Source organism: Ochlerotatus camptorhynchus, unplaced genomic scaffold (assembly GCF_037179485.1).
Source record: "Ochlerotatus camptorhynchus isolate MF236.1 unplaced genomic scaffold, CSIRO-AGI_Acam_v1.1 ptg000193l, whole genome shotgun sequence".
Classification (NCBI taxonomy): Eukaryota; Metazoa; Arthropoda; class Insecta; order Diptera; family Culicidae; genus Ochlerotatus; species Ochlerotatus camptorhynchus.
In genome coordinates, this window is record NW_027040683.1 from 7170715 (window position 1) to 7242803 (window position 72089).

Sequence of the window (72089 nt, forward strand, 5' to 3'; positions counted from 1 at the left end):
GGAACGAACGACTGTCTCGCGTTGCTTTCCACAGAAATTCAGTTGGCTTTTGCTAAAAAAGAGCAAATGGCTTCTGTATTCTTGGATATCAAGGGGGCTTTTGATTCAGTATCCGTTGAAGTCCTTTCAGACAAACTCCACGCTTGTGGCCGTTCCCCATTAATTAATAACTTTTTGTACAATTTGCTGTCAGAGAAACGTATGAGCTTTTCTCATGGAAACTCTACAGCTTCACGATTTAGCTACATGGGTCTCCCCCAGGGCTCATGTTTAAGCCCCCTTCTGTATAATTTCTACGTCAGTGAAATTGACAATTGTCTAAGTGACAACTGCACGTTGAGACAACTTGCAGATGACGGAGTAGTGTCTATGACAGGGCCCAGAGAGGCCGACCTGCAAGGACCCTTACAGGATACCTTAGACAATTTGTCTACTTGGGCTATTCAGCTAGGTATCGAATTCTCCACGGAGAAAACTGAGTTGGTCGTTTTTTCTAGGAAGCATAGCCCAGCACAACCAAAGCTTCAACTTGTGGGTAAACCGATCACTCATTCTATGTCCTTCAAATATCTTGGGGTCTGGTTCGATTCAAAATGCACCTGGAGATCCCACATTGAGTATCTGAGACGAAAATGCCAACAAAGGATCAATTTTCTCCGAACAATTACCGGAACGTGGTGGGGAGCCCATCCGCAAGATCTTCTAACGTTGTACCGGACAACGATTTTATCGGTTTTAGAATACGGTAGTTTTTGTTTCCAGTCGGCGGCTAAAACTCACATCATCAAACTGGAACGTATCCAGTATCGTTGTCTTCGTATCGCGTTAGGATGCATGCACTCGACTCATACGATGAGTCTAGAAGTGTTGGCGGGCATGTTGCCACTATCGGATCGGTTCTCGGAATTGTCCCTCAGGCTCCTCACCCGTTGCGAAGTTATGAGCCCACTGGTAATAGACAACTTTGAAAAGCTTCTTGAGCTGAACCCTCAAACTCGTTTTATGTCATTGTACTACGTGTACATAACACAGGATGTCAGCCCTTCACAGCGTAATCCTCATCGTGTATGCTTCTCCGACTTCGGCAATTCAGTTAGTTTTGATTTATCTATGACGCGGGAGATTCGTGGGATCCCAGAACATCATCGTTCCATGATTGTTCCGTCAATTTACGCTGCAAAGTTTGGCCAAGTTGATTCCGCAAGATCGTTCTTCACAGATGGATCACTAATAGAGTCGTCCACTGGTTTTGGTATTTTTAACGAATTTCATAGTGCCTCTCGAATGTTTCAAGCTCCTTGTTCCGTATATGTTGCTGAGCTGGCGGCAATACATTATACGCTAGAAACGATCGCCTCACTTGCACCAGATCATTATTTTATTTTTACGGATAGTCTCAGTTCTGTCGAGGCTATTCGCTCTATGAGGCCGGTAAAGCACTCCTCGTATTTTCTCATGAAAATACGAGAGCTTTTAAGTGCTTTATCTTTAAGATCTTTTGACATCACCTTTGCATGGGTCCCATCTCATTGCTCGATTCCGGGCAATGAGAAGGCGGACTCGCTTGCAAAGGTGGGCGCTATAGAAGGCGATATTTACGATCGACAAATCGCCTACGACGAATTTTTCTTCATTTATCGTCAACAGTCACTCGCCAGCTGGCAAAATAAATGGAGTGAAGGGAGTTTGGGACGATGGTTATATTCAATCATCCCTAAGGTGTCGAAGTGTCCTTGGTTCAAGGGGTTGGATGTGGGTCGAGACTTCATTCGTAGGATGTCTCGCCTCATGTCCAATCACTATTCGTTAAACGCTCACTTGTTCCGTGTTGGGCTGAAGGACAGCAATCTCTGTGAATGTGGACAAGGTTACCAGGACGCAGATCACATTATTTGGTCTTGTGCTGAGCATCGCGGAGTCAGATCTGAACTGTACGATTCCCTTCGGGCTCGAGGTAGACAACCTAATGTTCCAGTTCGGGATATTTTGGCTAGACGCGATCTGGAGTTTATGAAACTCATATATGTTTACTTTAAGAATACTAACCTTAGATTGTAAGTTTGATTAACCATGTGTTTAGTTTGTATTTTGTACGTGTGGGTTTTTTTTATGTTTGTTTTCAAGATGAATAGAAATTCGTTCATGTTTTAGGATTAATTAAATATTTGTATCGTAAACCACATTTCAAACCTCCCTCTCCCTTTTCCCATCAAAAAAAAATTGTAAATCCCCACTAACCTCGAGACAACCGCGAGTATCCGGTCCAGCTGCTTTAACTTTAAATATAAGAAATCAATAATGTATAACAAAAATGATAACTCGGCTCTGTAAAGTTTATTCGATTGAGCCTGTACAAATAAAGTAATTAATAAAAAAAATAGAATTAAGTGAATTTTGTTACAAACAAAGAACAATGATCCATCGGCTCCGTAAAGCTATCGCGATTGAGCCTTCCAAATAAACGAACTGGTTAAAAAATCTGATATCATAGCCTTTCGGTACACGAGAAAGGTAAAACGATAGATTGAACAATTTTTCACGATTGCCCCTCAAAAATCTCCCCCGATAATTCGAAACGATCTTCATAACCCCAACAGAAAACCATTGCTGCCATGTTTGCCGTGTCATCGACAGAAGGAATTACCTTCCTTCGAGACACCACGCGGGATTTGCCTCTGTTTCTCGTTTCTTTCGGTCGGTTCACAGCAGCTGCCCGGAACTGACAGGGTGCGAAAATGGCACCAAAAATTGGATCCATAAATCAAATCCAGGTTCGCCATTTGCGAACGTACCCCAGGCTGTGTCATCGACTACAATTTGTCCGAAAAATGATCCAGTTTGAAGTTGTCTTAGCTTTCAAAATGTCCCCGGAATCGAACTCAGAACCGCTACCACGGACGATTCCCGTTTCACATTTTCCTCTCAGTAGTCCTTCGCTGTTGGTTTCTTGCTCTCCCGGCAACGCTTGCCGGTCGAAAGCCTTTCGAACCGTGGAAGGAGCCATGTGTTCGGTTAAGTTATGACAATGTCTCCCGGGCAGCTAAAAATCCTGAGGATCGATTTGTGGAGCACCCGTGCTCTCCCTCCAGCTGTTGTCGTTCGGTCGATGCCAAAGGGTTGCAAATCCTTCACCAAGCGAGCGAACCCCTCTAGCCGGGACCGGGCTGGGACCGGTTTGGCAGTTGTTCGATCGTTGTGGCCATCCTGGGTGTGTTTGTGTGTGTGTCTGCTTGAGCTGGTTGGTCGTCCGAAGAAGAATGGCTTGTGTTTGTTATTTATGGCTCATGTCTGGAAGAAAGGCCAAGGGATGGAAGGCGAGGGACGATCATTCTTGGGTGAGCTTATTGAGAGCTTGATTTCATTCGTTTTGGGGCTTTCGTTTGCACACATTGCATCGTATCGGTTGGTAGCATTGAACAAACGAGCTGCTGGATGTTGTTTGCTCGTTCACAATAAGGTTTTTGTTGCCATAGCAGCGAGCTGAAGGTGTCTCGATGGTTCACCGCATTGTTTGGGTTCGATGATGAGAATGTATGCATTTTCGGGCTTTACAAATGGATACTGATTGTCCGTTTTGGGTATCCCGCAAAGGGTGGGTGGGGTGGTTGTAAATGTTTTGTTTGTGTGTGTGTTTCTTCTTTTGTTACTAGAAGTTATTGCAAGAAGGTTGAATCGAGCGAGAGCTAACGATTCAATCTTCTTTGAGTGAGAGCTTGATTACCCTTTTCCTAATGGGATTTCATGGAATTATGACAGGGATGTTGCTTTCATTGTGAGATGCTATGTGGAATATGTTCCTATTAGTGAGCTTTTGGTATATTCCATTGGCAAACGGCATGTTCAGCTCAGATTACTCACAATTTTTGGACAAATTTAATGGAAAATCCCAGATAAACAAACATAACTTGTCTTGTAATTTTTCCTCGAATACATATTCTGTACTGGTTTTTCCTACCCAATTTTCAATTACCCAAAATAGACCAAGCAATTTAAAACAATTTAAATTAAATAAAAACGTGTACCTTTACTTCATCTCAGCCCAAAAACGGCCTTAAATAGGCGAAAATAGTCAGAGAATGCATAAGTAGTATTACAAGAATCAATCCATTCTAATGCGGACGCCAGATCTGAGAAATTTCCTGCAATAATGGTATTTACGGAATCGGAATTACGTCTAAAACTAGTAAATTGATGTCCGACACCATTTTGAAATCGAAGATGGCGACTTCAGGTTTTAGAAAATGTGGGAAATACTTTCAAATACCCATAAATATGGATATTTTCGAAATTCGGGTGACGTCCAGAGACCGTAAATCGACCCTTCAATATGAATACTGTAGGGATCGAAATGACGGTCCTATTTAAACCGGTAATCGATATCTGACACCACCTTGAAATCCTAGAAGGTGGCTTCTGGTTTCAGAAAAAGTGGGAAATACTATTGTTCGATGGATCGCGAAACGGATTATCCGAAATGTGATTTCTGAAGGGGCCAGCATGTTCGTGATCAGGAGCTGATACGAACCAACCACGACCGTAGAGAAAGCATGAGAAGTAGGAAGAATAATCTGGTGTTTAGTCTCGTACGGTTGCGACGCTTTCATCGATCGTCAATGCGAATTAGTTGATCAGCAGACAGAAACGCATGGAATCAACGTAAGCGGGATTTCAGTGAAATAGGTTTTGATTGCTCGAGCTGCTTCCACTCATCTGCGAAGAATTTCTGTTGAATCAATCGGATGAGGATTGCTTCGGCTACGTTCTTTTCTCCCGTCATAACGCAGCTTGTTGTGAGGTTTGCAATTGGCGCTCGACGACAATGCTGGATGAACCGACGGCAGTAAGCTGTTATTCGGAGCATTCGATTGTAGTCAGTGAATCAGTTAACTTGTCTACGTAGAGGTCGATGAACGATGGTTTTGTTGATGCTTGACAGACGATTGACGATTCGAGAGCTTCACTGTTTGGTTCGTTGTTGAATTGTACAATTGGCCAAGAAGGTTTTTTTTTAGCTGTAGCCACGGTGGCCCTTGCCCGGAGACGTGGTTTCAGAAATAGCTCTGAGTTGCCAACTGGATTTTAGAGACTTGATTTGCCACATGTGCCTCACACTTAATTTTGCACTTATTGTGAAACACATTTATTTCATGTGTGAATCTTATGTTTTGAACCATTGGTTCGAATTGTGACGCACTTGGATTCAATGTGCCTCACATGATGATATATGTAAATAGCTTTACACATCATAGTTCAATGTTCTACAATATTCTACTTTAAAGTAAAATATTGTAGAACATTGAACTATGAACTATATAGTAACAGCATTTCCTGAATTTTCTAAGAGCTGAAGATCGAATTCCTGGAGTTGGAGAGGCTGGAAGTTTTAGAAATTCTCAAAGTACATCAATTTATTGGAGCTCTAAAAATTGTGTCCCGAAGTTCTGAAACTTAACATTCCGGAAGTTCTTCATTTCTATTAGTTAGAAATTGAGAAATATTTCAGCTCTTAATCGATCGTGAGAATTGCTTTCGTTCAAGATGTTTCTGGTGTGATAGATTTTTTAAAGTTTTGTTTAGTTCTTTTGCAGTGGTGTTTTTAAAGTTTTCTTTTTTTTCAAACGATTTTAGTTCTATAGTTTCCTTATGTTTCAGAAATTGCTCCGGAGCTCTATAACTCTGGAAGTAGCCCCATTTTTCAACATTACTGGAAGATCGATTGACTCGAAACTTTGGAATCAGTAATGAAGTAAGAAGTTTCCAGAGTTGCTGAAATTCTACAAATTGCACAAATTTATACATATACTTTTGTTTATGAATTTATTTGATGCGGCTCAAACGAATTTATTATTATAGAGCCAAGGATTCTTGTTCACTATACAATGCATCTTAAAACTAAAGTCGAAGGGTACAACACAATAAACACTTTATCTTCCGCTTCCAGTGGTTTCATTATATGGCAGTATCGCCAACGGGGGGCAGAGTGCTTCCCATGCAGCAATCGACGCAAAACGTGGTCATCATGTAACGAGCATGAATGTCTTTCATTGTAATATTTATATTTCTTGCAAAATAATTAATTAGTGTCATATAAACTTTTATAGACCAGCCTAATAATGAAAACACGTAATAAGAATTCAATCCATTCAATCGGTTAATGAGTAACACGTACATCTAGAATGTATAAATGAGTTCCCTACCTAAAGCCTATAGCGCAAATGTAATTCGTCGCCTAAAGAGAACAGCTATAACAGATTTGCAAAAATTGCGCGCGTAATTCTGACCGTTGACCCAAGCAAAAACGTATTCACGTTTTCTTGACCCGGCCGAACATTTGTTTCACTTCGGATATGGGAGGGAAATGAGAATAGGCTATCGCAAAGTTGTTCGGTAAATGAAACCCCACTTCCCCTTAGCCTGGCACGTTTCGTGAAAATAAAACGAACTTAGAAACTTCGTCATTTCTCTCGGGAAATGACTTAAATCTGGAAGTGAAGATTATTTGAATCTACCGCCTTATCTGAGGATATTGGGACTTGGTTCGATCACTTTCTTCTGGCTTGTGGAAGAGGCAGGAGTGATTCGGCAGTTAGTCTCTCGCAGTGATGTGATTTTGGAGGTGACAGCCGTTTAACATGTAGTGCCTTTAAGTAAATTTTACTAAGTCTTTCCCTATTCTAGTTGAGTGTTTGCGTTAGATAGCAGAGTGCTAAATAGTGCGTGGCGAGGAAGAGTGTGCGAGAGTGTACCTTGATTAGTAGGTAATGCGTGCTTTAACGGTGTGATTTGGGTGTGTGCTAATTTTGACGCCAAACGGTGTCACGTTTTTCCGCTTGGCTTGTGGCCATTTTGCAGAACCCGACACATCACACCAACCAGTTAGTGATCGCTTCTGACCCCACTTGTCAGCTACGGAGTTTCCCCGGCAGTGCTGAACAACTTTTCTCAAGACAGTAACCTTCTATATGGCCAGGTTCTCGAGATACAGCTTACACAGGAAATTTACTTGCACACTAGCGCCTCGTAGTGAGCGTGTTCTGAACTTATATGAACATCATCCGAAAGGACTTGCTCACCTGCACAACTTTGCTGAAAACAGCAACTTTCTATATGGCCAGGCTCTCGAGATACAGTTTATATAAGAATTGCACATGCACACTAGCGCTGCGTAGTGAGAGAGTTCTGAACTAATATGGCCACCATCCGAAAGGACTTGGTCACCTGAACAACTTTGCTGAAGACAGTAACTTTCTATGTGGTCAGGATCACGAAATATTCTATGTTGGAAATATGATCCAAATATTATAGCGACCGTCATAAGTAACATAAAAGTGAAGCGCCTCTAGCGGCGTAGTTCCCAATTTAACCTGAATCCAATGGCACAGGCTTGTTGGTCTAACCCGGTACATCAACTTTGTCGAAGACAGTATAGCTTTATGTATTGAAACAAATGAGATAATCCACTACAGCCCCCATTAGTGAAAATCCCATAAGCTGTGGGTACCCGAGCAAAGTCTGAGATCAAATTGAAATCTAAATTTGATGTTGTGGTTTCGCTGATAATGATTACTCAGGTTGTTGTCGTTTTGGTCGTTTTAGCGGTTAAAATATCAAAATTGAGAGCAAACATATTTTCCTGTGACATCACATTGAAAACTATTTCTGCTATCAGTGAGAGCAAACTGAAAACCAAATTTGCTATCAATTTTTCCTGTTGATAACAAAACAAGTATTCAATTTGATGTTATGCTAAGGCAATTAAAACAAACCCGTAACAACATATTTTTAAAGAGCAAATGTACAGCAAAATGAAAACAAAATTTGGTATCAAATTTGTCAATGTGTAAACTGAAATCAAATTATGATTTCAGTTTGATGTTGATATCAAAACTTGATTTCAATTTGCTGTCATTTTGATGCTGGACTTTGCTCGGGTATCCTTATTCGCGGTTCCTTATTCACGCCCCCGTTACCCCGGCAATAAGGATTCATGACTGTAGGTAGCGTGCCCATCGCCAAGAAACTTGCTATCTTTGATAAAGCGCTTGCGCCGATAGCCCATCAATGAGATCACACACCCAATAGGATACCGCCGTAAGCACTCAGAGAATATACCGAAGCATGATAGGAAAGTAGGATGAACGGGAAAGCAAACAGTAGGCCTAGATAGTAGAACGAAGAGAGAAAATGTACAAATAAATGAGTTACTCGAGCTACAATGGATGAATCATTAAAGTGTTGAAATCGTACAAATGTTGTTGTCGCTAGAAGATATGCAGGAGGAATAAATGTGGGAGAAGCTAAAACATTACCTATAGATCTGCCTTCATGATTTTGTATCATTAAAGAAAGTTACTGAAAGGTTTGCATGTTATTCGTGTCGTAATTTCCATTTTGTTTATTTTACTGAGGTGGTTGCCCCGATTTCAACCAAGATCGCTCCCGAGTTTTGAATGGTCGGACGTTTGGCCAACCAGGTCTGCTTGTGATGAGAAATCGGTAAGTTTAGTTTCCGCTCTCAGCTAAGCTCGTCTATTTTCACGTGAACGTGGTCCTTTTGGGCGGTTCTTAGGCCATATCCGCAATCAGGCCTTTGCCGAGACTTCGCGTTAGTCAACTTGTTTCCCTTCCCACTTTCGGGAGTAATTAGACCCATCCCTGAGGGTCTCAACGGCCGGGCAAACCGTCCACAGGTAGGTGGTCTCCGAAAGGAGTGGCGCATAAGCCACCTTACTTAATCCCCAGGAAACTCGATAGGCTGGCCGGTTACAATCACTCACACACTCGTCACGAAACGGTTGAAGAACAATAAGGAGGACCACACAATGGTTGCTGCCGAGTAAACAGACGATCGCGTGGCCTGCTTCTGTCGACAGCCGAGTGAACACGAGATAGTTGTTTCACGTACGTTGGGTGACAAGGTCAACAGAAACTGTTGACATGGTTAGGGCCTGTCCATAAACTACGTAGATAGATTCTTCTCCATTTCCAACACCCCCTCCACCCGTAGACAATCGTAGATATTTAGCAACTCCCCCCCCCCACCCCCCTACCTGTCTACGTGGTTTTTTCCAATACTCCTAAATACGCTGAAAACCGAAAAATAGAATTCTTCTGAAAAACAACAAATTCAAATTTTTATTTTTATACGCAGATATAACTAAAATATAACAAGAAGAAAAACTCAAGAGTAAAGTAAGAAGTAAAGAAAAATAAAAAAAAAAAAACAAAAAAACCTTAATAGTGACTCTCCATATAGTCTTCAACAAAAGGTTGCTCAAACCAAACGTTGAAATTGTCAATCACCGGGAACTCCATGTCTGAATTATTGAACAACATTTCATCAGGAGGCAACTCAACAGAAACGTTATCCAGCCAGACAACTTCCATGACATCTGCTGGGCCATCAACCACACAAAGCACTTCCTCCGATCGCTAATTCAATATTTTAAGTGGCCGTGCCTTGAATTGACTGCCAATCAGTTTGTGGAAGTTTTTAATGTGAGCTGCCACATTGCTCTTTGATGCAAAGTATAGGCCATATACAGTGCACACGCGTCCTGGAAAAAGGTAAACATTAAGAAAATAATCGATACCGATTGTCGTTTGGGCAAATCCAGACCAATGAGCTAAAATCGAAATTTCAGACTCGACCCTTTCAGATTACCGTGAAACTTTGCAAATTGTTCGCTATGGGAAATCATTAACACTCCCGATAAAAAATTTGGGGGTACCCCCCAAATAACATACCATTTAACATAAAATTTCCATTTTCTGTGTGAAATTTGAAAGATATTGAATGAAATTTACTTCGTAAGTATTTGGATCCATAAGTTTTGTAAAATAAAACTTCACCTAAAGTTACATTTTCCCAAATTCACATTGAACAATCATGACTGATTTTCTCAGAATTTGGTTGGCCAAATTTTGAAATTAAAGCGGTAGTAGCACCCTTATTGTATACCCATCAAGCACCGTTCATGATTTTATTTTTATTTTGAAAATATTTTAAATATTTTTTTTTTTTGTTCGACTGGTTTTATGGAGATTTCGTTTTTATGGCTTTCTCAGTCTAGGGTAATTCAAACAGTTAGTTTTGCATTGCCCCCATAGGGCAATGTTTGAATTACCCTAGACTGAGAAAGCCATAAAAACGAAATTTTAAATAATTAAAATAGCTAATTATGTCATCGCTCACAAGTTTGGAGTCACCCTAAAAAAATTGAAAACCTCGTACTTTGATAATTTATAACTCATTGTAGAAATGACGTTGTATAGAGAAATGATAAGAAAATTATCTCATCAATACATTCAAATAGCAATCTATCTATCTGAAAAATGTTTTCAACGGCATTTATCACAGTGGAGGAAAATCGATAGAAAAATCAGGAAAATCCTTCGCCAGGTTTATGAAAATTTTCTTATGGTTTAATACATCCTTGAATACTTCTTATCTTTCAGTGGTAATACTAACGACCGGCCATAGGATCTCTAAGAAAGCTATCATTTTCTTGTTTAATGATTTTCTTAAAATGGCCCATAATCGTCCATTGATTTTTCCGATAATTACTTTAAAACGGTAAAAGATACCAGAAATTTGCACCAGTAAAAGATAAGGAGTAATGTACACCGGGGCAAGTTGAAACGGTATTTTGAAACTTGAACTTTAAGGCTCTGTGGAACAGTAATTAATTTAGATACACCAGATGTTTTTACACCAACAGTTTCATGAAAGAGTTTTCCAGAAGCATATTTGTTAAGCATACAATAATAGTGTGTATTATTTCATGTTACCCCATATAGTGGGGTTAGTTGAAACACTTATTATACAGCAGTTTAACGATGAAAATTGTAAAAAAAAATCCTTAAAATACGTTTATTCATGTATACAATAACCCTTTGCGGATATTATAAACCCCTGGCGGGATTAAAACTATCTCCCAAAGTGTACGGTTTATTTTTTTTCCTTGTCGGGTATTTCCATCACTGCGACCATTTTTCTGATCTATTGTGATATATTCCCCATTTTTGTTTCTTTAGCTTTATCAAGATGCCGTACGCCTTTTATTGAACATTGCCGGACAGTGGCATAGCAAATGTTCCGAGTCTTCCTTTTCTATGCCACAGAAGCGACATACATCATCTTGAAGTTTTCCAATCAGCTTCAAGTGATACCGGCTCGGACAATGACCTGTTATAAGACCTGCATATTTATATACTAAGATCATTCTTAGAAAGTCTAGGATTTTGTGGGTCACAGAAATGTTTGGATTAATGAATCGCTTCGAATGTCTAGCAATAGAAGTGTTCTTCCAGTTTTCCTCCACTTTTGAAGATTCCCACGCTTTTAGCCCCATTCTAAGAGATGCAGCGATAAGCCACAAAAGGGCTCTGGCCCGATGAACTTATGAGAAGATCCGAGTCTTGCTAGTGCATCAGCTCTTTCATTTCCCTCAATCCCGCAATGTCCAGGAACCCAATATAAGTTTACTTGATTATGACAAGACAATTTTTGAAGTGATTGAACACACTCCTAGACAAGCTTTGATGTACATGTCACCGACTTTAAAGCATTTAAAGCAGCTTGACTGTCAGACATGACGCATATATTTGAACTCTTGTAGTTTCTACGCAAACATATAATGGAACACTCTAAAATTGCTTGGATTTCAGCTTGGAACACAGTTAGCCATCTGCCCATAGGAACCGATATTTCTTGAACCATCTGTATAAAAAACAATCGATCCTGGACGAAGAACCGGGCCACCAAATTGCCATGAATTACGCCCAGGGTCAACTACTTGAAAAAGTCGATTGAAATTGTATCTTTTCTCCATCCAATCTTCGTTGTTCCTTACTAGAGGGTTGATACTAACAGTTTTTAAAATCCTAAGATGTCCTCTAAGGTCTCCTTCAAAGAGTTTCACTGACCTTGTAATCCTTAGAGAACACTTTTCGCCTTCTAATTGTACAAATTGATGCAATGGTAGTATATAAAGCAAAGCATCCAATGCCTTCGATTGTGTACTTCTCATTGCACCTGTTATTGAGAGTGTGGCTAACCTGTGGAGTTTTTCTAACTTTCTCTGAGCAACACTCTCTTTTGTTTTTGGCCACCAGACCAATGCACCATAAGTAATCATGGGTTTCACAATTGCCGAGTAAATCCAATGGATCATTTTCGGCTTGAGTCCCCACTGTTTACCGAATGTTCTTTTGCATATCCATAGAGCATTAGTAGCTTTGTTTATTTCCTGCTCTAGATGCATATTCCAATTAAGTTTACTATCGAGGATTACTCCATGATATTTGACAGCATTAGAAAGTTCCAAAAGTGTGCCTTTCAATCTTATGTTGCCTACTGAAAATTTCTTCCTTCGCGTAATTGGCACGATAGTAGTTTTAGAAGGATTTATGTTTAATCCTTCCCTATCACACCACGATAAGACAAAATTTAAAGTAATTTGCATTCTGTTAGCGATAATACATTCATATTTGCCACGTACAATTATGACTATATCATCTGCGAAGCCAATTATTTCGAAGCCATGGGCTATTAAATTTTTGAGAAGATCATCAACTGTTAAAGACCACAATAGAGGCCTCCTTGCGGGCATCCTTTGGTTGCTCTTACACTGATGAGTGAGCTTCCAAGGTTTCCTGATATTTCTCTTTTTGATAACATTTCATTGATCCAATCTACAATGCATTGATCGAAACCACGTTTCATCATAGCTGTAGTCATTGAATCGTGATATGAATTATCGAATGCACCTTCAATGTCAAGGAATGCAGCAAGTGAAATTTCTTTTGCTTCAAAAGATCTTTCTAGTTTTGTAACAACCGTATGAAGTGCTGTTACTGATGACTTACCTTCCTGGTATGCAAACTGATATTTGCTCAGAGGATTTGTAACTAAATATGATGACTTTATGTGTTCATCTATTGTTTTTTTTCCTTTATTTTTAGCAAAGAGACGATAAGCTTATTGGCCAGAAGGATTTTGGTGAAGTTTTATCCTTTTTCTTAGCCTTGGGGATAAAAATAACCCGCATCTGTCGCCACACTGCCGGTATATAGCTTAATATTAAGCTTGCTCGAAATATCTTTGTTAGAATAGGCATTACAACCGCTTTTCCCTTCTGTAGTAGTACAGGAAAAATTCCATCCCTACCTGGTGACTTGAAAGGTTCAAAGGAGTCAATCGCCCATTCAACTTTTCTTTCAGTGAAGATTTTGTTGGCCAAAGTGCAAGCATCAGCTCTTGTTCTGTCTAACTCAGTCGTTTCATTCAATATTTCATGAATATCCGTCCTGGTTTCATCGATACCAATTGCTGTTGTCGTGGCGTTTTGGTCTTCGTTTGAATTAATAATAGAACATGGAAAATGCGTTCTCATCATCAACTCTAACGTTTCATTTGTAAAAGTAGTAAAAGAGCCATCCTCTTTTTTCAAAGTGCCCAGACCATTGGAATGATCTTTAGCGAGTATTTTCTGCAACCTTGCAGTTGCTGGAGTATTTTCAATGTTCTCACATGTATGCCTCCAGTGTATCCTCTTTGATCTCCGTAGTTGCTTATTATAAGCGGTGAGGGATTCCTTATATTGTTTCCACTGTTGTGTTCGTTTAGCCCTATTGAAAAGCTTCCGGGCGTTTTTACGAAATTCCTGTACTGTAGTGTACGGTTGGTAGTCAAGGAATTACAATGAAATAAACATTAAACAAAATACTTTCAATTGTTGACAACTACTCGCATTATAAATGTAATTTATTAGTAATATGAACATATTTAACTTGCTCCTGTAATCATTTCATTTTACCCTATGGAGGCAAAAATATGGGGCAAGTTGAAATGCTTTAAATATTTCAGAAAATTAGTGTGACCGAAATTTTGTGTGCAATCACTCTAACTGGCCTTCATATGTACATCACTGGATTTAATTATACAAAATTCATCTTTTTGGAGAATATAGCAACGTCCAACTACTTGTTTTAACAGTAAAAAAGTGAATATAGGTGCTTATTATACTGAGTAGTTCCACGGCAAATGACGAGTCGATCAGACGCGACCTTCTCCGATTTGAATGAAACTTTTCATAATTGTTTGTTATGGTCAATCATGCACATTTGAGCTAAAATTTGGCGATTTTGAATCTTGAAAAAAAAACTTCAAAATGGCGTATTCAAAACTTTTCAATAAACCATAACACGAAATCGTTACTTTCAATCAAAATGACGTCTGAGACAAAATTGTAGGAAAAAAAATGCTTTTCAGAAAAAAATATAAAAATTTACCAAATTAATGTAACTTTTGATACAAATCCATAAAAGTGTTAAAAACTTTAATAACAGAAAATGACCCTCTTCAATATTTTTGAACCATTTTTATTAAAAAGCATACTCAAAGTTTTATTGTATTGTGACATTTTCAAGTTGAACACTTAAAAATTGACCAAAATCATGGCACAAATCATGGCACAAATTAAAACGGCGCCGGTGGTGTAGTGGTAAGCGTGATTACCTCTCACCCCAGCAGGCCTGGGTTCAATCCCAGTCGGCGCCGCCGGGATGTTCTGAGGCATAACATCTCTGATCACGCCTTCCTTCGGATGGGAAGTAAAGCCGTTGGTCCCCGGTTCATGAGTTGATGGGTCGATAGATAGGGTCCAGGTGTGGGAGCTGCCGCCCTGGTGTCGGTAGCATTGGTGCTCAGCACGAAAAACAAGATCGACGGAAAAAAACAAACCAATGGAAAAAAAAAAAAAAAATGGCACAAATTTAAGACTTGTTGTTTATATGTACAAGTTTTTGTAAGTTTTTTCACAGAAAATAACTTATTAGGTCTAAGCAATCAAATTGTGTGCAACAATATACCAAAAAATCGTTTTAACAAAAAGTTAAAACATTTGACTAGAAGTTCTTGTTCTATGATATTTATCAATTTTTAAGTGTCCATTATGAAAAATTCTAGTGTGTGTGAAATTTTCATGTTGAACACTCAAAAATTGATAAAAATCATAAAAAAACAACTTTTAATCGAATATTTTAACTTTTTGTTTAGACGATTTTTTGGTATATAGTTTGACAATTTGACTGTTTGGACCTAATAAATTGTTTTCTGTGGGAAACTTGCAAAAAGTTGTATAAACAAAAAGTTTTAAAGTTTTTCCATGAATTTTGTCAATTTTTAAGTGTCCAACTTGAAAATTTCACAAAAAATAGAACTTTGAGTATGATTTTTAATAAAAATGGTTCAAAAATATTGAAGAGGGTCATTTCTGTTATTAATGTTTTTAACACTATTTAGATTTTTTACCAAAAATTTCGTAAATTTTTGTACTTCTTATTTTTTTCTGAAAAGCATTTATTTCTTCCTACAACATTGTCTAAGATGTCATTTTGATTTTTTGTAGCGTTTTCGTGGATTTATTTAAATATTTTGAATACGCCATTTTGAAACTTTTTGCATGATTCAAAATGGCTTAATTTGAGCTGAAATGTGAATGATTTACCATACAAGGCAACTATGTATATAAAGTTTTATGCAAATCGGAGAAGGTCGAGTCTGAAAATAAATTTTTTAAAGTCAATTTTTGAACCGCACGGCCGATTCCAAAGATCAAAATATAAAATGGAAGGTAATTAAAAATGCATCTTAGAAAATATATATAAATATTATGATATTACTGTACTTGTCTTTTTTGGTTAATGTTAGCTATGTATCAATGGAGACGTATGGTAGTCTAGTCGCTAAGGAGTATTGAGTAAAAACCTAAAACATGATAACTTCCAAAAATATAATTCAAAACAAAAAAAAAACATCGTGGATTATTTTAAATTTTGTGTAAAAAAGAGAGAATATCTATTCGTTTTACTGTGTCCTGTGGATTTCCTATATACATGGAACTGTTATGCGAATAGCGGTGGTATCCAAAACCTATTTCCACTTATCTCCAACTCTTCTTGGGTCTCTCCTTAAATGATACTGCCAAATAATTTGAATATCCAGCTAATTTGTCAAATCTTACTTAAGGGTCACGCACATTTGTTTCGTTTGCGAAGCGTTGATGCAAATTTGATAGTTAGACAATAGATTGAGCTTTCATTTTGCAGGAACGTATTACAACTGGATCAAATGTGCGTGACACTTTATGCATTGTGCGCCGGCCTTGAACCGTTTGCACTAAGCGAAATGGAATCCTTTTAGATGAATTGGAACAGCATTTCGCTGCTGACCTTATATTTTATTCTAACTGCATAATACTCGAGATAGTGGTCATTTGAATTTCATAGACTTAACAACTAATCAATAATCCAAAAAGGCCAATAATTCGGTCTGCTTCGCATCCTGATTTATCCAAAACTGAATTTAGGCACACCAAATTTTATGCAATTCAACTGTTTATTCCTGTGGGTTATGTTTCCTCATAATGTTCAATGATTGGGATATTTTGTGGTTTTGTTCTTGATCTCTCAATGAAAATGTTCTATTCTGAATAAATTTGTAGCTGGAAGCATCACAATAGTAAGCGGCTAAATACATAAAAAAAAACTGTTCTAATAAAACCATGTAGACAGGACCTTCACCCCTCCCCCCCCCCCCCGTAGACAAACGTAGACATGTTTGGAACCCCTCCCTCCCCCCAAAGTGTCTACGTAGTTTATGGACAGCCCTTTATTGACGAAAAAAGTCTGTCATGTCATTCTCGCATTCTGTCACAACAAAGCTACCGCTGGTCGTTTTCTGGTAAATGCATGTCGCTTATTTAGCATACGACACATAACACAAGATTGAAAAAAAAACTTGAATTGTGTTGTTTTTGACGGGAGCTAAACTTCGTGTTTGGAAATATCTAATTGAAAGACGCCATCTTGAATTTCAGAATGGCATCGCACATCGATTTCCGGTTTCTATAAGTCACCCTGATTAAAAACCTACAAATATTGAGGGGTATTTGACAGTATTTCCCACATTTTCTATTTTTTTTTTTGAAAAGCCGGAAGCTGCCATATATGATTTCAATATGACCTTGATGTTGGACAACGATATCCGGTCTCTAGACGTCACTTTGATTCCGAAAACATATTGAAGGATATTTCACAGTTTTCCCCACTTTTTCTGAAACCGGAAGCTGCTATATTGGATTTCTAGATGGCGTCGGATATCAATTTACGGTCTCTAGACGTCACTTTGAATCCAAAAATAAAGATATTGAGTGGTATTTGACAGTATTTTCCTCTCTTTCTAAAACCAGAAGCTGCCATTTTGGATTTCCAAACGGCGTCGAACATCGATATCTGGTCTCTAGACGTTATTTAGATTCCGAAAATATACATATTTAAGAGTAAATTAAAGTATTTCCCACTTTCGCTGAAACCAAAAGCCACCATCTTGAATTTTAATATGGCGCTGGACATCGATTAACGGTCTCTAAACGTCATCCCGATTCTGAAAATATCAGTATTGAAGTGTATTTTAAAGTATTTCCCACTTTTTTGAAACCGAAAGCGGATATAAAAATGCGTCGGACATCTATTTACGGTCTATAGACGTTACCTTGATTCTGAAAATAAAAATATTTTAAAGTATTTGATAGCATTTACCACTTTTCTGATATCGTATGCCGGCATTTTTTTTTTTTTTTTTTTTTTTTTTTTTTTTTTTTTTTTTTTTTTTTTTTTATTGGCTATCAAGCTGGAGCTGCGTGACAGCTTAGTTTTCAAGACTTGACCCATTTGAATAAATTTTGCTTCTATCTTTGACAATACAGCATACTAGCCTATGTTGGCCTCTTGAACACTGTATTCCGTAACAATACATAGATAGTTATAGAAAAATGCTGTGACGTGTGCGCGTAGATACATCCGCGTAGTCAACCGATTGAATAAGTAAATCCGTTTCGAACGAAATATCTAAATTATGTAAGTTACGAAAACCGCGCGAATTCCGAAAGCCGTGCGAGACAACCGAAGCGAGAAAAAAGGCTTATTCTCATTTAAAGAGTGCCACCAAAATAATTTGATTAGTTGATTAATTTTGGTTTCCTCCCTAGATATTCTACTTATTTACTACTGAGCTTTGTATCAAATTAGTTAATTTAAAGAACATAACAATCATTTCAAGATTTCGCGACCGCACCGAACAAATTCTATACTACATAAGCTCAAAAGCGTTTGACAAGCTCTACCGAATTGCCTATCACTTCTGCGTAAGCTCCGTAGACGTAGGCGCGTTGATTCCGACAGCCGCGAAAAGTTAAACATGCATCAATACCACATAAGGAAAGACCGATTTTACGTATGGTTTAGTTCATAGATCAACATTGACTGCTGTTTAAAAATGTAAGTACTTGAACACTAAGAAATAAGTTAATTCAAATGCTTTAACCGCATATATAAGAGATTTCGCGCATTGAGAGAATAATATAGTAATCGAGTACCTCCAAAAGTTTAAAAGTTATTAATTGTCACATACCTCTACTCTTCTTATTTCCAAAACTATTCCTCTCCTTTTTAATCTGCTTAATGCTGCCTGCGTTTTCTTTTTAAAGTTCAAGACTAAATAAGAAGATTTATTCTACAACTTTAAAGGTTAGTTGCCTCCCTTAGCGGACCCCCCGCATCCTAATTATTTTGGTAATCTACTTAATGTCATTAGACTTTCTGAAGTTTCTTATTTAAGTTCATTTGATGATTATGACATCTCTTCAGTCTAATTTAATAAATTATTAAATGCTCTAATTCACCTAATCAATCATAACCCATGCTTTATTAAGTATCTGCACTTGTGCTTGTAATCTAAAATTAAACGTGTTTCAAGTATTTTTGATTTAAGCTAATGCCTATTTATTATATCTTAGTTCGACCCAGGTAACACCGTCATGTGACTAAAATGCTTCATTTTGAAGTAAGTTTCCTAGCTGATTTTAAATTATACAGGGTATATGCTCCAACTATGCTCACACGCTTCCACTATGTCGCACCATAAAAATACGTATGGGTATGTCACAATAGAAGCACGCCACAATGGAAATCCTGAGCCATAGTTCAAACACTTATCCCAAATCAAAATGAAGCACATATAAGATTAGTTACGATACCATGTACAAAAATGATGTTTAACATTGTTTCCTGAGTAATACTTCAATGAAAACAACAATGAAAGCTTGTCACGCAAATAGAAGGAGCACCGTTGGGCACTTTCTGAAATATTTCAATAGTATAATTCCCTTGCCCAAATAAATCTATCTGCGTAAAAATAAATAAAAATAAGAGTGATTTCGGCAAAACCCGCCAGTATCACACCCAACGTCAGTGCCTATACGTAAGCGTACTACGACGCGGCTCTCAATTAAAGGAGTAACAAGTGTGATACTATCACTGCTAGACTTGATCTTTGGTTCTCTCATGCTGTAGTGGATTATCAGAGAGGAGAAGCTTAGTAATCCCCATTGCCTGCCCATGACGCCATTCTATCGTGGCATGAGCCAGCAAAGCCGACCATAAACCTACCGTCTCCAACACTCCACTATAAAGCATCAAATTAAGCCCGCCCACCAACAGCAAGGTGCAAAAACTAGCCAAGGGGAGGGTTATCGTATACTGGCATTTTGGACTTAAAAATGGCGTCAGACATCGATATCCGGTCTCTATACGTCATCCATATTCTGAAAATATCCATATTTAAGGGTATTTGACAGAATTTGGATTTCAAAATGGCATCGGACATAAATTTTCGGTATCCAGACGGCAACCCGATTTTGAAAATACCTGTACTGAAGGGTATTTGACAGTATTTCTCACAATTTCTGAAACCGGGAAGTCACCACCTTGGATTTCATAATTGCGTCGGATATCGATGTCCGGTCTCTAGACGTCATCCCTACTTCTCGCTGCACAACTTTACCAAAATATCTCGTCATCTCTCGAACTACCGGTTCAATGGCTTTGAAATGATGATAATCTTTCTCAATCAATTCAAGTGTATTGCACTTTGAATCACACTACTCTTCAAAACAGATGGATTTTAGGTGTTTTGCATTTAAATGCGATGTGAAATGCTTGTTTTGCAAGGTAAACATTGAAAACATAAGTTGTGACTTCATACTTATCAACCAGCCTCATATATGTGAACAACCGTGGGCCAGTGAGATCGAACGAAGACAACTGCAGCAGCACCTCCACCCCCAATAGTCCAGGGTCAATTCCCAAATCAGACCCATTGAAAAAAAGGCATTTGTATGCTCTGCCCTCTGGCAGCTTTGTTTATATATTTGTCGATTTAATTTTTGGGCCGGTTAAGTAGAAGTCGATAAGGACGCATTTCGCGCCAAATCGAATTGAAGCTGGCAGCACCCAATCAGATTTCAATGAAATTTTCTGGATGCGTAGACTTTGACTAAATAAGCAATTTTGCATACTCAGTTTTTCCAAAATTCAAATTTCTTTTTGAATCCGAAAGGAAATGAAGAATCTGGAGTAATCTACGAAACTTAATTTTATTCAACAGAATTATACAAAGTGATCTTACGGCTACGTGTTAGCAACTTAAAATTATGTAAAACTTTTACATGAATTGTCCAGGGTTTAACATATCCCTTTCAATACCGAACTTTAACCTAATTTGCCTATTCTAATTAGCTAGGATTCCGATCGCCCTTGAAAGGGTAAATTTGTGTTGTTTAGACCTTATATACTATGCCCTCTCTGTTACGTGCAAGCCCCTCGTATGCAAGTGAGCCACTGGGATAACCAACGTCTCGCAGATGACCGCGGTGACGTTAAGATGACAGCCATGTCATGTCATGAAGATGTAGCGATGACAGACTAAAAGTTTACATTTCGTACAGAGTGAATGATATTCCACGATTAGTTCTTCGTAAGATTTTCTATATTTATACCTTACTTAAAATTAACTTAATTATTGGAATTACATTATTTATACCTAAGTCTACTTATAAAAATAATATTTGTTCGCTTAAACCTAAGCGGAGACTAAAATGTAAGTGGATTTAAATTACAACTATTGTTCTTAAAACTAACCTAATAACAAATACAGCTTAAGAAACAACTACTACAAACACAAAAAAAGACTTTTGCTACAAGACTCCGAACTAAAGCGAACAAAAACTCAAAATTTTATCTTGAAATGACCCGAAGAACGCGTGCCCAAACGAAAGCCAAACAAATGGCAGCAGCTGCGGCTAACCAGCAGAGCCATGGCGTCGTTCAGGGTAATTCTACCATTCCGGCATCTAACAATGCACGAGAGGCCAAACGTTATAGGGTGCATTGCAAAAAGTGTACCAAATGGTATCACCTCACTTGTGCTGAAATGAGCAGCGAGACAATGCTCACAGGTTTGTTTACGTGTGTTACATGCATCGCACGTAATCCTGCACCACCACCGACCTCTGTCACTGGACGATAGAGTACTTCGAGTATACGGAGAGCTAGATTGGCTCGTGGGTTGGAATTGCTGGAGGAAGAGAAAAGGATGCAGGAAGAAGCTCAACGGGAACAGCTAGAACGAGATAGGCTGATTAACGAAAGGGCTGCAAAAGAGATGATCGAACGGGATAGGCACTATCTTGCCAAAAAGCACGATTTGCTCATCCAGCACGAGGAGGAAGACGAAATAGCGAGTCTTAGGAGTTATCGTTCGAACCGATCATCGCCGAAACGAGTGGAAGATTGGGTCATCAAGCAGGTGAAATCAACCAGCCATACTGGTACGGGCGTCGTTATAGAGACGTCCAAGCCAGTCGAACCAAATGCCCATACGCCATTAAATTCGGTCGAACCTCCACTCCTATCCAATGCGAAATGCTAGGATCTTTCCCTGTGGAGAACGAGCCTGTTAACTTCAACGATATTGACCTTACAACCAACAGTATCACGATCGGTGAAAACGAGCTTGACGGAGCTGTTGGAGGAGATGTAATTTCGTTGGTGGACCTTCATTCGTTGCAGATCATCCTGAACGAGCCAAAACCTTCGTGTCGAAGAAGCGGTTCAACTAGCAAACGAAGTGGCAGCGATTCATGGGAAGGCTGATTTCTTTATCCGGAACTGGACATCAAACAGCGTGGAAGTCCTCGAGCGCATCGGAGAAGCCAATCCTGCTGCGGTTAAGCGATTTGCGGTGGGTAAAGATTGTAGGTTTGAGCGGTTGCTAGGGATGATTTGGTCTCCAGAAGAAGATGTATTCTCCTTTGGTCTGCACTTTCGTGAGGAACTACGGCAGCTCATAGACGGTGAAGTTAGTTCGACAAAACGGGAGCTACTGAGCGTAGTGATGAGTCTCTACGATCCCCTCGGTTTGATTGCAGCTTTCATCTGATATATTCTGCCGCTGGAATCAGTGGTTGATAGCTCTACGAGAGATGACTAAGGATACATGCCAGCCAACTACGAGTCGCTCCAACTCCACATCTTCGTCGATGCGAGCGATAAGGCCTTTGCTGCGGTCGCATACTTCCGAATCGTCGACAGGGGAGAAGTTCGATGTACCCTTGTCTCATCGAAGACCGAAGTGGCACCCCTGCAAACACTTTCGATGCCGCGAGAGCTAATGGCGGCCTTAATAGGAGCTCGTCTGAGACAAGCCATCATAGATAATCATTCCGCGAAGATAACTCGCACCTTTTTCTGGAGCGATTCTACAACAGTAATTGCTTGAATAAAGTCGGATTCACGTCGCTACCGCCAATTTGTCGCCTTTAGAGTCAACGAAATTCTCAGTTCGTCTACGGTGGATGAATGGAACTGGATAGGAACGAAAACCAACGTAGCTGACGAAGCAACAAAGTGGGGAAAAGGGCCATCAACCAAAATCGAAAGCCGGTGGTATCGCGGACCTGCATTCCTGTACGACCAAGCCGGGGAGTGGTTAGAAGAAAACGTGGAAGATACAAACGAAGAACTTCGACCAGCTTTCGTCTGTCCGCATTTCATCGTCAAGCCAACAGTTGAATTTGAACGGTTCTTAAAGTTCGAGCGTTTGAAGCGATGCATTGCGTATGTCCTGGACAACCTACGTCGAGCGTCCACGGGTAGTGTTCGAGTTACAGCGAAAGAATTAAGCCGAGAGGAATTGCAAAAGGCGGAGTGCACTTTGTGGATACTGGTACAGTCGGACGCATATCATGCGTCCGAGGTGGCAACGATGAAAAGTAACAGAGAACCCGAGAACGAAGTAAAGCAACTGGACCGTTCGAGTAAAATTGCGAAGCTGTCGCCGATGATGGATGAGCACGGAATCCTTCGAGTAGATAGTCGGATCGGCGATGCAAGATACCCGATCATCCTACCACATGATCATCGTGTGGCGATGCTACTGCTGGATTGGTATCATGGTGACTTTCGTCATGCCAACGATGAAACAGTGGTGAACGAAATTCGCCAAAGATTTTGCATACCTCAGTTGAGGACACGCGTACGCCTGACGAAGACTCGATGCATGTGGTGTCGAGTGTACAAGTCCGTTCCAGTGGCACCGAAGATGGGACCGCTACCAATGGTAAGATTAACGCCGCATGTACGTGCCTTCACTTTCATCGGGGTCGATTATTTCGGGCCGTACTTGGTAAAAATTGGTCGGATCGTAGCTAAACGTTGGGGTGTGGTATTCACGTGCTTAACACATCGAGGTAGCAAGCAGCCTGTCATCCGATTCGTGCAAAAAAGCAATGCGCAGGTTCATTGCGCGACGTGGAGCTCCTCAAGAGATCTACTACGACAACGGTACCAATTTTGTCGGGGTCAGCCGGGAGCTGAAAAGGGAAATCGAGGGAATCAATGCAAAGTTAAGCAGTACCTTCACGGACACCTATACGCAGTGGAGGTTCAACCCACCCTCAGCACCACACATGGGAGGCTGCTGGGAACGGATGGTTCGGTCCATCAAGTCGGCTTTGGTCATGGTTCCCACGGAACGTAAGCTGGATGACGAATCGCTGGTGACAGTCTTTGCAGAAGCGGAAAAAATGATCAACTCTCGGCCTTTGACCTTCGTTTCGCTGCAGACGTCAGACCAGGAAGCGATAACCCCAAATCACTTCCTGCTGTTAAGTTCAACTGGAGTACAACAACCGATAAAGCAGCCTGTAAGCGAAGGAGAGTCATTGCGGAGCAGTTGGGACATGATGCAGCCCACGTTGGACAGGATCTGGCAAAAGTGGATCACCGATTATCTGCCGACGATAACAAGGAGGACCAAGTGGTTCCAAAATGTGCGATCAGTCAAAGAGGGTGAGTTGGTAGTCATAGCGGATGAGAAGGTCAGGAATAGGTGGTTGAGAGGTCGGGTAGTGCGTACGTTTCCTGGAAAGGATGGGACCGTGCGACAAGTTGTTGTGACTTCAGGTGGTACACTACGGAGACCAGTCATCAAGCTTGCACTACTAGATTTGGAACCCGAAGATGACGCCAAAGCAGAAACTGGGGCGACATGAGGGGGAGGATGCTACGTGCAAGCCCCTCGTATGCAAGTGAGCCACTGGGATAACCAACGTGCAAGCCCCTCGTATGCAAGTGAGCCACTGGGATAACCAACGTCTCGCAGATGACCGCGGTGACGTTAAGATGACAGCCATGTCATGTCATGAAGATGTAGCGATGACAGACTAAAAGTTTACATTTCGTACAGAGTGAATGATATTCCACGATTAGTTCTTCGTAAGATTTTCTATATTTATACCTTACTTAAAATTAACTTAATTATTGGAATTACATTATTTATACCTAAGTCTACTTATAAAAATAATATTTGTTCGCTTAAAACTAAGCGGAGACTAAAATGTAAGTGGATTTAAATTACTACTATTGTTCTTAAAACTAACCTTATAAAAATTGCAGCTGGAGCAACAACTACTACAAACACAAAAAAAAGAGTTTTGCTACAAGACTCCGAACTAAAGCGAACACTCTCAGATCTGGGATTTCTCAGATATCTTGTAAGTTTATTTATTTTTTTAACTCAGATCTGATATGACTGTACAAATAAGAATGTGACATTTGTAAAGTTTAAACATTGTAATTATATCCTTCGTTAAGGATAAACAGAGAGGGAAAGCTAAACTTAACCTAGATGCGCAAGAATGCCATGCGTGGGCGTGTTTATCCCACTTGAACGCAGAAATGTTCTTACGAAAATACTGCAGTTAGGTTATGTAAAATGAGCTCTCGCTCCTTTTGCTCTACTTTTCATTTCATATTCTTGGCCTTGGTATCAACGTCAGCCAGGGCTATGCAAACGAGTTGCAACTATGTGGTTATCTTATGGTTTTGGTTTTAAATTAATTGCCTCGCGGTAACAGTAGGAGTTGTCATTTTTCCATAATATTTTTTTGAAAAATTCGGCAAAAAAACTAAGTATATGCAAAGTGGCTTATTTTGTCAAGGTCCACACATCCAGAAAGTTTCATTGAAATCGGAGAGGTTGCTCCTAGCTCCAAATACGATTTGGTGCGTAATGCGTCTATACGGTCTATGCAAACAAAGCTCTTAAGCTCCCGGTACATTAAGTACTGCTAGAAAATCTGGGATTTCTGGAACTCCTCTAAATTCTTTGGAATTTAATCTTTCAAACATGCAATACTTCCATAGTATCTTTAGAACTTTTAGAAATTTTTAATCTACAGTCAATTTTAAAATAGATGAGGACTCTGAATCTAGCTTTCAAAAATACCAATATTTGTTCAAATGCAGGAGCTTCTTGATGGTCAGCATTAGTTGTAAATCCAAAAAAATCTGATCAGACCTAATGACATTTTATTATTTGTAAAAATATCTTGTTACCACTTTTGATTCTGGAATATTTGGCACTCCTGTGACTTTGAAGATTAAAAGAACAAATGGAACTTCCGTAACTCAAAAAACTGCTTGAACCCTTGGGAACTACAACAAATTATGATACTTTAAACTGTTCAAATCTAAAGCAAAAGTCTACAGTATCATCCAACATTTACCTTGAGTCAAATTGGTCAAATTGAGTGCCGTAGACCACATTGGCTAGACCCGAACATGTTTCGGAAACCTCGCCCCAGTGTTGACTTGTTGTTTTCCAACCCTTATCCTCTTCCGGTTACTCCTCGCTAGCATTTTCCATCAAAACCAAAATAATTTCACTGGCAATGACGTAAAATCCTACCCAATATGACTGGAAGCCATAAAGCTTACGAGAAAGAAAGAAAGAAACATCTGCTTGCTCCACACACCGCCCACAATCATCCACCAATGCCAAGTAATTTTCGCGTTTTAATCTTATTCTTCCATCTGTTTAAGCAGAAAGTATTCTTAAGCTTCACCCCACGGTTCCGCCCGGCCTGGTAGCCACCTCCACATATCAAGCAGACAAGCACAAATGAAATCCTGTTTTTAAGCTTTGAATTATACACTATTATTCTACTCGGTGGGCGGATATGGCGCCGGTGAAATAGGAACCCGCACGCACGCGAAATACAAAGTCACGTCGGTCGGGTGGATGGCACTGCCGAGTTTACGGTATTTGAACGTAAATAGAATTAGTCATGTTTATGACGCTCATTCAACAACAAATGCTTGCTTCTACTGCTGGTTGGTTGGGTGCTGCTGTGGATGGATTTAACGGAAAGCATACAGAACGAACCAATTTTGATTCTGAGACGTTTCGATTTTTTCTAAAAACATTGGAAAATGATATCAAAAACCTAAGAAAATCAGTTTCATCCTTACACACTATTTTTTTTTTGCTGGAATCCAGCAACATTTTGCTGGATTTTGTTTTATATTAATTTATTTGAACAGGCTCAATTGAATAAATTTTACAGAGCCGAGTTATCATTTCCATTAAATGTACATGATTAATGTCTTAAATCTAGAGTTAAAGGAATTGAACCGATTACTCGTGGTCGTCTCGAGGTTAGTGGAGAATTACAATTTTTTGGATGGGGAAAGGGAGAAGGAGGTTTGAAATATGATTTATTATACAAATATTTAATTAATCCTAAAACATGAACTTAATTCTATTCATCTTGAAAACAAACATTAAAAAAAAACTACACGCACAATACACAAACTAAACACAATGTTAATCAAACTAACAATCTAAGGTTAGTATTCTTAAAGTAAACATATATGAGTTTCATAAACTTCAGATCACGTCTAGCCAAAATATCCCGAACTGGAACATTAGGTTGTCTACCTCGAGCCCGAAGGGAATAGCACAGCTCAGATCTGACTCCACGATACTCCGCACAAGACCAAAGGATGTGATCGGCGTCTTGGTAACCTTGTCCACATTCACAGAGATTGCTGTCTCCCAGCCCAACACGAAACAAGTAAGCGTTTAACGAATAGTGATTGGACATGAGGCGAGACATCAGACGAATGAAGTCTCAACCCACATCCAACCCCTTGAACCAAGGGGTCTTCGACACCTTAGGGATGAATAGCCATCGTCCCAAACTCCCTTCACTCCATTTATTTTGCCAGCTGGCGAGTGACTGTTGACGATAAATGAAGAAAAATTCATTGTAGGCGATTTGTCGATCGTAAATATCGCCTTCCATAGCGCCCACCTTTGCAAGCGAGTCCGCCTTCTCATTGCCCGGAATCGAGCATTGAGATGGGACCCACGCAAAAGTGATGACAAAAGATTTTAAAGATAAAGCACTCAGAAGCTCTCGTATTTTCATGAGAAAATACGAGGAGTGATTTACCGGCCTCATGGATCGAATAGCCTCGACAGAACTGAGACTATCCGTAAAAATAAAATAGTGATCTGGTGCGAGTGAGGCGATCGTTTCTAGCGTATAGTGTATTGCCGCCAGTTCAGCAACATATACGGAACAAGGAGCTTGAAGCATTCGAGAGGCGCTATGAAATTCGTTAAAAATACCAAAACCAGCGGACGACTCTATTAGTGTCTTGGCCAAACTTTGCAGCGTAAATTGACGGAACAATCATGGAACGATGATGTTCTGGGATTCCACGAATCTCCCGCGTCATAGATAAATCAAAACTAACTGAATTGCCGAAGTCGGAGAAGCATACACGATGGGGATTATGCTGTGAAGGGCTGACATCCTGAGTTATGTACACGTAGTACAATGACATACAACGAGTTTGAGGGTTTAGCTCAAGAAGCTTCTCAAAGTTTTCGATTACCAGTGGGTTCATAACTTCACAACGGGTGAGGAGCCTGAGGGACAATTCCGAAAACCGATCCGATAGTAGCAACATGCCCGCCAACACTTCGAGACTCATCGTATGAGTCGAGTGCATGCATCCTAACGCGATACGAAGACAACGATACTGTATACGTTCCAGTTTGATGATGTGAGTTTAAGCCGCTGACTGGAAGCAAAAACTACCGTACTCTAAAACCGATAAAATCGTTGTCCGGTACAACGTTAGAAGATCTTGCGGATGAGCTCCCCACCACGTTCCGGTAATTGTTCGGAGAAAATTGATCCTTTGTTGGCATTTTCGTCTCAGATACTCAATGTGGGATCTCCAGGTGCATTTGGAATCGAACCAGACCCTAAGATATTTGAAAGACATGGAATGAGTGATTGGCTTACCCAAAAGTTGAAGCTTCGGTTGTGCTGGGCTATGCTTCCTAGAAAAAACGACCAACTCAGTTTTCTCCGTGGAGAATTCGATACCTAGCTGGATAGCCCAAGTAGACAAATTGTCTAAGGTATCCTGTAAGGGTCCTTGCAGGTCGGCCTCTCTGGGTCCTGTCATAGACACTACGCCATCATCTGCAAGTTGTCTCAACGTGCAGTTGTCACTTAGACAATTGTCAATTTCTCTAACATAGAAATTGTACAAAAGGGGGCTTAAACATGAGCCCTGGGGGAGACCCATGTAACTAAATCGAGAAGCTGTAGAGTTTCCATGAGAAAAGCTCATATGTTTCTCTGACAGCAAATTGTACAAGCATGGAGTTTGTCTAAAAGGACTTCAACCGATACTGAATCAAAAGCCCCCTTAATATCCAAGAACACAGAAGCCATTTGCTCTTTTTTAGCAAAAACCAACTGGATTTCCGAGGAAAGCAACGCAAGACAGTCGTTCGTTCCCTTACCCCTACGGAAACCAAATTGAGTATCTGAGAGTAGGTGGTTCGTCTCAACCCATTTGTCGAGGCAAAAAAGGATCATTTTTTCCAACAATTTTCGAATGCACGATAACATCGCGATGGGACGATACGAGTTATGATCTGACGCGGGTTTTCCAGGCTTTTTAATGGCTATAACTCTCACTCGCCTCCAATCATCTGGAACAATATTGAACTCCAGGAACTGACAAAACAAGTTCAACATGCGCCTCTTAGCGACGTCTGGGAGGTTCTTCAACAAGTCGAACTTGATCCTATCAGCCCCCGGAGCAGAATTGCGACACGAAAGGAGCGCGAGTGAGAGCTCCAGCATTGAAAAAGGCTGGCTGATCTCGTCTACCGAATTCGTCGTTTCACGAGGAATCATCTGTGCCGGCACGGAATCAGGACATACTTTTCGCGCGAACTTGAGAATCCACCGATCCGAGTACTCCTCGCTCTCGTTGTTTGAAGACCGGTTACGCATCCTTTGCGCCGTGTTCCAAAGCGTATTCATCGACGTTTCGCGCGATAAACCGTCCACGAATTGCCGCCAGTATCCGCGTTTCTTGGCTTTGATGAGGCTCTTGAGTTCGCGTTCAAGAGTCGAGTACGCTTCGAAATACTCGGGTGTTCCGCGTTTCCGGAAAAGCTTAAACGCGTCGGACTTTTTACGATAAACCTCAGTGCATTGCTGGTCCCACCAAGGGGTAGGAGGTTTCCTACGAAAAGACGTTCCTGGAACCGGCCGAGTTTGAGCTCGAAGCGCGCTGTCCAAGATCAGATTGGAGAGGAAGTTATATTCCTCCAACGGTGGAAGCTCTTCTACCGACGACACGGCTTCATCTATCGCGGTCTTGAACGTTGTCCAATCGATATTACGGGTGAGGTCGTACGCGACGTTAACGGATTCCGACGAATTGAACCCACTGGCAATCGAAATGCCGATCGGCAAGTGATCACTACCGTGGGGATCCTGGATCACATTCCACGTGCAATCCAACGATAATGAATTAGAGCAAAGTGTGAGGTCTAATCTACTTCCATTTGAGGATAGACCAGCCAGACGTGTTACTTCTCCATTGTTAAGAATTGTCATATTGAAGTTATCACAGAGGTCATATATCAAAGTAGAACGGTTGTCATCATACAGTTCCCCCCAGCCTGTACCGTGGGAATTAAAATCTCCCATAATCAACCGTGGAGTCAGAAGAACTGAACAGATATCTGAAAAATGTTTTTGACTAATCGAAACACGGGGAGGAATATACACAGAAGCAATACAAAGGCTCTTTCCTTTAACAAAAGCCTGACATGTGACAACTTCAATACCTGTAAATTGTGGAAGATTCACTCTATAGAAGGAATGGCACTTTTTGATCCCCAAAGGTACTCCTCTTCCACGCGAATCCTCACGATCCAGTCGAATAATGTTAAAATCATGAAAAGGAAGATCGATATCTGAAGAGAGCCAAGTTTCACACAGAGCAAATGCATCACAATCATTATTGTGAACCAAAAACTTAAACGATTCTATCTTAGGAATAAGACTTCGACAATTCCACTGTAGAACAGTGATCAAATCCCCGACCTCGTTTGGAAAATTATCCATCGAAGGAGATGATTGCTGCAAGGAGGAGCCACTTCAATGTCAACTGCTTCAAGAGGGTTTTCACAGTGGGAAGCATTGCCAGAACAATGCTTTTCAGAGGATCAGAAATATCGAGGTAATTGAGGATACTGTCCACAATGTTATCAAATGAGAACAACCCAGATGAAGAAGGGGCTTGTGTTCTGAAAATTGGGGCATCGGGGGTTTTGGATGTCCCCGGGAGAGGTGGAAAATCCTGGGTATAATCAGTTCTGCGGAATCCAGGAGGAGTAGAAGTCTCCTTTTTTCCACCACTTCTTGATTTGGGCAAGCTGATTTGGGGTTCTTGATCTGCAACTTTCCGCGAACCGAAGCGTTTTCGTTTCCGGGCAGAACCTTCCGGAAAACTGAAAGAAACTCCCTTCTCAGCCAAGTCAGAGCCAGACTCGTCATCTGACAAAAGAGCGAAGGGATTTGTTTCGTTGGTCGATGGCTTGGCTGCCTTAAGCATTTCTGCAAAAGACCGCCTGGAACGTTCTTTAAGAGAGCGCTCTAGTTTCTCCCCGCGTTGTTTGTACACCGGACACGACGAGAGACCATGAGGAGGAGATCCTTTGCAGTACACGCATTTTGGTGCCGTGACTGTGCAGGCGCCATCCTCGTGCTTCTCCCCGCATTTGGAACAGCGTGCCTTGCTGCCACAGCGAGAGGCCGTATGTCCCAACTGTTTGCAGTTTTGGCAGATCATGACCCGAGGAACAAACTCGATGTACTGAGGAAGGGCTGAACCAGAAAAGGTCACGCGAAACGAGTCTGTGGGGGTAAAACTCTTTTTACCCTCGCTGACAGATACTGAGCCCAGTTTTTGGACATCCAGTATCTTCACCGGAGGAAGCAAACGGTTCTTGAAACGGCCAACCGCCTGCTTCTCCAAGATCTCGGGGGTCCGACTCGCTTCGGTGACCACACCTTCGATCTCCACATCACGAGCTGGAATGTAAACCCTGTACTCAATCGTAAAGAGCTGGGAGGCAGCAATCTCGTTAGCCTGCTTCAGGTTAGAAACGACAACACGAAGTTTATTATGCCTAACCTTCGTGATTTCGGTCACGGCCGAGTATCGCTTCGTCAGATCAGTGGTAATTTGCATAATTGCATCAAGTTCAAAGGTTTGTTTTTGGGCTGAAAGTAGGCAACCCATGGCCCAGTCGAGTCATCTGGATAGGCTCGCGATCGGGGGCTTTTCTGAGACGAACCATGAATGACAGGACGTTTTCGTGTTTTCTTGCCATCGAGTGGCAAACTGGTGTCATCTTCCGACAAAATGTCCAAATCGTCTTCTGACAAGACGTCCATTTTGCCGTACTAGTGGGAACGCTAACCACTGAAACTCTACCACTGAAACGATGCTTAAAACCACACAGACACAATAAACAGAAAAAAACTACAAACACAGAAACACAAAATTAAATTTAACTGATGGGCGAGAGAAAGAAACAGCAAAAAAAACTTATCTGCTATACTACTACCACCGAGTGGTTACACAGCAGCAGCGGATCGAAGCGTGGGTGACCTTCGATGCGCGTGTGCTGGCGATCTTTGTAGTGGTGTGCTTGTATGAGACATGGCACTCAGCTGGACACACGATGATGGATGACCGGTATAAATGCGGAGGCAGATCAGCGTTGCCAGATTGTTTTTAATATTATCGGTATCAAATGTATTAAAAAATCAGTATTTTATTTTTTAAATTAAATTCATATTTTTGCCGTTATTGAAGATGAAAATTTAAACTTTTGGACTAAGAACGAAAATTTTGCTTTGCAGCAGAAGTCGGATGAAATTTCCAGGAAACTTTTAAATAAGTTTCTGAAGGAAGTCGAAAAAAATCCAGAGAAAGAATAAAGAAGCTCTTCTGGAGGAAGTTTGAAGAAGTTCTAAGAAATGTCAGACAAACATCCGGGAACTTTCAAGACAAATATTGAAAAACTTTTGACGAAAGTTTGAAGAAGCTTTCGGATAAAAAAAATAGGATGGCTCATCCAAAGGAAGCCAGAAAATATTTGAAATTCGGAAACAAATTCCAGTAGTAGTAATTTCTAGGGGAAACTCAGAAGAAGCTCAGAAAAACTTTCTACTAGAAGTCGAAAAAAACTCTAGGAACTTATCGCTTATCGAGAAACTTCCAGAAGAAGACGAAAAAAATGTCTACAGATACATTCGGTAGAAGTTTAATTGAACCTTGTTGAGAAGACGGATGAAGCTTCCTAGAGATACTGGAAGAAACGTCGTAAAGTAGATTGGAATAAACTTTTGGAGAAAGTCGGAAGCCAGAGGGACAGTCGAAAGAGATTTCAAGGAGAAGTTGGGAAAAATGCCGGAAGAAAGAGATTTCTTGGGGATGTTCGAACAACATTCCCTGAAGTTCCTTACATGTTCTAATGATTCAGAAATGTTTCCTGAAATACACTTCGGAATATCCCATCATCCTCCTTTAAAGTTCTTACAATTTTCCTGAAGTTACTATATTTGTGCTGTTTTGTAGTTCTCTTCTGATCATCCTAGAAGTATTTGGAACTTCCCTGATTATAATGAAACTACCGGAAAATCTCTAATCTTCTTTGAAGGCCTCCGGAATTTCTGGAACATTTTGAAACTTTTTAAGTACTCTCACAATTTAATTGAACTTAATTTAACATGAAGATTGAAGTTCTTTGATCTACCCGATTTAATTTTCATTCTAAAAAATTCTAGAAACTGTCATTAAAATGCACGAACCTTCCCTTAAAATATTCTCACATTTTTCTAATGTTCATGTTACTTCCTTTACGTTTCCAAAATGTTCATGAACCTCTTGTTACTTAGCTGAAGTTTATGGACATCCCCTAAGTTTCTCGGAGCTCCATTCAGGTTTCAGTAATTTAATAGAACTTAATTCATCGGTTCAATTAACTGTCCTGAATACCATTAAATATCTCTGAAGCTTTTTGGACTTGAACATTTTTTATTTTTTTTTTCAAAATATATCTTATGTTTTTTTTTTAAGTTTATTGGATTTCTCTGGACTTTTCTGAACTTCGTAGGTTCTCGATTTTTAACAAAAGCTAATGAACGTGTCTTTAATTTATCGGAACTTACCCTCTGGAGTTTTCTGAAGATGCAGAACTTCTTAAAAGTTCCTTCAGTTTTGTTAAAGCTAATAGAAAATCAAGAAAATTCTGAAAGCATCGCTGAAGTTTCGGGAAGCTGAAAACAAAACATAACCTACAGGGTAACGTGGATGAAAATTCCAGGGAATTTGGAATAAATAAACTTCAGGAAGTTATAAAATTAACATGGAGTTCACGGAATAAAAGTATTTCCTGATTCCCAGGAATTACCAGGGTGAGCTATCCGTTGTTTCTCGACTGCTGGTGAGCCAAAAACGGCAAGGAAATGGAAACATTAGTCGAAAGAGTATCAAGCATAACACATTTTTATAGATGAATAATTTTTTCAGCAGACTTAAACAATTCTAGATATTCAAAAAGTTAAAAGTCTTTTACAATAGTTTCATCTGACAGTTGAGCGGGCAGACAATAATCATTTTGATTATATATAAAAATCGGTATAAATCGGTATAAAATCTCTAAAATCGGTATTCAGAGAAAGCTTATCGGTATATCGGTATCAAGTTTGGAAATCGGTATAAATACCGATAAATCGGTATATCTGGCAACACTGAGGCAGATGCTGACACTCGATGACGATGATCTGTGTGCAGGTATGCGTGATCACGCACCGATGAAGCGCAAATTGGTTTGCGAATATCCAATTGCAAGTGAACAATTTTCTTTCCGATGACGCCGAAAACCACACTTTCTTCTCAGAAAAACTCACTTTCAGATAATTGTTAAGCCGGGTACTATGCCAGTAATCACTAAGCAAGAAAAAACTGATAATTTAAACCAACCGAATACCGAGAAAACTTCCGAAATACCGGAGCGCGAAACTTACTTCTTGCTAGGTCGCAGTGGGATGATTTTGCTGGATTTTGCCGAACTGTAAAACTAGCAATCCGTCCAGCAAAATAAATGTTGCTGTTTTTCCAGCAAAACTTAATTTTATGAAACTGACAGTTTCAGCAAACAGGAGTTTGGTTTGCTGAACGATCAGCAAACCCACAATTAAATTTATTTGCTGTATTTCCAGCAATTTGACGACACTGCTGAAATTTCAGCACAACATTAAAAGATTTGGGATAAAAATAGACAAATAAACATGAGATTGAAGATACTTCTTCGGACATGCATTGATTAATACAATCAAGAGATGTAATATTATTTAAACTTTGCATGATGCATACATTTACGGCACATGTCTGAAGAAATTACCTTAAATACTGATTATCAATCCATCAAATCATGTTTATTATATCTAGTTAAATCATTGAAAAAAAAAGTATTGTTTAAAAAATGAAAGCGAATACAAATACATGTACAAGTAACAAACTTAACCCTATAATACAACAATATAAGTTTACTTCAACTGAACGAGAAAATCAGTTACGGTAGTTGATGGTGTGGCCACGTTCAAAATAGCTCCCGTAAAAAGAGAGAAAAAATTCGCATGTGCTTGAACCAGCGTTTTGATCAATGTGGTAAACGCTTGCTCAATTTCGGCCCCTACCGAAAAAAAACGTTTTCCGGTACGAATACAACACTCGCCCTCAGCGTACAACTGTGCTTTGATGATCATCACATGATTTTTGGAGCTCCGATAGCCCACGACATACTGATTGATGTAATCCTCCGGCTAAAAACAGTAAAAATTCGTATTAAACATTATATCAACAACTTGCATTAATAGTCATTAGAGTGATGCAAAATTTGAAATTTTCGCTCCACAGTACTTAAACGATTCCAAATCAGATCCTGACTAACCTCTCAAAACTTGAACCCATTTCGTGAGAAACTAAGATGGCACAAACCATTTGAAGTTTGTATGGGAATTACTATGGGAAAACCAAGATTTTTGTTCATGTCTATCAAATAATTCACCATATCGGTCTGCTTCAAAAACTTTCATTTGTACTTGTAGGAAATTTCCCCAGCTACAACTTTGCTCAAGATCTTTTTTTGATTAAATGCAAGAATCGAAAGTTATCAATGGTTCAATGCGCTGATGTCTTATGATCATGCTCAATCAACTGCTCAGCAGGCAACATTGGTGTTTCTAGGGCGTTGAATAGGACACAAAAATCATGGCTACTATGTCACACTGCAAAATACAGTGTTGCCTACAGAGCAGCTGCTTGATCATGTCAAAGGTTTACCGATCTCTTAAATAATTAAAAACTTTTTCCTGTCTCGTTTTACATAGAAACAATTTTTAGCAAAGTTGTAGCTGAGAAAATTTTCTATATGAATAGCTATCGAACTGTTGAATTTTGTTGAAAAGTTGAGATTTCCCATAGTAATTTACATGTAAACTTCAAATGGCTTGTTCGAGGTCTGTTTCTAACCAAATGAGTTGTAACTTTGGGAGGCTTATCAGGACCCGATTTGAAACCATTTAAGCACTGTGGAGCGAAAACGACAAATTTTGCATCAGTCTAATAGTCATAAATATTTATCCACTCGACAATCTCTTCTAGTAGTTTGGATATTTTTTGTGAACCTTTGTTCGCCCGTTTTGCTCCACGGGATTGATTCTTTTCTTTAAAATTAACAAATGATCGAATTAATTCTGTAATAAACCTGGTGTAAATTTTAGTGGAAAATGTCGAACAATTAAATATTTCTTACGACTGTTAACAGTTGGGTGCAAGTGTTTGAATTTTGTTAGAACTTTATCTTGCAGCAGACTCCAGTTGCTGCTATCTTCGATAGTTTCAGGAAACATCTACGTGAAATCCAAGTTTATCTAAAAAAATATATATGAACAGTTAACTTAGAATGAAGTTGTTATAAAGTAATAGTTGCATTTATACCAATATTCCATTGAATGCAGTTGACAGTGGAAACATGTCAGTCATCTTGTCTGCCAAATCTTCTGATTTTTCCTTTTATCGAAATGCATTCCGAGCTTCAACTGTTTTCATCCAGTCGGTTTTGATTACGTCGAACGACGCTTCTGATGGTACAATTAACTTCAGTTTAGTAATCTGAAAAAAAACGGAAAGCCTGATATTGAAAATTTAGAATATTACTTGCAAGAAATTTTACCATATGAACCAATCCATCTCCGGTTAAATCATCGTTGGCAGCGCTGTGTGCCTTTGCAAAATCAGCATTCTCCTCCTTTTTTCGACGAATCTGCTTCTCAAATTTCTTCACCATGTAAGGCCTGTACTCGAAAAAATACACCAGACAAAAGTGTTCGCCAAAAATTTATTTTTAGTCGGATTTTCTTGAAACTTTCAGGGAATGAACTAATACATATGGATTATGTTTCAGCATAATTACTTTATTCAATTTCCTTTCCATCGCTGAAAGCCCGCACCTTTCCGTTAAGACCCCTCATTACATTTTGTGCAATGGTGGAGCCGACCTGTTTGGTCACTTTCTTAAGCACCTTGGACGATTTTCGAACTTTGGCCTTCATTATGGCCCAAAATATTTCCACCGGACGAATCTCTGGTGAATTTGGGGGGTTGGCGGTGTAACCGATGGTTCCAGAATGTGGGCTTGTGACTCTATCACAAGCGGACTCATAATTACCTGTATAACAGTTTTGTATAATGGTCGTCCTGAATCCAACTCTGCTTTTGGTCGCTCACTTTCCCATACCGTTCCATTCGCCTGCGGCACCACTCAATCTCATCAAACCGGTTGACAGCAGGCGCTCTGGCGAAAACGTTGTCCATATATGGGGCAAGGGGAGAGACAACGACGGGTGAAATAAATATGTAAATACATTGAAACCTCCGTTTACGAAGTCTTTTTTTACACAGTATTTAATTTACGTCCCTCTTTTTACGAAGTAAATCCCAAATAACGGGCTTTCTTTTTACGAAGTAAATTCCAAATAACGAGTCTTTTTTTGTGATTTTGGGAAACTGGGATATACTGTGAAATACCCCACAAAATGGGTCTTGTTGGAATCGGAGTGACGTGTAGGGACCGGAAATCGATGTGTGACGCCATTTTGAAATCCAAGATGGCGGCTTCCGGTTACAGGAAAACATGGAAATTCTCATTCAAAGTGTTTTTATGTTACTTCATACGCGAAGTTAACGATTTGCAGAGTTGGTTGGAAATGCTAACATTAAGCTTTAGTGTGATAATTCATTAGCTAGAGAATGATCTTTAAAAGACGGTAGGTGGATAGAGTACGGCAGTATGAAAATTGAATAGAAGTTGAAAATGAGCGAAGGGCCATTAATGCGACAGTTTTTAAAGTTAGACGCACATCTTTTGCCTAACCCGTACGATGTACGCGGAGACTTGAAGTATGTCTTCAAGTCTATAGGCAAAAAATGTGCGTCCTCCTTTTGCTCATAAACTGACTGCAGCTGTGGAATAGTTCTAGCTACGTTTTCATCACTACCTAAAGCCCCACGTTGCGAGAGCATTTCCAGTCGATGGTGTGTTATAATGCAGTTCTTCTTTACCCAACTATTGTGTTGCTCTCAGAGAGAAAGCAGTAGGGTGGTAGTTGCGTGCTGTACCATCATCAGCATTGTTGACGGCTACTCCCGCCTTGAGTTGTTACATTCAAAGTGTTTTTATGTTACTTCATACGCGAAGTTAACAATATGGGTATTTTTGGAATCAGGGTGACGTGTAGGAACCGGAAATAGATGTCTGACGCCATTTTGAAATCCAAGATAGCGGCTTCCGGTTACAGAAAAACTTGGAAATTCTGTCAAATACCCCACAATATGGGTATTTTAGAATCGGAATGACGTGTAGGGACCGGAAATAGATATCTGACGCCATTTAGAAATCCAAGATGGCGACTTCCGGTTACATAAAAACATGGAAATTCTGCCAAATACCCAACAATATGGGCATTTTTGGATTCGGAGTGACATGTAGATACCGCAAATCAATGTCTGATGCCATTTTTAAATCCAAGATGGCAACTTCCGGTTACATAAAAACTTGGAAATTCTGTCGAATACCCCACAATATGGGTATTTTTGGAATCGGATTGACGCTTAGGGACCGGAAATCGATGTCTTGCGTCAAGATGGCGGCTTCCGGTAACAGAAAAGTTTGAAAATTTTGTTATATACCCCACAATATGGATATTTTTGGAATTGGAGTGACTTGTAAAAACCGGAAATTTATATCTGACGCTATTTCGAAATCAAGATGGTGGCTTCCGATTATAGACAAATTGGAAAATACCACCACATCACCCCGATTCTTAAGATACCCATATTGTAGGTTATATAACATTATTTTTATGTTTTTATATAACTGGAAGTCGCCATATTGAATTTCAATACGGTATCAGACATGGGTTTCCAGTTCTAATAAGTCACCCCGATTCCAAAAAACCCATATTGTGGAGTATTTGACAGTATTTTCCAGTGTTTCTGTAACCGGAAGCCACCATCTTGGATTTCAAAATGGCGTCACACATCGATTTCCAGTCCCTACACGTCACTCCGATTCCAAAAATACCCATATTGTGGGGTATTTGACAGAATTTCGAAGTTTTTCCGTTACCGGAAGCCGCCATCTTGGATTTCAAAATAGTGTCAGACATCGATTTCCGGTCCCTAAACGTCACTCCGATTCCAAAAATACCCATATTGTGGGGTATTTGACAATATTGTCAAAAACCTCTTTTTACGAAGTAAATTCCAAATAACGAGGTTTTTTTTTACGAACTAATTCGATTTACGAACCCCCGTTTTGGTTCGTAAATGGAGGTTCCAGTGTACAGCAACATTTCGGGTCTGCTCGTATTTGCGGGTAATTGCTTGGCATGTTTTTTTTTTTTTTTTCTTTGGTTTGTTTTTTCCGTCGATCTTGTTTTCCGTGCTGAGCACCAATGCTACTGACGTGCCAGGAAGGCAGCTCCCACACCTGGACCCTACCTATCGACTCATCAACTCATGAACCGGGGACCAACGCACAGTGGTTCCCCTTAGAACAAAAGTTGGCCAAAACCTCAAAATTGCTGTAAATAGGCAAAAAACAGTTGAAATAGATGTTTTTTAGCTGGACGAAGAAAACTTGACAATCAAGACGTCACAAAAAGGAGTATAGTAGAACAAAAACCAATGCACAATGGTCCCAAAGCCGTATTTAGGAAGACAAAAATGTTTGCGCCCAAACCGTCAGTTTTAGGAATATGGTTTCTTAAGGAAAGTTGCTTCATATTTTTTGTTCAATCTTTTTATGTTCGTAAAATTAGGGTGGTCCATAAAATTGGTGAATTAAATATACAAACTTTTTTATTATTTGAGATAGACCAAAACAGTGATCTAAACAGTTGTAGAACAATCAATTCAAAGCAACTTTGTTGAAGACACATTGTTTTTATCTCTTATGGTTCATGAGTTATGATTTTTTTAAACAAACAGGTTAGGGTGGCTACTAAAATCGGTTTTCTTTCAATATCTTTTCATGCGTTAATTTTTCGTAAAAACATTGTTCTGATTACATTTAGAACTTTTGATGACGCATATTTTTGCTCAAGAAACTAGGTTACTATCTTTTTTGATTAGAAAGTTAAAGGCTATTTTCTTCGAAAAAATGGCTCTTTTCAATTGGCAATATCTCAAAATGGAGCAAACCAATTTTCAAACATTGAATTTCATTAGAAACATCTTTTTTTTTTTCTTTATTATAGAGATTTTTAGCTATATGGCTAGTTCATCTCTTTATTAGAAACATCGTTTTTTCTTCATTTTTGGTAAAAATAAACAGCAAGAGCTTTTCTGTTTAAAGCATTTAATTTAATTTAAAAGAAGTAATATTTTTCAGCAAAAACTAGCCATAACTTTTCAAATAAAACATACATCAACTTAACAAAAATATGCGTCATAAAAAGTTCTTGAAGTGTCTAGCATAAAAATTTCACGAGAAATGAACGTATAAAAATATATTTAAAGAATGCCGATTGTCTAGGGGCCACCCTAACCAGCTTGTTAAAAAAATATAACTCATGAACCATAAGAGATAGATATATGGTGCGTGTGTGTATGTGTGTGCGTGTTGACGTGCTTAGAAAAAGGCATTGTGAAGCTTGCTACAGTATACACCGCAGATTATATAACTTAGAAACGGATATTTTCCAAAGAACACTTAACTTGTTATTCCTAATTTCAACACTTTTCGCAAAAAATCGCAAAACACATAAAAACCTATCTGAAAGCTAATTTTTCTAGCTATCTTTTGATTACTAAAAGATAGTGGGCGGATGTGTCCGTCATATGTTTTGCTTAGTCTAAATGTGAAAAAAGTATATTTTTGCAATTTTTTTTTATTAGAAACTGTCACTTAAAACAGCGCAGACACTCTTTTTTACCATCCATTTGATGTGAAATAAGCCGAAGAACATTTCTTCTGAAGCAACCAAGTTGATAAACACATTATTTTTTGCTATAGTTGAGCAAAACAGTAACAAGAAACATTACGATTTTTTTCAAAAATTTGTGATATCGCAACACTATAACAACCATAAAAAAATATGTTACCAACAGAACTGCACAAATCATTCAATTTAAGATACTCTTAACGTGTAAAAATGATAAAAAAATATTGAATTAAAAAAATATCAACTTTAATGTTTGAGGTTTTGGCCAGCCAGGAACCACTGTACAACGGCTTTACTTCCCATCCGAAGGAAGGCGTGATCGGGTACACGACGTTAGGCATACGGTCGTTAGGCATACGGACGTTAGGCATACGGACGTTAGGCATAATGTACGATAGGCATAAAGGACGTTAGGCATAATGGACGTTAGGCATAATGGACGTTAGGCATAATGGACGTTAGGCATAATCTACCCGATGAATTCCAGAAGGATGATAATGGGGACCGTCTATTGATTGCTGACTTCGGTGACAATAATGAAAGAGCCTTAATTTTTGGAACTCATGGAAACTTGTGACGTCTTGGGCAGGCAAAGTATTGGGTTACAGATGGTAAGTTTGCCACAGTTCCTTGTTTGTTTCGGCAACTCGTCATTGTTCATGGAAGTATCGCTCACATCACATCATCAGCAGACGGTTCCGCTAGTTTTCATTCTGATGACAACAAAAACAGAACCGTTGTATCGAAAAGTATAGCAGCAGCTGGTATGTTTTTTGTTATTGAATGAAAAACCACAGAATTCACCATTCTTCATTTCATGAGCTGTTCTTTTGTATCATATTTTATTCAACCTTAGCTGTTTTTTTGTTATTGAATGAAAAATCACAGAATTCACCTTTCTTCATTTCATGAGCTGTTCATTGAGGAAAATCTTTTCTTCTTTGACAATTGTAATATGTGTGTAAGAATATATTACATCAAATGTGTGATTTTTTTTTTATTTCTAGATGCGATTGATTTCAAGTTATAGTTCAAAACTATGCTGAGTTTTCATTGCCAGATTACTTAACCGCTATCGCTACTAATCTTGGATCTAAGTAAATATGTAGCTACGTCACTTATGATATGATAAATAATGGATTCCATACTGTGCTTATTAAAGAAACTATGCTTGTTTAACTTGTATCATTTTTTATTCAACGCTTAGCCTTATTTAAGCATTGTTCACCATGCCCCAAACAGGTTTCTAGAGTTGCACAGCAGCAAGGTATTATATGCCTAACGTCCATTATGCCTAACGTATATTATGCCTAAAGTCCATTATACCTAATGACTTTATGCCTAACGTCCATTATGCCTAGCGTCCGTATGCCTAACGTCCGTATGCCTAACGTATTTATGCCTAATGGGGTACACTCGGCGTGATCAGAGATGTTATGCCTCAGAACATCCCGGCGGCGCCAACTGGTATTGAACCCAGGCCTGCTGGGGTGAGAGGTAATCACGCTTACCACTACACCACCGGCGCCGTTATTTGACATGCTATCAGGAATCAATTTAATTCTATTTCAACCGTACTCGGGAATAGACTCAGTGCGCGACGTGCTAATTTTCCAAAGGTTCGCTGAAAGGGCGAGGTAAAAATGTGTAGTGTGGTTTTTTAAATAGTGTGTTTTGTTGTAATTACAGATCTAGGGTTAGTCAAACGAAAAATTAGTAGTGTCAGTCGTGATTAAAAAATATCGTTAGTAAAAGTGCTTAGTAGTGTTAGCTGTAAAAATTAGTATTGAAAATAATGTGTTGTGAATGTGAAAATAATTGTTCTTAAATGTAAGGGTAGTTCGACCAATTGTCACCCCAAACTGACGGTTGACTGATACTGTGCAGTTAATCCTAAAAGAAAAAGGTAAATTTATGTACATTTATTGTAAATTTGTGAAAAAAATGTATTGTATGGGTAAAAATGCGGTTGGTTTGATTGAAAAGGGGCAGGCTTACTAATATGCGTGGTTAGGTCCACAAAGGGCCTTTTTCTTTATTTTTGGCAGCGATTGTCCTGGAGCGAGCACCATTGTGTCCAAGGTCAAAGGACACGCCCGGCATAATCGGAGAGTCCATTTGAGAGAGGCCATTGTGAAAGGCCACGTTGCAGCGGAAATTGCAACTCTCTATGCTGTTTGTGCTGCCACCGGCGAGAAATTGGCACAAGATACTGGTAGATAATTGCCAGTTGGTCTTGTTGTTGCACTACCAGGAAAAAAGCACTTCAAATGATTCAGAACAAAGTTCTGAGGATGATTTTGAAGTTGCCTCCCTGGTACAGTACTACCACAGACAAACAGACATAACTCTTAGAAGAAAATTCTTCAAAAAATATCGTCAAGCGTATTTTGCATGCGCACTAGCACCATCTATCATCCACATTCCCAAGCATTGTTTTGCAACCGGAGCATCCCTCGTTCATGCAATTTTTCACTAGTTGCTTTTCCCTCGTTCTGTCAACGCGTCGCCGTGTTGAATAAAAACAAAACAGATGGAAGTCAGTGATGTCGGTTCTACGAAATTTTCCGTAGATCTATAGAACTGATTGAATTCTGCAGAAATACGGATCCGTAGGAAAAATTCATAGAAGCTAAGACTTTTTTTTAGGGATGTGTTTTGTTTGTTTATTGTGCTTTTTCGTTTGCTGGGAATAAGTTTTTAAACGAGGTAATGCATCACTTATTAGTGCCCTTTCTAAATATAGATGTATCAATGTAATATGTATCAATCCATTATATTCATGGTGAAGTATTGAACATCAATAACTGGTAAAAGTTCATAGAATATTAAAGTCATCAACATGATTTGTTCTCGAATTCTGTGTATATCGTACAACGTAATATTAGGAAGGGAATGACTAATTTGTAGCAGTTTTGATGTAATATTCAACTACTTTTTTTGTATTCGTCAGATGTGCCTCCAGTGGGATGCCTTGACCACTTATCATTTTCAAGAGCTGACATCTACTAACTAGACGTGAAAAAGAACTGGCATCACTGATAAGTTCGAAATTTGGTGGCTTGCTCAATGCTTCAGGGCCGCCACCATGACAAATGCAAGCACCTTCCCAACTAAAACATTATTTACGATGAATGTGATTGTGAGTGTTATGTCTGTTTGTCTGTGGTACTACTGAGGTACATAGAATTTCGAATTTTGAGACTTTAGAACAAATGTCCAACAAAATAATTAATAATTTCAGGCAAAAATCGTTGCAATCCTCAATTGCAACGATTAATTCTCTTCATACCTAGATAAGATTTAGTTTTACTTTTTAGTTTTAAGATATCAATTGTAGTACTGGGGGAGAGGCAGCTCATCGATTCTTCCGGCTCGCCTCCTAGCATCGTGCTATAAGGTACCAGGCGATAACCAGGGTAGTTGATCGATAGCTCGATGACGTCATTTCATTTACGTCTGCTATGGGAAATTCTCATAGCAGGCGTTGACGATGGGACGTTGTCGAGTGTTTGAATAGCAACTATCGTGGTAACTCACCGATTACCTGTCGATCTGCCAAATTTGGAAAGACGTCTGCATTGAATTGTCTCATATAATAATATTCCGCCCACTATATCACAAGAAATTGCGAGTAGCTGAGTGGAATGGAGTTAAGTTAAGCATTGGGTACAGGACCAAGTCTCCCCTGGGTGGTGCCAAAAGATGAGCGCAATAGAATCATCAAGTTGCAATAAGGCACGGAATGAGACTATTGCATGGCTGGGTAGTCAAAGTCTTCCATTCGTTAGTCATTTCAGGTGGATTAGAACAGGTTTAGGTGGGCATTGGCCAGATTTGGATTTTTCAGATGTAATCCTGGATAGGACCCTGTTATTGAACGTCGCGTGAAAGTGGAACTTTAGGGGGTATTCCCTATTTTTTTTTCACGTTTTTTTGTACTTTAGTCTATATACTTTCATCCCCCCAAGCCGTTTTCCGATCAGCAAATTCGGTGTCCAGGCATAGCTGACTAATGGTAAGAACCCCCAAATGGTTTTAACTAAAGTCAAAACTTTAAACGCGTTTTTCTCGAAACCACATTTTTTTATCGGACGAAGATTTTTCTCAGAAACTATAAGAGATATTGACTTGAATCTTTGCGCATTTTGTTAATTTGCAAGATTTTTTGCTGCCAACGGGAGAAGCTCCAGAGAATCTTAAGCAGATTATTAATTTCATCACGAAATCTGTTTCAGATGAAGCCGTTCCAGAGAAAAGTCTTCGCCCGTCCAGGCGTTTGCGGCGAACAGGGGTCTGTTTGCCGCCATTTTGTGACGTCAATAATGTCTTTTTTATGTCGAAAAAAATTTATTTGCAAACTTTAATGTTCAATAAACAAGAATCCCAAAGAGTTAGGCGCATTACTATTCATTTTCCTTAAAAAAAATTAATTGAAAAACAGGCCGAAAAAAGGCAAAAGATTGGGAATACCCCCTTAATGAAGGCCTAAGTACTTTTTCGTAGTTTTTAGTTATCGGATTTGAAAGATCGTCGGTTACAGTGGCCTGCTTACTGAGCAGAAAAACGCGGTCCCAGGTCCTTACATATCAACGAGATTTATGGTAAAATTGCTTGTATATCATCGTGTATTTTGCGAAACTCGTTGTTGGCGTTGCTTCCGGGTTTGAAGGGATACAAAAATTTGAGCAACGGTATTATGTGATATGAGGGGCTCGGTGGCCTTAGAGCAACCGTTTGTGCTTACTGAGCAGAACATCATGAGTCTAATCTCAGGCCCATCCACATTCAAGATTCGTCAATCGTTTTATTTGTTAATATGACTACATGGTAATAACAGCAACTCGGTGATTAAAAAGGTGCTCGTCTGCCTAGTGGCAAACGTTTTTGCTTACTGAGCAGAAGACCGTGGGTTTAGTCCCAAGCTCCTTCGTGTTATATAATCGTTAGGACATCAATTCATCTTATCGTTTACCAAAACGAACCCTGCTGCAAACCCAACCCTCTTATCCAACATCCCAGTGATTCCTCGTGGAAATGCAGAGGTGTTCTCGGTTTCCATCAAAGCGAGTGTCATGTCAACACAATCCTTCCCATTCCTTTCTTGACCTGTGTTCGGGCGCGGCCGGCGCTGGTATTGCCTAATTTAAGATCACCAGTTTTTACACATTGAGGATGATTGCTAGTCCCAAGCATCGTCTATTGGTTCTCTGTGTAATTACAGCTGATCTGGCAGTAGCAGAGTAGCAACCGTGGGCGGTCAATCAAGCTCAAGCTCAATCAAGCTCAAGCTTAAGATATCAATTGTTATACTGACATGCAGGTTTAAAAAACCTGTTTAAAATACTGAATTGCCAAGACAGGAACAATGTAAAAATACTTAGATATATATCATAACAATTAAGGCTGGTAAGTTACTGTAGTAACTGGAGCACCTAGGTTAAAATGAAATGTAATTTATTTTGAATTTGGAACAAATAAAGAGTTTAAAAAAAATGAGGTCTTTAGTAGAGCTGTCAAGGTTCACAGTATTACTCACCTGTTTGGATACTGGCAAGTGTTGGTCCTTGGCCCGGGAAATTCCCTCCTCGATGGTATGTAGACACCGGTCAACATCTTCGGACGTCTTCGGTTGAACATCTTAGTCGATGGTTGTGTCGACGCAGTGTTGGTATTGAGCCCAATTGACAGCGGGAAGCTTCGAATCGGTTCACCGAGGAACTTACTTAGGCTACCACCGGCTACGACGAAACAGATTCACAAATGCAATGCGCCGTACAAAGACAACTACAACTATACACTTGTGGATCACGTTTGCTCTCCCTGGTAGCCCTCGCGTGACCACTAGTGACAATGAAATTGGCTAGATTTTGTAATTGTTACTGTTCCAGAAACACGTTCGAGAACTGAAGTCTGCTTTGGAGTTAAATTTCTCAGTCTCAACCGCACAGATTCAAAGTCACCACTTCAAATCCTAAGCTGGCGCTGTTTAGCCTCTCAATCATCATCATCGGCCAATTGGTGCTTCCGCAATCAAATCAGCAAGTGACCTGGTTGCATTATGCAAATACACAACACGCTCCAATGTTAACCCATATCAGCCGTATCGGCGTTGTCCAAGCAGCTAATTTCCCCAGGCTGGCATCTGGACAACGCAAACATGTGTATCCCAAGTAGATCAATAACGTGGGCGGGTGGGTGCCCTACCAATAACAAATGTTATGTTTGCTCTGAATTACACTACATTCAAACGGCCATCATTCGAAGGAAGTGATTTAGTTAAACAATCCAAACTCGAGTATGCTGCACAGAGAAGCGAAAACGAGCATCCGCCGATTGTCGTTGCTTGAACTCAGACTCGTTGCACGACCCATTCGGCGATAAGGCAAAAGCACCGCCAAGTGAAAGTGGCAACCAAAATAATAAAAATAAAAATAACAACAAAATATATGCATGTACATTTTTGCATATTTATTCAAATGGCGTACCGGTCGTCCGGCGATTGGCCTGGCATTTCCCATGGCAGGCAGCGGGCGCCTTATCGTGACGCAGGAGAGGCGAACGGCAAATTCAAGTCAAACTTGGAAATGGGAAAAGTTTCCACCGATATTTTTCACACTTAAACGATAAATTCGGAACACATGAATGCGGCAGAACATTTGAAAGTGAACCATAAAAACTGATATTCAGTTGAAAATGGCAAGTAAATTTGCATTTTCCGCTAGTTTCTTCGTGGAAAAAATGATTAAACTTGGTTCGTTACTTTCAAAGAAAACATTTCAACTTCGCGCTAACTTCTGCGGGGATGTTGTTTCAAGTGAATCAATTCAAAAAATTCCTTAAAATCAATCGTAAAGAGTCAACAGCAAAAGTTGTCTTCCATTCCGGAGCAGCTCGAATCGACCCTACAGAATAAACCGAACTCCAACGACATTGGAACGCCATGCATAAACACTGCTGCTGCACATGCATATGCAACGCAGGCATCGAATATGATTGCATTTTCACAGTATGCTGTATGCAAAACGGAGGCGATGAATAGCAAATGCCATCACAAACTGCAGCTTAAATAGTTCTGCATTTCAAATCGAATCGCACACAAACACATTCCGGCAGAAAGTCTGACTTTGCGGAGCCCGAGGCAAGATGCAGTTTGGATGGAAAGTGGAGTTCGATGTTTGTGTTAAAACTTTGATTCAGAGAAGCAATCCCGCTGCCACATGCATTCGGATCCCGAAACAACGGCGCCGATTAATGTGGATTGGCTTTTGATGATGCGAAAACAAGATTGCGGGATCTTTTCAAGCGGTTCAATGAATGTTTAATGGAATCAGATGAAACGATAACGATTTCCAGGATGCACAAAGAGCTTCAAATTGAACCGAGTAGTTCAGCGAAACCTGTAACGGGGTAAATTTTCCGACTATCAAAGAAGCAGGATGCAAATTGTCCACTGAATCGGAATCATATGACACTCATGGAATCTCAGAAAGGAGATTGATTCCATCCAGGGTAACTGCTTGCTTTCGACTCGACCTGATGGCTTGGGTCAAATTTCAATTCAAATTGAACATTAAGAACAGAAGCTGATTATTTGTTGATTGAAGGGGTATAAAGCTGATTAGCTTTAGGCTGAATATAGAGTTGATTAGTAGTGCATAAAGCGAATGGCATCCCTATAATTCATCAATAAATAAGCTGATCTAAAGATTGAACAAGACTTATTTAAGCTTGACAATACTCCACAAATCAGTGCACTTGTATGCACATTGTGTTAACTGTACTTGAAAAAGCGAGGAATGTTTTACTGTCACCATTTGTTGTTTACAATTCTACATATTCTGGATGCTATAATTAGACTTAAATTTGACGTGCTTCGTGTTAATGATCATACCTTTTACCACACTTATGTTTAAGTGGTCCAGTGAGTATGATTGACGCCTGTGAATCAGTGACTGCCGGTTCGAGTCCCGAAATGCAATGGTAATTTTTAGACTTATAATAACAATATAAATATGAAAACCCTATTAGTCAGCCAGCCAGGTAAAGCAGTCCCATAAAAAACTATAAGATATGAAGCGGTCTTCCACTATTTTTTTTAAATAAATAAAACAAGAAGGCTTAAGAAGAGTTGGAAAAGTCTGTTATTTAATGCATACAAAAGCTTATAATTTATATTATTGTTAAGCTTTCGGCTGACTAAAATTACCAGATTTAGATGTTTAAAAGCTGTACAACAATTATTCAAACTAAGGCTGAATTAAAATCTTTGAAATAACACTTGTTAAGCATCAAATTGTTACCTGGGTGTATTTGTCATAGTGGAGCCTCACCAGCGGTAACCTTAGAGCTGGTTATTCACTCCTCCTTTAAGAAGCGCCCATCATTGTATTTTTGGAATGTACACACAATTTAGATCTCTCTTATTAAAACCAGAGTACGAGTAAGCTTGTCAGCAGCACCGGTGGTGTGGTGGTAAGCATGATTGCCTCTCACCTCAAAGAGCCTGTGTTCAATCCCAATCGACGCTGTCGGGATTTTCTGAGGCATAAAATCTCTGATCCACACCTGGGAAGAAAAGCCGGTGGTCCCCGGTCCATGAGTTGATGATGGGTCGGTAAATAGGGTCCAGGTGTGGGAGCTGCCTTCCTGGCGTCGGTAGCATTGTGTGGTGACCGTGTGCTGTTTTGGACAGCGGTAGAATCTGCCAGCTCCGTGATTATGAACATTCTGAAGCGATTCAGTATTTCCAAAGTAATTCCGAACGTTTCTGAAGTGATTCAGTCCATTCCTAACTGATTCAAATATTATCGAAGTGGTTCCGTTCTTACGAAAATGATTACAAACTTTCTGGGATGATTCAGTACTTTCCAATATGAATCCGAAATTTTCTGAAGTGATTCAATATTATCCGAAGAGATTCCGAACTTACAGTGATTCAATGCTTTCCGAAGTGATTCAGTGCTTTCTGAAATAATTCAGTGCTGTCTGAAGTGATCATGAACTTTCCCAAAGTGATTCCAAACTTTTCTGAAGATATTCAGTATTTTCCGAAGTGATTCCGAACATTTCTGAAGTGATTCAGTGCATTCCTAAGTAATTCAATTATTTTCAAAGTGAACTTTCCGCAATAATTCAGTACTTTCCAAAGTGATTTCGAATATTTATTTAGTGTTTCCGGTCTTATTATGAAGTAATTCAGTACTTTCTGAAGTGATTCCAAACTGTTCTGAATCGATTCAGTACGTTCAGAAGTGATTTCGAACATTTCTAAAGTGATACAATACATTCCTAAGTGATTCAGTAGTTTCCGAAGTGATTGAAAACATTTCTGAAGTGATTCAGCACTTCCGAAGTGAGTCCAAACTTTACTGAAGTGATTTCGAACTTTTCATAAGTTATTCAGTGCTTTCTATAATGATTAAGTACTTTCCGAAGTGATTCCGAATTTTTATGAAGTGATTTTTTTTTTTTTTTCTTAAGTTATTCAGTACTTTTTGAAGTGATTCCGAGCTATTCTCAAGTGATTCAGTACTTTCCGAAGTAATGTCGATCTTTTTTATATGATTCCAAACTTCTCTCCCATACCTCACTGTGACATTTTTTGAAAACATCATCATGTCAAAATTTCTACACCATTAAGTAGCGCCAACTTTTGTCCGCCAATCAGGATTTGCACCGTTAGTGCAACTTTTTTTTTTTTTTTTTTTAGTGAACTTTTTTATCAGTTTAGTGATATCATTTACCTTTTTTCCTCAGATAAGGGGCACAGGAAACTTCAATTTTACCGTTTTTGTTTGATTGTTTCCGTAACATGTTTGTCAAATTTTCCTTAGGGATCACGCAAAACGTATGAGGTACGTATGTGATTTATTATACTAGGGGAAATGGATGTAATGTCGGCCTAAATGCCCCTTATTTGGGCCCATACATAAATTCAGCAATCAACTAAATTTTCAATAGCGAAAAAAATATCCATTAGTACCGTCCCAATAACGCGTTCGTCTTGATAAAATTGATAAATAGCCAATTTTTAGCGATGGACCCAATCTTAAATTTAAAGGCCAACATAAGAGCCATTTCTCCTACACAGTAAGATTTTTTTTACAGTATACTGTAATTTTTTACCGAATATGGAACAGCTGAACATTCGGTAATCTATTCGGTATTTTTTGTTTTACAGTGCGTTCTGTAAATTTGACTTCGTTCATATGAGCTGTCAAAATTTGCTGAAACGCATTGCAAATTTAACTGAATGATTGGTAAAATGAACAAAAAAGCTTTCTGTCAGATTTTTACCGAAATTCAGTAAAAAAATTACTGGTTTGATTTTAAAATTCACAATTTGTTCAGCAAAAACTACCGATTGAATTGTAGCTGGATTTAATCGATTTTTTTTTTCTTTTCTTTTTTCAAATTTGGTGTGAATAATAATATGGTTCATTTGAATTGTTTTTTTTTACATTTATTAATCCATGATGATTTGAATCAGATTTTAATCATTTATCAGTTTCAGTATCAGTTTCAAAATTTCTTCATTGCTTTGATCAATTGATGCTTCTCATAAATTTCTCCCCCGTGGTAGTAGGTTTCCTACGCCTTGAAAAATTGCAGAGAGAAACAAGAAAAATTGCTTGTCTTCAGGCTTGCAGCTTATATTGAAAGCAGCGAAGCACTCACACAGCACTCGGAAACAATACTTGGCATCTTTCTTTGTGGATGCAGACCATTCCTTCCATGCAATGCATACCTCCGAAGTATCCTCCATTAGATTTCCTTTTAGGTATAAAAGTGGGACTTCACCGTTTGGCACCGTGTTGAAATCACTCTAAAAATAAAATTATTGAAAAATTTATTCAAAGATCATAAATCAAAATTTCGACCCTTATTACGGGTGTCACTTCACGGTGAAAACGAAGTGAAGTGACAAGTTGTCATTCTTGGTGAAGTGATTCCCGGGCAAATCAAATGGGAATCATTCTACCGTGAGTGAAAAGTTATTACTTCACTTCGTATTCACCGTGGAGTGACACCCGTAATAAGGGCCTTCATCAACATTGTAATAGGACAAAACTGCTTTTGTTAACAAAATTATTCAATTTATTTACCAGCAGTCTATTTCTCGCTTGTAAAAGCTCACACATGCAAATTAACAATATCGCCAGCTAGAGGAATCGTTTAATTGCAGGAAAGTGATTTGATTTGCAAGAAATCAGTTGTTAAAGTAATTGTTTGCAAGAGTAGTTTTGCCCTAATGAAATGTTGGCACTGAAATATTATTTACCTGCGTCCACTCTATTATTCCCTGAAGAGGGTTTTTTCGAGCAGTAGTTGAGTCTCTCAGCCGTTTGGCACCACGGCTCGGATTTTTGTGGTGTATTATTGCCAACGTTCTCAAGAAACCTATAAGATGAATATAAATAAATGAAAGAGAACAATCACAATAATTAACACATTATTACCGTTTTGATTGTGTTGAAAAATCTCGTGATAACGGGTTAGTAGTAAGCGTTCATTGAAATTTGCTGCATTCGGAAAAAGATGTTCAAATTCCATAGTAATCTAAAATTTATAATAATCAAGAGTAATTTATCAAAGCCCATTTTTCAACGAATTGTAAAAAAAAAAACCTTACAAATTTCCCATCGAATGCTGCTGCAACGGGATGATCCATTAGGTAGGGCAACAAATTTCCAGCCCGACGAATGCTGCTACGATCCGGGAAAGTTGCTGTCCACAACTCCTCGGCCCTTGATAGAGTTGCTGGTCCAGGACTCAGAAACTTCAATTCTTCTCTCTGAAATAATTGGTTTTATTATGCTATGCATACTAGGTACTGGGTTTCTTAAAATTGGGGGTTATTCCGAGAGTCGAAGTGACATTTGTCACTACTGAAGTGATAAAAGCCACGTCATGGTGACGTAATTATCTGTGCAAATCAAATGGAGAGTCACGTCACCACGACGTAATTTTTCTCACTTCTCTAGTGACAAAAGCATCGGAATAGCCCCCATTATTTCAATCGAACTACTTACCAAATCTTCTAATTCACCCTCAGGAATCGCACATACTTCGATGTGTTGTTCAATTGTTGGTACTTGAGCTCCTGCTATTCTGCGTTTCACCCGTTCCTCTGATTTGCGAGCCAAATATTCCATGTGGTAATGGATTCTTCCAGAATGCTTATTCTTTCCTCTTGCATGAGGATGGAACCATAAGGCTTGGCGTACTTCTTGCGTTGACGATCCCAGAGTTGGATATTTGTTAACTAGACAAATAGCTATCATATTCTTGTAGAACGGTGCAGGACGCCTGAGAAAAATATTGTGTTAGATTTATACTATTACCACGTAATCAATCAAACTTACAAGCCGTAAGTCCACTTTAAATAATCGCACAGAATCCTCTTGATACTGGACAAACACGCATCGTTTGACTTTAATCCCTCTTTCAAAGTTTCCATAGTAGCTTTGCCTTCGGGAGTCCGTATGAATACCGTATCAATGTCGATTTCCTAGAAGAAAAAGAAACTTAACTGCATTGAAGAATAACAACCCATGCAAAACATGCCTTATCGAGTAAAATCCCTTCGTACGGATTGTCCGAATAGTTCTCTATTTCGTCCTCGATTTCGTCTTCCTCGTCAAGCCGTTCTTCAAAAATAGTCTCCTCCAGAAACATTTTCTGGATCCGTTGAACTGATTTGATAACGTTTGTTTTTAATCTCAAGCGAGTAAAGTCTTCGACGATGAGTTCCAAAAAAGTTGAAAGGTCGGTGATTCCTTCAGCCTCTATGGACAGCCATACCAAAACAAACGAATGATTTTTTGAGTAAATACTTTAGCATTAGCATTAGCATTATTGACCGCCCACGGTTGCTACTCTGTTATTACCAGATCAGCTGCAATTACACAGAGAACCAACAGATGATGTTTGGGACTAACATTCATCCTCAATGTGTAAAAACTGAAGATCTAATATTTAGCAATACCAGCGCCGGCCGTGTCCGAATGCAGGTCCAATAGGGAATGGGAAGGAATGTGTTGACGTGATACTCGCTGTGAAGGAAACCGAAAAATCCTCTGCGCTTCCACGAGAAATCACTGGGATGTTGGATGTGGGGAAAGGTTTGCAGCAGCCGGGATCGTTTTTGGTAAACTAATGCTGATTGTAGTGATTTATAATAGGTACACAAACACAAAAACGGGCGCATACACACGCACACACACTCGCACTCGTGAGTATAAACAGAATATAAAATGATATTACCTTTATTTTAACTTAACTTTAACTAAACTTCAACTTAACTTTAACTTAACTTTAACATAACTTCAACTTAACTTTAACTTAACTTTAACTTAACTTTAACTTAACTTTGACTTAACTTTAACTTAACTTTAACTTAACTTTAACTTAACTTCAACTTAACTTCAACTTAACTTTAACTTAACTTTAACTTAACTTTAACTTAACTTTAACTTAACTTTAACCTAACTTTAACTTAAATTTAACTTAGCTTTAACTTAACTTTAACTTAACTTTAACTTAACTTTAACTTAACTTTAACTTAACTTTAACTTAACTTTAACATAACTTCAACTTAACTTTAACTTAACTTTAACATAACTTCAACTTAACTTTAACTTAACTTTAACTTAACTTTAACTTAACTTTAACTTAACTTTAATTATACTTTAACTTTACTTTAACTTTACATTAACTTTACTTTAACTTCTGTAGGCTAGTTCATCTCTAAGCTGAAAAAGTGAATATTTATAATATAAATGCAAAATTCAATAATATAAATGAAATATTATAATATAATCCTAGAGGTGTTTCATCATCGAAGAGCTGCAAGCAAGCTTAAATAATTAAAATCCATACATCCCGCATGAATGGAAACTGAAAAAAGTGTATTATTATTTTGTAAATCTAATGATGTCATAATTCAAATATTCAACGATCTGAAAATAAACTTATCTTATTTAAAACAATGGATCTAACTTGAGTGAAGACTGAGAAAAACTAATCATTACGTTATAAATCCAAAGATGTTCCGTCATCAACGAACTCAAAAGATGTTTCATCATTGAAGAGCTGAAAATAATTTTTTAAATAATAATATTTCTTCAAGTGTCCGTCGCAGCAAAGCTATGCAAGTAAAACGGCGTCCCCGAAAGCTGTTTATAATTTCACTTTAATAATGAATCAATAGTCAGAAAAATCGAGGTTATTTGGCTAGACATGAACTAGCCTAAGGCTAAAAATCTCTTGAATAAAGAATTAAAAAAAAAAGAGGTTATTTGGACAGTTAACAGTTTTCATGCACTTGTTATCATGGATTACAATATTTTTTGTATTTTCCTGAACGAAGGCTGAAAAAGTGAACCATTATAATATTATTCTAAAAAATTTCCATCATCGAAGAGCTGAAAATAAACTTAAAGATTCAAATCAGTAAATCCAACCTAAACGGAGGACTCGCGAACACAATAAGCTCCCCGATCACTCATATTCCGAATCTGATTAAATGAGTATTTACAAGTATACAATTAAATATATCAACAAGTAATGTAATTTTCTCTCCGGGAATGGAAAAATAAAATGGTTAATTGCTCTGTCATATAAACGTAGAACATACATTAGAGAAAATCAAACAATGTTACGTTGCTTCTTCCAGTTGTGTTTTGATCCTGTTTTAAATATTTGTCATTGAATATATAATAATAATATAATAGGGCCTGGGATTTATTCAAACTCAAACTCCACGGTGGTGCCCTTTACACAAGAATAAGCCTCTGCTACCGATGATCTTTTAAACCTGGAGACAAAAAAGCTACGAAAAAGCGCTTATGCTTTCATTAAATTCTACTCTTGAGCGACGTTAATAAAAAATAATAAGATTCTCTTGAATTGGTCGCGTCGCGTGCACGGCCCACACAAATAAAAAAAAATGCATGGACAATTGTCTACGCAGGGGGGGGGGGGTATACGTAGTTAATGAACAGCCCCTAAGAGCAATCTTCAACTGGAACGTACTCACCAAATCAATATATCTAGGAGCACATTCCCGATGCTTATTTTCCTCTCGTAAACCCGTCGTCGTCGACGGGAACTCGGTGAGCAGTTTTGTGATACGGAATTTTCCCTGAAAAAAAAAAAACCGCGAATTCACGAATTTCACCACACCCAACTGCGAAACACGTTTAGACACACTTTTGGCACACTTTCGATATCAATTTCGTACGAAAATACTTATTTTTTTTTTTTGTAAAAATAGTTGCAAGCGAACCAACATCAACACCGATCGTACGGAGCTCTTTCACCGAATGATTTTTTGAGTAAATACTAATAATAAAGGTTTTCGTGCAATAGCTTTCGATCAACACTGTTCAGCAAGGCAAGTCAAACTTGAGTAAATAGTATTCAACTCAATAAGACGGTAGTTTAAACGTGGTGGGCTTAAAGAGTAAATTGGGTCAAAATATCTATGTGTAACACTATTAAAATGCTAAGAGAAAATGCTCATTTTAGTCCTAGTTCCACTAACACACATGTGATTGAAAAACATCCATTAAACATAAAATAAACTTCTCTCACGGATTTGGCAACACGTTAGTAACACTATTTAGTTTGGGTCGTTTTTTTTGCTCCGTGTATTATATAAAAATCACAAGCCCAACGTTTAAAATTGACGCAACTGCTTTCGTGTAAAGCTCTCTAGTACTAGAGCGCTTTACTTTTGTAAGCTATTTAAGCTAAGTAGGATTTTAAGAACAAACGACCAAACTGACGTGTGTCAGAAAACAACCGGATCCAATCCTCTTAGGATCCAATATTAATACAAGCTCTGATTGTGATAATTTTAGTTCGTGTGGGTAAGTGGACAAAAAAAAATACAGCGGGTTCAATCGCTGCTTTAATTCAACTCACTGAAAAAAGTTTTTACGTCAGTTTGAAAAGTTGCACGTAATTTTCTTACCTTGACCTGAGACGTCTTGACATATGTGCTGACAATATTAGATATTTATTGAATTAATACAATAAAGAAGAACAAGTATAATGTTGACATCGATGTTTACGGTTGATTTTCTGCTGTTTTGCGAAGTTTTCACTGATGTACGTCAATAAACTAGTAATCGCGATTATAACACCGTCGTGAGATATATTTTGCGGTGCTCCCAAAAGGTTTCCACAACGCGAAAGTTGTGTGCTGGAAAATCTCATTCAAACTGGTCAGCTGATCAGTTTCAATTACCCGTACTTCGTACGCCTGCAGGATGTCGTCGTACCAGAGAGTTTCGCAGTTTTAACAAAACATGAAGTGTTCCGTTGCTTTCGATTATCTCCTGGATTATTCCGTACGACGGGAAAAGTGCATTTCCGTGATGTTTCAAAGCAACCAGAAGATTTTTTCGGAACTCCACTCCATTTAACAAAACAACCTTTGGGCAGAATACGTACTCCACATCTTTTAACAGACGATCTCCAGCGATTATGTTATTTTTATGCTTCCTCTGACCTGGTTTATGTACAGTTTTATCGCATAGTGGATTGTCCAAAACATCTATCACCATCGTAAGGGTTTGGCGCTCTGCAAGGCTCTTACAGATGTTTGTGAAATTACGACATGAACTTGCTTGAGTTTTTAAAGGTTTGTTTTTTTGCTCAAAGGGCAAGCAATTGAATTGCTTAACATTACCACTCCGTCTTATGCATTCTTTGTAATGCAACAAATGATGCCCTTTATTAATGCGCTTCGAGAAGTTTTGGTAGAACAAGTCTTGGAAAAGCCGAAGGTGTTCATTTAACCATACAAGCATGTCTTCTGATACTACTGGCGATAAGAGTATTCGGGTAACATTGATGAGATGTCCTATCATCACTATAAATTGGCAGTTTCGGTAAATTTTATCGGCGAAAAGGAACGTAAATGATCTCAATAAGAGGAAATGTTGTGCAGCTGTCTGTTTCAGTTTGTGCTTGTCTGGTGCAGATAACATTTCAACCGTTATATTTGACGAAGGACGATTTTTGCGGTCTGCAAATCCGTAACTAAACGAGCTTATGCGACTGTTGATGAAACTTTTCGAGAACTGCATTTTTTTCGTTTATAATATGAACTTAGTACTAGTTGAATGGTTAAGGGAATAATTCCTTCCGCCAGATCGTGCATTACATCTAGAGCCCAGTTATTTGTGACGTGAAAATTCTTCAAATTGTTCAAGATGCACCCACTGGTTTTCAAACCACACTCTGATGGTTTTATAGTACCATCCTGAACAGCCGTTAAACTCGTTTGATACCAACTAGTTGTGCGTATAGGGTATGTTGAGGTAGGATCCTTATGGAACAGTGGACGAGATATTGTGCACATTCTGCAAAAGAAATTTGCCCCCGGTCCAAGGAGCCCAAAAACATCATGTGCTGCCAATGTATCCCCACAAAATATTGTGACTGTTGCTCTGATCTCGAATGACTCTTCTCCGTACAATCACACCGTCTTCTAGCTTTTTAAGGTCTGACACTAAAGGTTCAAAAATTTTATTGAACCCAACCTTTTTCACAGTACTAGAAAGGGCATATATTACCGGAAAGACAGTTTTGGGAGATGAACTCCATCGATCTGGGAAGTTTTGTATTTTGCAACATATATTTGAAACTTTGTTCTTGCCAGCTCTGGAACTGAAAGCATTACCCAATTCTACATCATCCTGATACAGAGATAGTCGTATTGCATTGGGATAAGCTTTAAAGTAGTCACTTTTTTCGTAACTTAATCCGGTTCTGTAAGAGACATATTCTTTTACGTCAGGTGTTCCTTGCTCAAGATGTTCATTAAGTAGAAGATCGCGGTTCCGAGGATTTCGGAAGATTAGCTTCAGTGTATCGATTATGGGTAAATAGGCAAATGTTTCATTTACACGAACTGTTTCGTCAATTCCATCTGTATGATGAACAGCATCTCGGTAGCCTACACATTTCATCACCGGCTCGGGATAGCTCCCTGTTAATGTTTTCAGAAACCTTTGTTGGCATGAAAAGGACTTAACATTTTCAAATAAATCGAGTGATTTAAATGTACTCAAAACATTAATAGCTGATTCGGAGGTCACATGTGGTAGTTTCCTCGTATCTGGAGCAAAAGATTGTTGAATATTTAAAAGAAAACAACATTGATGTATCAATGTTGTTTTCTTTTAAATATTCAACAATCTTTTGCTCCAGATACGAGGAAACTTGGCTTATCATGTTCTGGCATATGCTTACAGTTTCCGCAATTTTATTGTGTGGAATACCAACATTAGCTGTGAGCCGACAAATGCTCATAGCTGCCACTTTTGTAATGTCTTCCAATGTTATAGATCTGGACGTTGCATTTGCTTCAGGGAATTGCTCACTACTTTGTGATGTGAAACACGAAGGTTCACCTGGAGTCCATGCTTCTTCCAGCTCTGAACTCGGTGGATGCTTTTCCTTGATGTGCCTCTTCAGGGAACGCAAATGCTGATAGCGCATTTGGCATCTTGGGTATGTACAATCAAAAAACGCGAAATTTTCTTCTAAATGGCCCTTTTCAATGTGCCAATTAACATGGCGCCCGAGCCCCTCTATATAGCCCGGAATCGGCCGACCGCAGAAAAAACAAATGATGGGATCTTCATGCATCTGAAGTTCCATCTACAAAGTACAATGAAAAAAACAAATGTATTTTAATTTTACTTACGGAAAAGATCTCTTGCTCCTCCATCAAGAGCTCCAATTTGTTTTAATATGTCTTCCATTTTTTAACACTTACTTTAGCTGCGCACTTTAACTACGGAGAACTGCGCAATATTCAATTTTAAAATGGCGGAAAAATGTTGAGTTTGGCAGTATAGCTAATTTACAAACCGTTCGGTAATTTTTACAGTCTGGTTTGTGAAAGACTTTTTTTTTACAGTACATTCGTCAATTTTTGACAGTATTGCGGGATTTCAGGCATTTACAGTTTCGATCAGTAATGTTTACATACAGTTTTCGGTAATTTTCTGCAAATTACAGAAATCCAGTTTTTTTTATTGCTGGAAAGTGGTAAAACATCAAATTTTACCAAACATTCGGTAAAAATTACATTTTACAGACCAAATTCAGCAAAAAAAAGTACCGAACGAAATTTAAGAATTTTGGTGTGTATATGATAATGTAGACGGTCTACAGATTTGCAGTAAGCAGAAGGTGATTGGCACGAATAATGGGGCGAAATCCAGGCTACTATGTCATGAGGGCAAGATGCAGTGTTGCCCTAAAAGGAGTTCGTATTCATATTCGTATCAGAAAGTTATCGACATCGAAATTAATTAATAACTAATTTAAAATTTGAAAAACGTTCATTGTTCCAAACAAAATTTGGAATATATTTCAAAAAACTATCAAAGTTACCCCGTTTTACAGTACCTTTAAAGATCAAGTCTTTAAAGGACTGCTTTATTATAACATACAAATTCCTTACTAGCTCCAGGTCAATCCCTGCGTTGGAGCTGAATGTGGATTCCAAATGCGTTCTGAAAATGGTTCTATTTCATGTTTTCCATCTGTTTATCCCATAAAAACACCTTTTTTCATATTCACTGTCCTTAACGTGAATATTGTCTCGTTGTTATGAACTCGTTAAACCACAGCAATTTACTCACAAAGGGAAATGAATACTATCGCCAACGAAACTATTAACAGCTCGTTAAAGAGCATTCAAATAGCATCCAAATAGGGACCGATTTGCTTCAGCTGTGTTAAATTCCATTCCCAATCCAATTCAAAGCGTATCCAGTGTAAGCTTTGGCTCCTAAACACCCCGGCGACCCCGGGAAAGCAGCAACGGCAACGGAGAGGATTAAAATTCACAATTGCCTTTTCATTTCCCTTCCATCCAAACCGCCAGCCTCCCCAATCCAAAGCGAAGCAGCAACATTCCCGAATGGCGATAAAACCGATTCAAGTGTTTCACAAACACTTGGGCCAACACATACACACACACACACTTTCTCTAAAATACACAGTTTCGGGATATTGAACACGAGCATTTTCCGAATACAATTGGACGCTTTTTCTTCTCCCCCCCCCCCCCCCCCCCCAAATTGTGTCAGCGTTGGAATTGTTCTCCACGGACGAAATGGATAATGTTATTGTACATGTTTGTTTTTCGTTTTGGTACAACACGGCAGCCATGACACTGCGAGAACGCGACGACTGTTGCGTTGTTCCGCCATAGTGAATCCTGTTTTCCGTTGCGAGCGGGTGCGTCAGGCACGGGTTAAAGGATACACTGTGATTATCATATTACATGTGCGCCAGGATTTGGAAACAAAACGCAAATGCGCTCACTAACAGAACCGGAAGCTGGTAATTGCTGGCAGGAATTAATTTGATAGTTGAACTTGCTGCTCCCGGGCGTAGTGAAGGCTACCAGTCGTAGACATATGGTAGGGAATTGTAGCGGGACATTTTTGGGTGGTTTTTGGAGGTCTTCAGCACTGGAGGACCCGGTTTCGTTTGAGGTTCTATCATTTCAGAATGAAGGTGGCCACAACAGTCAAAGACCATTGTTTTTCTGGCTTCGGGACATCATCAGCGCAAATGAGTCGTATTATTGTTGGTGGCTTTACTAATTTGACACAGTAGGCAGCTTCGACAGTGCTTTTTGACTTCAACACCCATCGAAGGCCAGAAATATCGCTCCTAAATCGCTTTCAATGTTTTCTCAGAGCCAAGGTGAGCCTGGTCGTGTACTCCTTTGATTATTTCAATTCTTTTTGATTTCGGCGGGTAGGCCTTCCATTGAAACCTGCCATTTTATAATTTTCCTGCCACTTTGACGAATTTGTATATTTGTTCTTTCACGATCCAGAAATCAAGGAACTTCGTAGGATCTACTCTAATGTTATCGAGTAACTCTTGATATTCGGGGTCTACCGTTATCGTAAAGATGGTTTCGACTGACCTTGAAAGGCAATCGGCTAATGTATTGTCCTTCCATCTATATTCTAATTCAATATCGTGTGATTGAATTTTCAAAGCCCATCGTAGCAATTTTGAATTTCCCGATTCTACACCTATGGTAAATAACCAAAGAAGGCTTCTCGCATCAGTAACCACCTTAAAACGAGTCCCCTCAACGAAATGGCGGAAATGTTCGATCGTTAGAAAGACGCCTGCTACTAAGCTTTTTTTACCCTTTGTGTGTGTGTGTGTGTGTGTGTGTGTGTGTGTGTGTGTGTGTGTGTGTGTGTGTGTGTGTGTGTGTGTGTGTGTGTGTGTGTGTGTGTGTGTGTGTGTGTGTGTGTGTGTGTGTGTGTACGTGTGTACGTGTGTACGTGTGTATGTGTGTATGTGTGTATGTATGTATGTGTGTGTGTATGTAACGAAATGAATGCGCTCACGTTTCTCAGCAACCGCTCAACCGATTTGGACTCGGTGCCAAATGATAGGTCTTGGGGTCCCATTGAATGCTATTGAACGGTTTTGGAATCGGTGAACCGGTTCCGGAGATATGGCCGGAATAAGATCCGGTGAATATGGGCCTTCACGCTGGATTTAACGGAAAACGTATCAAAACCATCATGCGACACATCAAATTACTACAGAATTCAAAAATAAGATCAATGCAAGTCGTGTTAAGTGTTCCAGACCACATTGGACACACTTGGACATGTTCCGGGTACCCCGGGGATATTGCTTGAATATGAATTGAATTAAAACCCATTAAATCACATTAAAATACGATGATAAGGTGATTGGTAGCCTCACCAAATAGACTACACCCGGATATATTCCGGGTACCCCCAGGCAGTGGCGTAGCGTCACTGGATGACACGGGGGTGGGGGGCTTGGTCACTGATAATGACAGTAAAATAAATAAACTTGAATAAGTAAAAAGGGTCTGATCACACCATAGGTGGATAAATTCGGGTTTTTTTTTTCTTAAGTATGCGATGATCTTTGGCTGGATCTAGATGTTGAATTAAGGCAGCTCCTACGGCGTTGTCCGATGCGTCTGAATCAATTACAAATGGACTATTGAAATCGGGATTACTGAGGATAGGAGCCGAAACTTAGGCAGCTTTAAGGTCACTGTTTATGCGCGCACGGGGACTGGATCGCTTTCGGACACTCTTAACAAAAATGTTCTTGAAATGCACTGAACATGAAACACTTAGCTTCACAAAAACTGTTTTATTACGGATCTATGAAGGACGAGTTTATTCCCCGGCGGTATGATGTTAACTAACTTTATTCTCCTACCTACATGATCAGCTGGCTAGTGAGAGTCCGAAGACTCTCAATAGCCCTTATCTCTAATCTCTTATCAAGAGATCTCCTACGACGAAACAGATATACAAATGAAATGCGACGGACAAAGACAACTACACCTATAAACTTGTGGATCACGTTTGCTCTCCCTGTTAACCCTCGCTTGACCAGTCACCAAAGGCTTTTTCCGCTGCTTCTGTCCAAACAAACTTGCTTCTTGTCTTTTTCAGTAGATCATAAATTGGTGCTATTATAGCACTGTAATTGCGTATAAAACGCTGATATAATCCAGCCAGTCCTAGTAGTCGCCGTATATCCTTTATGTTTTTGGACGGGTGTAGTCGAGAATTGGGGAGATTCTGGAGTTGTCGATTGAAACGCCTTCTTCAGGGAGAATATATCCCAAGTATGACACATGTTTTCGACAGAACCTGCTCTTATCGAGTGAAATCGTCAAGTTCGCTTTAGTTAGTCGTTCAGCTACTATCTTTAGCAGCCGGATATGTTCATCAAAAGTAGTCGTTGCGATAACAATATCGTCTAGATACACGAAGACGTTAGGTTCTAGATCAAACCCAATGACTCGGTCCATTAAACGACACATTGTAAAGGGTGCATTGGTAATGCCAAAAGGACAGACCTTGAGCCGAAACAAACCCTGCGAGGTCCTAAGAGCTGTATGGTCTCTAGATTCCTCTTTTAGAGGGATCTGAAAATATGCATCTTTAAGATCCACTACTGAATAGTATTTCGCACTTCCTAGGCGATGGAAGATTTCTCCCATATTTCGCATAGTATACGAATCTTTTCTTGTCCATGCGTTAACTCCTTGCGATTCGATTTGCGAACTGGCACTAGAGCGCTGGCCCATTCGCTGGCATTCATTTTCCGGTATCTCTCAAGTTCTGTTTCCATTTCGGCTTGAACCACTGGTGAAAACCTATACAACGGCTGTCGTCTGGCTTTGGCTCCTTCCTTTAACACTATTTCGTGTTCTAACAACAATGTCTTTCCTAAACGATGTTCAGTAGTGTATGGGAAAGTTTCCATAGTCCTGACTAACTCTTCACGTTCCTCTACCGTCAGTTTGTGTTCGGTCTCGATCGTATCGGGGGTTGTTCTTGAAGCCTCCGAAAGCACCAATGCGGGGATATTGGCCTTGCTTCAGAATGTTGAAGAAATGTTCGGCACCAATCAGCATTTCCACTTCTCGTGGACGGTTGAATGAAGCATCGGCCAACAGTACACCGGATGGAATATGCCAGGAATCCACTCTAACATTTGCCGACGGAATGGTACCAGTCACCTTCGGTGTGACGAGACAATCAACATTGGCAGTGAAGTTGCTGTAGTTGGATGTCATTCTCACCACCGTTTGATGGCGTATCTGGGAGCGCGTACCTTCTACGACGACTACAGGAATATTAGCTGGGAATTTCGGCAGGTTTAATTTCTTCACCACAGACTCCGACAACAAATTGATCTGAGATCCAGAATCCAGCAGTGTTCGAACCTGGTGAGTGTGGCCTCCTTTAGAACACAGAATGACCATCGCTGTCATTAGGAACACCTGCTTGCTTGGTGAACGAAACACGCTGGAACAGGAAGCATTCACAGGCTGCTCCGCCACTGCTGGTACTGGATCTACTTCGGCTGGCTTAGGCGGCTCAGTCGTTCTTACTTCAGGTTTCTCCCGTTGCTCGAAATGAACTAGAGTGTGGTGCTTTTTGGAACACTTTCCGCAGGATTTATTGATTGGACACGTTGCACTACGGTGGCCCTTCCTCAGGCAATTGAAGCACAGATTCGTCGCTTTCAGCTTGTCTTGACGCTGGTCTACGGTCATCCTTTGAAAAGTCGAGCATTTGAAATTCTGGTGCTGGCCGGAACAAAAGTCGCACGCATATTCCGATGTTGCTGTTGCAGCATGCGACGACTTAGAAGGTCAAACTTTCAATGGAGCAGTCTTGGCGATCGGTACCTTATATGCTGCGGTAGCAGTAGTGGTTTCACATCGTTCCAGAATCACGCACCGCTGTTTCAGGAATACGATCATCTGCTCATACTCAGGAAGCTCGGACTGGTTGATTGAAGCTTCCCAGAGTTCACAAGTATGGGGGCATGAAGTAGTTCGCCTCCTCGTGGTGTGCCCTGGAAACGCTAATTATCGAACCCAAGGGAGAGATATTGCGGCTAAACGAACTACCGCAGAGTAGGGACGCTGGAACCCCATCCAGCTCGTCCCAGGAGGTTGAGAAGCCCTGCACAAACCCTCGTTGTGCAAAGGCAGGAGTGACGCCGGGTTCTTAGAGTGCTTAGCACACGCAGCTGGTAAGCGGTCACATCTTTCCTAAGCTGCCCTGTTGGACAGTTGGCTGGCTATCACGTCTGCTCTAGAACTCAGGCGAACAACGAACAGCGAACAACAAGAGGAAGGCCCTGCACAGGTGCTCACTGTGCAGTAGCGAGTGTCACGTCGGACACAACACCAAGTGATGCGCCAAAGCGCAACCGGCCCCCTCCCATGACGTAATGCTTTCGGGCGGTTCCGGGGAGGGCAAGGGCCTAGAGCACAGGGTAAGGTTTAGTAGGTCGGGAGAGCTATTTCTCCCTTCCCCACACCCTGAGTTATCTTCTCAGGAGTCTGGAAGCAGATTCCCCCTGTATAAAAAAAAAGAGTTCACAAGTATGGTCGTCTAAGGCACGTGTCAGTAGTGTCACCACAAACAACTGAGACATTCCGGTTAAATGCTGGTTGAGCTTCACGAGATTGTCGACGTGACGGGTGCATTCATCTACCAGGTTGCGCAGATCCTTTGATAATTTCTTGAGAACCTTTTGCATATTCAGGAGGCCAAGGATGTGTGACTTGATGATCAATCACTGGTTTCCAAATCGTTCTTCCAGGATCTTTCATGCTCGTGCATAATTGTTGTTTTGGAGTGTCTCCAAGTCGATCACACCTGCAGCATCTGCCTTCAGCGAATTTTCCAAATGATACAGCTTTACAGCGTCGGAATCGTTTGATCGCTGCATCATGTCCTTTAACATGGCCTTGAAGCGTGGCCATGCTTCATAACGACCGTCGAAGGTTGGTAGAGGAGTACGGTAAGACTGGGTGTGAATGATGACAGGTTGACTTGAAGCCTGGTTCGCTCTTGCTGATGTCGAAGTCACTGACACGGGCAGGGTTGCTCTGTTCTCCATCTCAATCATTTCGATCATCGTCTCTATCATGACCAAGGTTTCATTGTAGAGGGCTTCGAATGCAATATACTTTTCCTCCTGAGCATCGACGTTCACCTCTTCCACGGAGGCGGCGATGGCATCGTGAATCTCGTTGTATTCTTGATAAATCACTTGCAGGTTCTTGGAGTAAACCCGCAATAAGGGAAGCGGTAGCCTCTTGTTCGCAGTTTCTGCTGCAGTCAGGGAATTGAAGATCCGTGTGACCTTCGCCTTTACTTGGCCACGCTTCTGGATCAACACCTTCACATCTTCCGAATTTTCCATTTTCCGGGGTGGGGTGCGAGGTAACATATCCTCACACGCAAAGGTTTCCGGTTACTTGGAAGGAATACTTCACACTTCGCAGGTTATCTTGACACGGTTCACGTTCGGAGGACGTGACAACGAAGAATATCAACACGCACTAGGGCGTCGCGACGACGGAATAAATTACGGGGTTTCGCGTTGTCAAAGCCACGCGAATGCTTTTTCACGTTGTCAAGCCACGCAAAACGCTTTTCTCACCTAGCAGCAGCACGCCAGTCCAGCATGCGGCTCGAAGGACCAATGATTTGTATTCGACCGTGAACACAACGACGATATAGGTGGAACGGTGGACTGGGAGTTACGGACAGCACAAGGTTCACCACCGGGTACCAACTCCAGGGCAGGGTAGGCAGGGATAATCCAAACAATTCACGTACTGCTGCTATTAACTAGTTATTATTTATTCTATTCTTTAATTCTTGGTTTTTCACTGGTTGACTTCCAATTTTATTCTGATCATCCTCGGATGATCTTTATTTCTTGTATTTGTACATGTAAAGGATTATCAAGTGACACAGATGCGTCTTTTCAACTTTAGTAAATTTGAAATTTTTAAATATTATTTACAGTTCCTAGTCCTATCAGGCCTGTTATTAGAGTATGGCCACCTTGGTGGGATTGGTTTGTTTTGAATTGGAAAAAGGAAACTACTTAAAACTATTATTTACAGCTACAACTAATCTACAACTACTATATGCACCTAACCTACTATATACAAATTGCTTATCAAAGCATGTTCTGATGTATTGCATTTCTGCACAAATTCGTTCCTAGTTTCGTTAATTTGAAAATCTACTTTCGGAATGTTAGCCTCTTGATGGAGGTCGGAAATTCTGGTATCGAAAGGACGATCAAGGATCATCCTCAGTACCCTGTACTGCGCTACCTGTATTTTGTTCCTGTGTGTTTGTGCACATGATTCCCACACCGGAGCTGCGTAGAAGATCGCAGGCGCAATGATTTGTTTGTAGACAGCCAGAGACGAGATCTGCGGCAAATTAGCGGATACAACCACCTAACTAAATTGGAACACTTAACTACTGCCCTATCTATGTGCGAGCGGAAAAGGAGCTTCTCGTCAAATAACATACCAAGATATGTTACTTCGGTGGACCACTCAACCCTTGTGCCATCCATTATTACAGTACAAGAGGGAGCCGGTTTTAGTTTGGGAGATTGTCGATGGAGGAACATTATTGATTGCGTTTTGGAGGCGTTGATTTTGATTTTCCACGTGTTGGCATAATCAGCAAAGGCGTCAAGGCATCGTTGAAGTTTGTTTGTTATTTCACGAGGCTTCCTTCCCTTGACGGTTATAGCGGTATCATCTGCGAACAGGAAGAACACGCCACCGTTGCCCAAGGGAGGAATGTCGGAAGTGTAGATGCTGTATAGCAAAGGGCCCAATAGACTTCCTTGCGGAACACCTGCTGGGATGGAAAAGGTGTTTGAATTGCAACCATTCAACGATACCTTAAACGACCTTTGCTGGAGGTAGTTTCGGGTGATTTTTACAAGATGTGGTGGAAAGTTGAAGTTACAAAGCTTGTACACAAGTCCGTCATGCCAAACATTGTCAAACGCCTTTTCAACGTCTAGCAATGCCGTGGCTGTGGACTTGGATACAGCTTTGTTACTTCGAATGTTATGCATCACCCGAACTAGCTGGTGATTTGTGGAATGCCCCTTCCTAAACCCAAACTGTTCAGGTAGGAGAATGTTGTTCTCCTCGACAAACTTGAGCAAACGACTGAGAATTAGTTTCTCGAAAAATTTGCTCAGCGCTGAAAGGAGGCTTATTGGTCTGTAGTTGGAAGGTAGGGATGGATCCTTACCGGGTTTGCGGATTGGTATTATTTTCGCTACCTTCCAGAAACTTGGAAAGTAGTGCAGTTCCAAGCATCTATTGAAGATAGCAGTCAAAAGCGAGTACACTTTCGTGCCCAGCTTCTTCAATACCAAGTTGAATATACCGTCAAACCCGGGAGCCTTCATGTTCTTGGTGTTTTTCAGCGCTGAGCAAATCCGCTCCACTGTAATATTTTCTGCCGGAGGGACGACACAAGGGGAGGTATCCAAATTTTGTACACATTGTGAAACCTGATTTTCAAGCGGACTTTGGATGATGGAGCCAAGCAGATGCGACGAAGCAATGTGGTTGCCAATCGCATTTGCTTTCTCCTGCGGGGTGATTTTGAGCCGATCGTCATCATTTTCGACTCTAAGAGGTGGAACGGGTTTGGGATGAGTTTTCAGCACCTTGGCTACCTTCCAGAATGGACGGGAGCGGTCATCCAGATTCTGGACAACACGCCCGAAACTTTCATTTTGGAGTGAGTCCATTCTGGAAGCAATCTGCCTGTTCAGGTCGGCCATTTCATGTTTTTTGCTCAGATCTCCAGTCCTCTGAAACTGGCGTCTACGCACATTTCTCAAGCGAATCAGTAACTGGGTGTGGGAATCAATGTCAACAAACTTACCCCTCACAGGAACTTGTCGAACACACGTCTCGTCAGCCATAGATATGGCCTGGTGGAGTCCTTCCAGAGCCCGGTCGATGTCCTCTACGGTGTCAAGCGGCGGATTTTCGTTGATGTTCCGGTCAACCACACGTCCAAACTGGACCCAGTTTACGTGGTGGTAGTCTTTTCGTAGGATTGGAGCAGAAGCTATGTTGATGCCGATCTCAGCCACCACCGGTTGGTGATCGGAGCTTAAGTCGTTGATTGCCACCGGCTTGGATAGCCCGAAGTTCGTCAGGAAGAAGTCCAGCGTGGAAGGGTTTCCCGCCGGAGAGATGAAAGTCGATTCATCCGGAAATTGCACCGTATACAGCCCATGCTGCGAGTGGTCGAATAGTAGTCTACCGTTCTGGTTCCGTTGGTAGTTGCACCATGCTTCGTGACGAGCATTCAGATCGCCCCCAACAATGAATCGGGAGCTCGCGCGAGTGATAGCGGTGAGGTCGTTCTTGAATTTTATCCTTAGGCCGTTGCTGGCAGCACACTGACGAGGGCAGTATACGGCGATGAACCGGACGTTTCCGGTTGGTGATTCCACCTCCACACTAAGGGCCTCGATGATAGAAGTGCGGATATGCGGCAGCCTGCAGAACTTGATTCCTTTCTTGATGATGATCGCAACACCACCCCCGTGGAGTCGATACGATCAAGCCGGATAATGTTGTGATCAGGCAACCATAAGCTGTCACCGGACTTTAGATGGGTCTCTGATAGGAGGCCCACGTCGATACTATGCTTGCGGAGGAAGTCAGCAAGCTCGAACTTTTTGGCTCGTATAGAGCAAGCGTTCCACGTGACTATAGTTAACGGCTTAGACGCCATACTGAATGATAAACTTACCGAGCACTTGGATCTGTTCGGGCTTGTTGCGGCACTGACGAAGAGCGCTGGTCATGTCGACGAAAATCTTCATCAGCTCATCCGCAGAGAAGAGATCGGGATTGGCGTTTTGTGCTGGTGGTTGTCTACAGAATCCAGGGGGGATGGAGAGCTTTGTCCAGCTGAGGCACCAGACGTTTCTTGACGGGGGCCGGATTGCACCTGTGGATTTGCTTGACCGTGTTGCGTAGCACGAAGAGGCGGGAAGTCCTCCACCCTGAATGCCGGAGTGTTTTCCTTCTTCCGTCCTGGTTGGCTTCTTGTGGACGCTTGCTTTCGGATCCGCTTGAAATTCTCGCGTTTGGGACACTGTTTGTCGGACCCTTGATGAGCTCCACCACAGTTGGCGCATTTGCACGTTTCCGACTCGTCGACAACGCACTCGGAGGAAACATGATTTTGGGCGCATTTGCCACAGCGCGGATTGATGTAGCAGTTTCGGGTGCCGTGCCCGAAATTCAGGCAACGCTGACACTGGGTGACGTCGTGACGGCCGCCACGGTATGGCTCCCATTGAACAATTATGAAGTTGATGGAGCGGATGGCCTTCAACGCATTGAGCGTCACCGTTCCCTTCTGGAAATGAACCAGGAAAAGGCAATCCGGGTACGTTTTCACGTTTTCGTCTCTCCTCGTCATCCGGAAGACTGCGATTGGGGCTAGCTTGTAACGGTCCTTAGGTTCTTCTTCGATCGACTTGGGGTTGAAGTTCGGTAAGCCCCTGATAACTACCTTGAAGGGCTTCTCACCGGGGATGTCATGTGTGAAGTATTCCGCCCTGGAATTCTTCAGGTACTTCACTGTTGCTTCGTACTCCGCTTTGGTACGCAGCATCACCTTGGTGCCGATCCTGCTCAGCTTGAATTCAGCTGCAACACCCAGCGATGTGAGATCGCCAATGAGCGTGTTGCGTGGCACTTTCATCACCACCAGTGGAGGAATTTTCATGCTCGACGGTACCGCCGAATTCACCGATGTCGCTGACGTTCGTCATGGTGTCACGGCCACTCGCACCATCGGACTGGCCCTGATTCTTCTTCGTCCGCTTCACATGGTGGGGCATTCCCAACATCGGTGGGAAAAGTAGCGTACCTATTTGTGATATGTACGCATGAGCTACCTTCACTACTGTTCACTTTCTCACGGAGCTTGCTCCGGGAGCGCTGCCTTCCCATCACACGATGCGACCGGCACTACGACACGAACAAACGCGCACCTCGAACAACTCGACTGAGCGAGCCAAAACCGGACTAAACTTAACTGTTTGACTACTACACTACTCGAGTCTCAGTTGGAACCATAAATGTACATCAACTGGACTGGATGAGTGAAGTGCAAACGATCGACTCACTTAATTGATCATGATGATCATCCTCGGTTTAGGGGTCCCATATTTATACCAAGTTTGGCTTACTTCGATAACATTCGAAACAAGCCTGTTACTAACGACGTTGTTACTGTTGCTAACCTAACAACGTTGTTTGCTAGTTGTTGTTCCTAAAGACGTTGCTGACTTGGATCGCTTTAGGAAGTGTTCGTCTCGTACAGTTGATCTCAATTTAAATTTTATTCATACCTAATTCTTTATGGATAATTTGAGCTAAGCATTCTAAGTTGCTATAGGAGTATCGGATTTGGCCTCAGTAGTAGACAATATAATCAGTTATATTATTTTCTAATGATTTAAGCT

At 40.1% G+C, this 72089-nt stretch overlaps 1 protein-coding gene and 1 pseudogene across 1 annotated transcript; one reads left to right on the forward strand and one right to left on the reverse strand.

The window, feature by feature from the left end:
• The first annotated feature begins 23167 nt into the window (after nucleotides 1-23167).
• Nucleotides 23168-24455, forward strand: LOC135702593 (uncharacterized). Its single transcript, XM_065223644.1, has 3 exons — nucleotides 23168-23357; nucleotides 23426-23539; nucleotides 23656-24455. The coding sequence occupies exons 1-3, from the start codon at nucleotides 23168-23170 to the stop codon at nucleotides 24453-24455; spliced, it is 1104 nt and encodes a 367-aa protein (XP_065079716.1).
• A 2113-nt stretch (nucleotides 24456-26568) lies between these two features.
• LOC135702594 (uncharacterized) lies at nucleotides 26569-53837 on the reverse strand (annotated as a pseudogene).
• Between the last annotated feature and the right edge of the window lie 18252 nt (nucleotides 53838-72089).

Bases quoted from the DNA above. Each gene is read 5' to 3' on its own strand.
- LOC135702593 (XM_065223644.1), top strand. From the start codon at position 23,168: ATGAAAAGTAACAGAGAACCCGAGAACGAAGTAAAGCAACTGGACCGT. The intron at 23,358-23,425 runs GTGACTTTCGTC...TGCATACCTCAG, and splicing joins ACTGCTGGATTGGTATCATG to TTGAGGACACGCGTACGCCT. The intron at 23,540-23,655 runs GTACGTGCCTTC...ACATCGAGGTAG, and splicing joins TGGTAAGATTAACGCCGCAT to CAAGCAGCCTGTCATCCGAT.